The following is a 72,089-nucleotide window of genomic DNA, read 5'->3' on the forward strand; positions in this document are numbered from 1 at the left end:
AACTATAAGAGTTAGGTTGGGTTAGAATAGTTTTGTGTTGGGTTGAGTTAAATTTTTCTATTTTTCTTGAGTTGGATTAGGTCTAGACTTGACTCAACCCAACTCGAGTTGTATATATTAATAAAATATATACATATTTCTTTTAGAATTAATGAATTTGTGAATTCTTTTTTTTGTTTTTCTTTTAAGAATATTTTTTTATATGAAATTTGTAATAGATATTATAGATATTTGGTATGTAAGAATTTAATTTTATGAAATTTTAGTTATTAGATATGCGTTGTAGATAAATTTAAGTATTTTAAATTAAGAAATAATAATAATAATAATCCGATAACCCAACCCAACCCAACCCAAATTTTGAGGGTTGGGGGTTGGAGACCATGTTTGGGTGATTTGGATTGCCAACTTGGTCAACCCGAATTTTCAGGTTAATCCAAAAAAAAAATGTCACAATCCAACCCAATCCATGTATATCCCTAGTGAGTTGAATTGAGTTGTTTAATACCGTCTTATGTAATTGGTGGACCAAACACCCATTATTAGTGATTAAATTTAAGAATACTATTTGTTTTTTTTTTACAATTTTTTTTCTATTTTGTCCCTATCTTGTTGATTAGTTTTAGTTATACCTCAAACTTAGACTTTGTAGGCTTTAGAATGTGCCTATATCATTTCTTTCTTCTCTATGGTCATCCTCTTACTATCATTACTTTCATTAGATGACTTTATTTATCCTTGAAAAAGGACAAACCCCACCACAAGATTTGAATCCACTAATGCATTGCATGAATTTTAAGTAAAGAGATATCAATAACAAAAGACAAGTAGATTTATAGAGCAACACATTTTTGAGGAGGAGGGAATCTTAGGGTTTTTAATTGTTTTTTGTTTTAAAAAAAATGTTTTAATTAGGGTTTTGAGAATGGAGAAGGCCAAGACTATTTGCATGTCAAAGTTTGGTAGGTGGAATGTATTTTCAATGTGTGGTAACCCAATTTTCCTCTCAACTTGTCAATGAAATTTCAAGTGTTTACAACACTTGAAAAAGATTCCCTCTTGACAAATTGGAAAGGTTCTTGTTTAACTAGCTTGTAGCTTGTTGGTCCAGTGGATGATAATTGAAAATACAATCTCAAAAGATCATAAAAAAAATTGTCCAAACATTATTTTCTTACTATATTCATTTTTAAAATAAAGTTTGTTTAAAATCCAACTATAGTGTATGTTTATGTTTAAAGTCATTATGCAATACACTTTTAATTACTTAAAATTAATTTAATATTTAATTTTAGGAGTATTTTCAAATATAGAAAAATGAAATATTTACAACTATAGCAAAATGTAGTGTCTATTAATGTTTTTCATTGTCTATCACGGATAAATAATGATATTTTGCTATATTAGAAAATATTTTCAACATTTTTTTAATTTAAAAATAGTTACCATTAATTTTACACTTTTATATTATCAAATTTTGTTTTAAACAACTTAAAGCATGTTTTGGGATGTGTTTGGAATACACTTTCAAGTGTTTAATTTAAAAAATTGAAAGAAATTGGTAACCACTTAAAATAGATTTTCAATTGTATTTTAATAAATTTTTATCAAAAGTGTTTAAATAAAAATGAGTTTTTTGAAAAAAAAAAAAAAAATCTCAAGTTAATCTAAATGAGCCCTTAGAATGATTTTAAAAATGACAAAAGTGACTTTAATCATTTTGAAATGTGACAACAACATAAAATTTAAATATGCATTTTGAAATATGGCCATCCAATTTTTTATTTAAATAAATGGTCAAACGATTTTTTTCAGAATTTTTAATAGGATTTATCAAATGTCAAAATTGCCCCCTAATAAAATATCTAAATGAAATACTAAAATTATACAAAATCCTAAGAGTTGTTTTTAAATATAGAAAAAATGTACCAAAATATTTACAATATATAACAAAATTTGAGAACTATGAATGATAGAGACACGGATAGACTGTATCTATAAATGACATCAGCGTCTATCATGATTATATCTTGTAAATATTTTCAAGAGTTTTACCATTTGAAATAATTTTCTAAATCCTAAATAAAAACTAATTAATTACTTAAATCTAGGAATCCTTGGTCATTTATTCTAGGAACCAACCACTGAAGGGGAAAAATCTTAAAAACGACTCCTAATCAAAATCAAGAAAAAAATGGTTATTAACAACTAATTTAAAAAATATATCATTTAACATAAAAGTTATGGATGATGTAAAAATTTCGAAAAACTAAAATGTGTGCGGCAAAAAAAATATAATATAATTTGGAATGAAAAATACTTGGTATGAAAAAAATAAAATCTAATTTAGAATTCTCCATCATAACCACGTAAATCAAAGCACGTGTCCACTCATTCCGCTTCTTTATTAGTGAATATTCCCTCCATACTTCATTAATGTTTCCATAATTATAGTGAGATATTTGTGCTTTGATATCTATTCTTTGAATATTTTATACTCTTAATTTCTTTACTTCATATCCATAATTATAGCTTGTGGGATGGTAACCCTAGAGGATGAATAGGGTTTCATTAAACTAATTAAATTTTTTTTCTAATGTGAGCCCAATTAAGTGAATTAGCAAACTTTTTTTGTTGGGTTTTATGTCCTAACACTCGTGGTTTGTAAACAATAAACTTATTCTGAAATTCAATAAAGTTATTATTGAAGTTTGATTCAATCAAGTTGTTATTGAATATATGATTGCTTATTTCGTTTCAGAAATAAATCTAATAAACTAAAAGATCCATGATTATTACATGAGTACTTGAACTTTATGTGGAGACATAAGAGTTGATCAGGTTCGAGTAAATAGTCAAAATGATCTATAGTATAGGAATAAGGTTGAGTGCTTTATTCTGGTAACATTATCAGATGCGACCTACTCTATAGTTGTTACAAGGAGTTGTAAAGTGCTACAAACGAATTAATCCTTATTCGTTCATGTGGTGACATGAGGAGTAGGGGCGTCCAATGCAATGAGTTTGCACAAGATCGAACTAAGAATTAAATCACTCTTACTTTATAACATTGTTTACTGTTTAAGACTGACTATTTCACAATGATGACCTAGTAACTTAACCTTAGTTCTAAGCTAACTATGAACTCCTATTTATTCGGGTTGTCTTTAGATTTGCATAAGTGTGGGTACTCAACAATGCTGGCTCAATAAAAGGTAAGACTAGGTAGATAGCTGAGGACATAAGGTGCACAATGGAATTCGCTCCTACCAAGTATAATAGAGAGGTTGTTCCCTTAAGTGCTAATTCTGGGTCTTGAACAAGGGGCCCACCATGTCATTGACCCGAGAGGAATTCTATTTGTTGATTGGATCACAAATAAAATTGTTCATAAAATTGTTCATTAGAGGATCAGTGAAACTTAAAGAACAAGAGGTAATCTCGGGGGTAAAACAGTCATTTGACCTAGCCATTATTACGAACAACATGTGAAGGGTTAACTTACTAACCATGGTTATATCGAGTGGACACAATATATCTATCGTGAGAGGAGTGCAACTATTGAGCTTTAGTGGAGTGACCTAGTAGTTAACAAGTGGAGGTTAATTCGGTGTAAAGAGTTTAGCTAATTAATATCGAATCGTTAGAGCCATGATCTGTAGGTCCATTAGGTCTCCTACTAGCTCACAAACGGAATAAGCCTTAGAATAGCGTGATAAGTTAATTTGAATCGTTCAAATTCGAATTAAGGAAATTATTAATTATATATGATATAATTATACGTTTAATTTTGGAATTAAACGAAATTGGAGAATTAATTAATCTTTGAATATGATTTAAATATTAATTTCATGAATAGGGATTTATGATAGTGGAATTGGTGATAAATTAATTTAATATTTGATATTAAATTAATTAGAACTAATTAAATTGTTTAATTAATTATTAATTTTATTAGAAAAAATAATTATTAAATTAATTCTTGAAAAATTAATAAAATTTCAGTTTTAATTATAGAATTAAAAACTGAAATTTAATTTTAATTTTGAAAATAGTTTTCAAATAAAAAAGAAAAATGAAAATTGGAGAAATTGAAAAGTGGGATTTTCCCACTTTTCAAGCACACTCCTTAGTCACACTTCCACTCCCAAATTACAACTCAAATTGAAGTAAGAGCTGTAATTACTTAATGTAATCAGCTTGCATGAAAGTCATGCAATAAAGTATTCAGTTTTTTTTTTTTTTATGGAAAATCCCATGCAAACACTGAGAATTTGCTGAGATTTGAAGTTGGAAGAAGATTTCTTCAAGTGTGATAACGAGTCACCTTCTCCTTCTAATTTCACAAAATCCAAGCTTGTTTTGAGTCCCACAACTCAACTTAAGGCTCCTAGAGGATAGTTGAGAAGCTCTAATGGTGGTCCACAACAAGAATTAGAGAAGATTGCAGCTGAATTTCAAGTTTGAAGAGGATCTTCAAAGGTAGGTAATGAAACCCTCTTGATACCCTACGAGAATGCTTAATTTGATGTCAAAATTGAGGAATTAGAATGCTTAATGTCTTCCACTGTTTGTTTCTAGAAGCTAACACTTTTTGCTAACAAGTAATTTAAACAATTAACTCATGCAAATAAATTCAATATCCAATTTAATTTTCATAAGATTGATAATATAAATGTGCAAAGATAAATTCAACCAAACTAAATAGAAAAATGTGAGCAATGAATTTCAAGGATAAATGATAGCAATAAATGTCATGAAAATAAATAATAATAATAAATTCATTGCAAAATTAAATAAGAGAATGATAGAGAAATCGACACCGTGATTTATAGTAGTTCGGCACAACCGACCTACATCCACTTCTCAAGCCCCTCTTGGGTAGTTCACTATGAACTTGGCTCTTTCCACAATTTGTCGAACCGTACAACGTTCTTTTTTCGAGCACAAGAACAAACCCGATCATTTTTACAGTTGAAGATCAAACCATTACAACACTATTTTTTTGGGATCAAGAGCAACTTTTATAAATTATAGCTCACAACAAATTAATCCTTACAATACATAAAATATCTATCTCAAGAATTAGAAGAAAAAAAGAAAATTAAAGCTTTGAGAGATAATAATAATGGTAGCTTTGAGTTATGGAGGATTGAAAAAAAAATGTAAAATTTTTGTTGAAATTTCGGAAAGAAGATATGTTTAAACATAGAAAAAAAAATGTGGGAAACCACATCTAATTTTGGTCACGAATATTCATAAAAGAAAATTGAATATTGGAGATTTAAACTCAACCCATTAAATACACAAAAAAAAAAATTATAATAATATAATAATATTTATTTTTTTAAATCATTTCTTTTGATATCAAACAAAAAAAAATAAATGTCTACCATGTGTCTAAAACTAACCTTTAGACACAAATATAAAATAATATTAAATTTATTTTCTTCTTAAATTCGTTTTCTTTTTAAAACCAATCCAAAAATAAAAACCCCACTATGTGTCCTTTCTCCATTGTTCCAAGTGGCACATTTCATTTGGTTCACTTTGATTATAAAAATTATGCCACATCACTAACTCAAGATTTTACCATTAAAGCTTGATTTGGTCATATTTTCTTTGTTTAAACTCCGATTTGAGTGATTCAAATTATGTTGGAACCATTGTTTCAAACTCTACACAATAGACATTTCAAAACACTCAAATTATTAAGAAATAAAAATAGGTTTGTTATAATCAAAATATTAATTAATTAATTTAATATTAAGGTCTGAAATGCCAACAACCTTGTGACAATTAAAAATATACAACTAAAAAAATCAAGGTGTGAGCCTTCTAAACGCGTACTGAGTCATCATGTAAATACCTTGTATTAAAAATAACTAAAATCTTCATCAATTGAAGCACACAGATATCTTGTACTTTTAATTTAATAAATGTGTCACATGAAATCTAACCTCAAACCCGAACTCATCCATTTGCAGAATGAACTTCGATTCAATTCATCTCTCATTTTGAGTTCAAACCCTTGAACCGGTAGCTTTTGTATTGCTGTGATTTACCCTCCCATTTTCATTAAAAAAACTTGCAAAAATTATCGAACTTTGGCACAAAAGCTTCCAAAAATCAGAGGATAACAGATGAAATGTATCAAGGGAAATTCAGTAACTTCATTGAATCTTGAAGGAGAGATACAAAAAGGTAAAATCAAGAAAGAAATTGTAAAATAAAAAAAAAATGAAAACCGATTTGAATCTATCTAAAGAATAAAACAAACTTGAGGAGATAAATACTAAATTTAAATTTAGAAAGAAATTTGGGGAAAATTGGTGTTTAGATACACATTTTGCATAAAAAAGAGATTTAATATAAGTTAAAAGAATAAAGAGATTTGAAAATTAAATTTACCTAAGATAACAATTCAAAATAGAAAAATATTAGATATAATAAGATCATCATCTAAAAATAGTATAACGTATATCACACTGAGCAGCATGGGAAAAGGAAAAAAAAATATTAAACTTGTTTTTTCCTATGTGGCCATAGATTAAAAAAAATTGTTTTTGAATATTTTTCAAAATCGACCTTTTATTTTGGTCATACAATATAATTTTCCTTTCAAAATCACTTTTAAACGTGCCCTTAAACGAACTTTCTTCAATTAAAAAAAAAAAAGAAAAAAAAAATATCATTTTGGTCCTCAAGTTTTGAAGAATATCTATGTATGGTCTCTGAATTTAAAATTGTACTCTTTTAGTCTCCATGTTTATAAAATAGACCAACTTGATCTCTAAAGTTTTTAAAATGTAGCTTTTTAGTCCCTAAATTTTTTAAAATATGTCTAAAAAGTTCTCCAAATACCTTTATACTATCATTTTGAATAATTATATTACATTTTAAATTGGAAGAATAATTTTTAAAAACTATTTCCTCTCTAAAACTATTTTTTTCTAATTTTAAATATCATATAATTATTTATAAAAAAATCAATTTTTATAAACTTAGGGACTAAAAAATTACATTTTGAAAACTCAGAGACCAAATAAACCCTTTTTTAAAAATAAAAATAAAATCTATAGATTAGAAAGGTACATTTTTAAAATTTGGGGATCAAATGCGCAGATTTTTCAAACTTGAGATAAAACGGTAAATTTTTTTTTTTAAAAAAAAAGAAAAATTAAAAGCATGGTGGACATAGTCTAATGTAATATGCTTCCACAATAAAATAAAAAGAGTTAGGTAGGAAAATATGTGACATTAACTAAACTCATGAATCAATCTTATCTGTTTTTGTCTCATAGGAACAATGAAATCATCATGAAAAAGACTTCGACATCATAGAGATTTTGTAGATCCTCCACGTAGTCATATTCAAGTAGTGAAATACCTTTAAGACAATCACTCCTTCCTAAAACCAACATTCTTTAAGATCAAAGTTCTTTATTTAATTTTGTTTTAAAGTATGCTTAGTTCTATTCACAACCAAGCTTCTAAACACAACTTTTGACGTTCTTTACAAAATGCAACTTTTTCAATAGTTTTGATTGAAAAAAAAAAAAAAAATCAGTTAAATTGGTTTAGTTACACATGTACCCAAACTTCTACGAATAAATATAAACCATTTAGGTGTAAAAGAGAAGTGAGTTTTAAACTTTTTTAAGTTGTTTTATTTTTATTTTAAATTTAAGTAAAAGTTAAAAGTTATTGATGGGTAAATTACATCTTTATTCTTTTAGATATCATTACCATAAAAAGAAAAAAAAAAAGTTAACCTACAAATTGGATTCATAATTGGAAGAAAGTTAAGAGTTAAAAGTCCTCTAATTTTGAAAGTTATAATTTAATTTCTATAGTTTGATAAAACCTCAAATAGTTTCTGTGATTTAATAAAATTCTCATAAACATCTATTTAGAGACTATTTATGAATGTTTAATCAAACTATATGCACTAAATTTTAATTTTCTTCAAACTATAAAAACTAAATTCATAATTTAACCAAACGAATTACACTTATCGTGAGTTTCTTTTTTCAATTTTAAATTTAGTAATCAAATAGATAGACAACAATTACCAAAGTGAGCATAGCTCCATTGATGTCTTATACAATAAAAGACAAAGCGAATATAGCTCAATTGATATATGAGTGTGTTAGTAACCACGAGATATATGGTTCAAATCTTCCTACCTCCAATTGTACTAAAAAAAATATATTAATGTCTTATATATTACTTGAAGTTCGAATTAGTTTCTTTCTGAGAGAGATTTAAACCCTCGACTTTAATTGTGTGAATACTTAAAAATCTAGGATTTAGAAAATAATCGATCATGGTCTCACTCTTATTATGTGGATGATTTCTTGGTCACTGGCAATAATGCTAAGCATATCATGTCCTTCATCATGACATTGTGTGACCAATTTTCTCTCAAAGACTTGGGGTGCCTCTACTATTTTCTAGGCATAGACTCTTTCGGCATTCGCAGGAGAACCTTTAGCCAATCCAATCGAGTATTGTCGTGTTGTTAGTGCTCTTCAATATCTCACTTAAACTCACCTAGATATCAGTTTTATTGTAAACAGATTGAGTCAGTTTCTCTAACGCCCCATCGATCTTCATTGGCAAGCTCTTAAGAAGGTGCTTTAGTATCTTAAAGGAACTATTTATCATGATCTTTTTTTCTCCGATCAAGTAATGCACTGAACATCACTACCTATTGTAATATCGATTGAGCATCCAACCTAGATGATTGTCGGTCTGTCTCATCTTATTGCATTTTTCTTGGACCATCTTTGATTTCATGGTCTTCCAAGCACCAAGCAATCATTTCACGGTCTAGTACTGAAGCAAAATATCACTCCCTTGCTAATATGCTACAACCGAAGTTATATGGGTCCCATCGTTACTTCGTGAAATTCACTTGCTACCATCATCATGTTCGATGGCTTGGTGTGATAATCAAAGTGCAATCTCACTTGCCAAGAATGTTGTTTTTCATGCTTATTCCAAGCATATAGAATTAGATGCCTACTTCATTCTAGAAAAGATTGCGAATAAATATATAGATACCCCATATGTACCTTCTCGCGATCAACTTGTTGATTGTCTTACGAAGTCTTTGCCTGCCTCTCGATTATGTGACATGCGCTCCAAACTCAGGGTCATTCCATCACCCCTACGTTTGAGGGAAGATGTTAAGATATAAAAGTCACAGTAGCTAGAATCTTCTGTATAATTATGTGTTTATTCTCCTTGATTTGATTTATGCCAACATGACATGTTTTGGATTATTTTCCATATGTAATAATTTCCAATCACTCGCCATTATCGTTGATCATTGGTAAAGAGTTACCAAGTTTGTATTCTTCTGGTTCATTATATAACCATTCTCTTCTCTTGGCTTTTTACACAAGTTAGAGTAATCATTATCAGAAGCCTTGTATTGTCAATCTTCTCTTATATTACTCAAAGTTCGAGTTAGTTTCTTTGAAGAAAGATTTAAATCCTTGATTTTAATTGTGTGAAGACTAAAATTCTAAGATTTAGAATGATTATTGATGAATAGTTTGAATGTATTAAAAGAAACTAAATTTTTGTTTTAGTCTCAATACCTATTTTGGCTGAGATTGAACTATTAAAATAATTGATAAAAACGTAAAAAGTATTATTTTTGACAATTAGGAAGAAGACTTATGGTTGTAACATGTGAATAATTTACTCGAAATTATTCAATTTGATTTACCAAATTAAAAATCTAGGCCAGAAGTGGAAGAAAACCTAGCGAAGGATTATATTGTCATGTCTATGTGTTCCATGAAAGTAAAGTTATGAACTTTGCAAAGAAATCGTGAGAGAAAAAGGAAAAATATATAGAGAGTCCCATCAAATTGTAAATCAAATTCACCCAACCGAACGGCTTTCCTTTCCGAGCTTACCTACGTTCGACATTGAAGCGAGTCGCTGTTTCATCCTAAATTCATCGCCTTTTTTGTAGGAGCATGTCGGACGCTTATTGGAGGTATACCGACTCACAGCAGCAGCCCCCGTCGTCGGTTCCGGCCGTCGTCGGCAAGCGCCCTCGCGTCGATTACGGTAATAAAGGAACGACTCAATTCTTTACCCTTCTTTTTCTTTTTCCCGCTTGTTTCGTACATTTGGAATTAGGGTTTTCTTAAGGTGACTGAATTTGAGGTTTTCCCATGAGTTGCTAAATTGTGCAATCTTTGGGTTTTACCAACTTTTAGCGCATGTTGGGATTATTGTGAAACCGTAATCTGCAGTGATTTGTTTTTGTTAAGATGCGTTCTCTCTTTTATATGTTATCTTCATCCATTTGCTGTCGATTTGTTAGGAAATTTCCTGAATGATTGGAAGGAGGTTCTCTGCGTATTGTTATACAACTTCCATTCTCATCAATTAGTGCGATTTGTGCATGATTCTATGATCCTTCAACATATTTTCTTGCTCCGTATATCAAAATTTTACTGATTTGCTGATCACGTTGTGGAACTAAGGGTCTCTTGAAGTCAAATAGCCAAACTTATTGGTTTTCATGAGTCTTGGGATCCCAGTGGCCAGTGGGTGTCCTTAATGCGCACTTTGAAGTTATCCGTTTTTCTATAATAGAGTTCTTACTTGTAGCATTTTGGTTTTAAGGCTTCAGAATATGCCACAAAAGGAATGCATATTTATCAACAATTTCATTTTTGTGGTTTCTATTCGGAGTATGACTCTTTAAGTATCTTTCCAGAAATAAAACAATTCATAAAAACTTGAAGGTAAAATGGTGGACTTCTGATCTTCATAACTGAAAGTTTAACATATTAATGTTCACATCATTTTTATGGTTTCTTGAATTAGTACTTCTATCTTTTTAAGTCATGATTTCACTGTTGATTGAAGCGATGCAATTCTTTGTGGATCAAGTCACTTTGTTCTGTTTTGTTTTTTCTCTTTGCTTTATTTGGCACATAATTCATTATTAATGGCTTGTAGATCCCACTGGTCTTCACGAGTTGCCCAACTATTACCATCGTCAAGATGATAGACCAGTGCTCCAAGGAATTAAAAGTGTTGATTCCATCAATGAGTCCTATGAACGTTACCTACGCAGCTCGGTACTTGTTTCTCTTTGAAGGTTCAATTCTGTTTTCTATATGTTTTCTCATGCAAGTTCATTCTAATTAACCATGCAACCTTTTTTTGTTTCAGCAAATTTCATCTTATGGTGGACAGTCTGCTAGACCTGTTGGAGGGGGTGTTCCTGGTCATTCGATCAATGATCCACCTATATTGGGGATTGGGGGTGTGGTTTCAGGGGCAAATGTTAATGATAGAAGTACGAGCTTTGGAGGTGGGAGGCCTAACATACCCCTTCCACCTGATGCTTCTAATACACTATTTGTGGAAGGCTTGCCTTCAAGCTGTACACGGCGTGAAGTAGCTCGTATCCTTTTAATTTTTCCCATTTCCCATCCTTGTATTGTTAAAGGCATTATTGTATTCTATTCTATTGTCTCCTTCACATCCACCCACAGACATATTTCGCCCTTTTGTTGGCTACAAAGAAGTGAGACTTGTTAACAAGGAATCCAGAAATGTAAGTTGATTTGTTGCAGTTCATCAACTCTGTTTACATTTAATATGAGACACCATTAACTAAAAAGTGGATTTCTTTAATCTAATTTGTGCAGCCAGGAAGAGATCCGGTGGTGCTCGGTTTTGTAGATTTTGTGAGTCCTGCCCATGCAGCTACGGCCATGGATGCCTTACAAGGTGTGCTTGCATCTGCTTTAATTATTAATTTCTTTGCCTTTGTTTTCTGGCTGGTAAACATTTGCACTTTTTTTTGTCTCCTAACAGAGGTCACCGTTGGAGAATTATGTGCCTTCAATTTATATATTTATTTTGGCTTGTCTTTATGGAAAATTTGTCTATTTGTCTTTCTTTTGCGTAATTCATGATTTCCTTCTTTTGGTGTCTTTACCCAAACATGGGTACACGTACATCTCTGTTTATATGTCTTTACATACTATTTTCCCAAGATGTGGATTCAGACATTTTGAGATAGTTAAGTAGAAAACAAAATGTAGGGTGGAATCACTTTGCCTTTAGTCCCACTCAATCTCCTTCATTGTAATGCCTCATTCAGCCACACGCTGAATATGGAAATGGAGGTTTGACTGCATGAGAACGTACGATTCAGCAAATAGCTATATAATTGTTAGATTTTTATTTATTTATTTATTTATTTTGGTTAGGAAACTAGGCTGTTGTGTTGGGCTTGTTAAAGGGTATAGGCATTATTATGGGCATTGAGCTCGCTCTAGTTTCCTGCCCCCTTGAATATGAGATTAAGTTTTAAAAGAGAGGATGACATACAACGAAACACTTAATAGGTTACATATCATTTTATTGACGTCAACAACAATATTGATGCCAAGTGGGAAATTTATCTAAAGTGGCTGCCACATCTCATATTGGGTGTATGGTTAAAAAACGTCTTTCAATCTCATGCATATGACAGTTTATGTAACATATTTGACGGCTAGATTAAGTCATTTCTTCATTGTTGGGGATGTACTTTTTATGTGTATTCATATGGCTCTGTTTTCTCCAAGGTGGGAATATGTTTGCATGTGTATCATAGGGCTCTTAGATTCCAAGTTGGGGCGCTTGTAAATTTGAGTTTGTCGATGCTATCCTGCATTCAGCCGGTAGGAAATCTGGTTAGCTTTGTACTTGGTGTCATAGATTATGCAATCCAGTACCTCATGATAAATTATGTTTAGTAGTTTAATTGCGTGATTAACTCTATGGTCTTTGACCTATACATTCTATATCCTTTCTAATTTTCACGTTAAAATTATTACTTGGAGTGGGGATTCGTACACCTCAATTGTTAGGAAGGCTAAATCACGGTTGCTGAACTCAACCATGAGATCAAACCTCCAAGCCTGTAATAAGGTCCTTTGTGATATGTCCTTTTGAATTAAGCATATAGTTGATTATGATAAATCATAAAGGTGAATATTAGACTATTTATGATTCAAATCATTTTACACGATATTTGTTCTTTTCCTACCTCGTCGTTCTACACGTAGCTACTGCATATATCAGTCGAGCTCGATTTTGCAGGTTATAAATTTGATGAGTTTGACCGTGACTCGGTCAATTTAAGGTTGCAATTTGCTCGCTTTCCTGGTGCAAGGTCAGGTGGCGGGCATCGTGGAAAGCGTTGAATTATGCGATTTCGCAGGTGATAAAATGCATTCTTCGATCCACTCGACCAATTATTTTCTTTGCCACATGGTAAACTCCAAGGAAAAGTTCATTTAAACGCTGAATCACTCTAAATCGTGGACGAATCTTGTGTAGGATTTGCACGTACGGTGAAGTACGAATTTGAGGCAATGTGACAGTCGGATATCAAAACTGGAGCGTATTAGTTAGGGCCGACTGAATTCGTAAACGATAGTTTGTGATGAAATCTGGTGATTTGGAGCGTTCTTTTATGTTTTACAATCTCACTGTTTTTATGTCTTGCTATGAACGTGTTGTTGAGCTGTGCTGTGGGATAGATTTTTCCGTTGGTCATTATTTTTGGCTAGTGAGAATCTCGACCCGACAATATCCAGACGTGAGTTTAGTGATGAAAAAAAGGTCGTATTTTAAGATTACACTTCATTGTTATTTTACTACAATTTTAAATTTATAAAACTATCATCCGAAGCTGTGCGTGTTATTTGAGAAGAGTTCTGTTTACTGCGATGTGATCAGCTAGAGAGAAAAACTGACTTCTTCCTATATTTACACCGGAAGAAAAGTCTTAGAAACCTGTCTCATATTTGAAACTGACTTCTGTTTACTGGGACTACCGAATGCTGTAAATTGGAGTATTCATTTTTGAGATTTTTCGTGGCTCCTTACAGCTTAGATCACCTATTATTCGTCATTTTTTAACCTCGAAATGCTCTAGATGTAGGATTAATGACACTTTTCTATCTCATATTTGTAGTGTTCTTTGTCTCGAGTTCATACAAACATTCAAGATGCGCAATTCCTATTGTGGAGTTGCTAAAGAATGCTAACAGATATGAATATTATCTCAACTTTTCCCCTTTTGAGTTTCTTGATATGATTGTCTCTTCTAGCAAGCACCTGATTTGCATACTGATTTGATTCCCGTGCCCCTTTTTACTTGTGAGTGATTGGAATGATTTAAGGGGTTCACCAACCAAAGTGCTGTTTTTTCTTCAGTCTCAATTTCCCCCAGTTGGGTTAGACCCTTTTGTTTTCTTTTGGCCCTGGAAAAAAAAGGTATATGAGAAGTTCAATAGCAACACGATCCTGGCAGTGCAGAAATGGATGACTCGACCTAGGCAGGAGCAAAGTGGTGTACTGAGATTCAGAAGAAATCATCATTTTGAGTTTGAGGCATCTGCAATTTCTTGTGGACAAGGAAAGGTACTTGCTGATACATCGCTTTATCTTGATGGATGAAGAGGACCATAGGCTTTTGTGATGTAAGAACTAAGATGGGAATAACCACATTTCCAGTTCTGTTCATGATTCAACATTTTTTTTATGGTCGAGTTAGGAGGGAAAGCGCTTGTATTAATTGATAACTGATATCCAAATTTGCGTCATTTTCCAAGTGTGAAATGAGCTTAATTGGTTGCATTTGGTCCGATGAGAGAGATGGAGATTGGATGGTGATGGGGAAGAAGTAGAACACATGGCCCTCCATTGAGTAATCTCTGTGATAGCTAGAGATGTCCCCTAGGTGGAGCTGGGATGGCTTTCTCGTTTCGTCTTTGCACTCTATTTCATTCCTCCTGAAATTCTTCATCTATTTTTACCGGGATTGGGGTGATGATTTTTTATGGGGATCGGATTTTTTGTGGGAATCGTTGCCCACTTTGTTTTGTTGTTTTGTTTTCTTTAAACAATTACTATTTAAAGGTTGTAATTAAAAAGTTAAATTTCTTAGATCATTTGAATTTAGAGAGAAATTAATCAAATTTTCTTGTAGAAGGAAATAATTACATATTAAATGATTCATATACATCATCTAAATTTGAATATTCAATTCAAACCTATATTTTAGGAGGCTCAAGAGTTTAATTAGAATTTGGAAGGCACTAAACGATGTAGGATCATATGCATTTTAGTAAAAGCGCCCATAAGCATTATAACTAATATTATATAGATTGATCCAACGAAAGTGCCACTTACCATGTTCTGGATTTTTGCCTTTTAGAATTAGAGACAGAGATGTGCGGTTGACCTTTTTTTGGCAACATGCTCTCATTCAAACTTACATAAACGAGTTATACTTTTAATTATTTCAAATTAATTAACAAAGACGAAAGGCGAAAAATGAATATTTAGTGAAAATCGAGGATAAAAGTGTAAATCTTGAAATTTAAGAAAAAATTAATTTAAAATAATTATTAAATAAAATTTTAATAATGATGAAAAATAGTGAAAAATAGTGACATAAGTTGTCCTATTTTTGGTAATTTTTTTATTACATCGTCAAAAAGGTATCCGACAACATGAACTTAGAGGTGTATAAGAGTTGGGTTGACTGAGTGTATTTTTTGGATCAACCCTTAAAATTTGGATTGAATTGTCAAGTTATAATTTATTTTTTTTTCTTATTAATTTAAAATACATAAATTTTTCTACAAGGGCTAATAACTAAAATCTCATGCAATTTAAATGTTAAAAACGAAATATCTATGATATTTATTACAAATTTTAAACAAATATAAACATCATAACAATTTTATAAGAAAAATATTATAAATTCATAAATTCATTTAACCAAGGTAGTCAAACTTTAAACAAAGAAATATATATCTATATATATATATATATTATATAATTCGGATTGGGTTAGGTTAACACAAATTTTTACTTAGCCAACCTAAGACCTAACCCAACCTAATAGTAATAAAAAAATTTAACACAATCCAACCCAAGAACAAAACAATCTCAACCCTTATAGTTTAGATTAAGTAGTCCGGATTTTTTGAACATTCCTATTATTAACCTCAAAATCTGAAATTCGATCCCCTCCATATATTTGATCAAAATAATAATAATGAAAATTAAAAAAAGTAAAAAAAAAAAAAAAAAAAGGAGGAGAAAGCGAATAACTTACTTTTGTGTACTCTCAAGAAACACCGAATGAATTGGCTTTATTTCATGTTGTCTTTTTTTACAGTAATCTTGATTGTCCACCAACGTCGAAAACCATAGAAAATAAAGTAAAGAAAATGTAAAATCAGCTCGAAGACGAAGAGTTTATCCAGAAGGAATATCAAAACTCTTCCTCTCTCTCCCCCCCTCTCTCTCCCCTTCGGAATTTTCTGCAGAACAATTCTTAGTTTGGGTGAACAAGAAATTGTTTAACAAGAATATCTGATCCATCTGCAGATGGAAAAATTGCCAACCGAAATCTGCCTCAAGATATTCTGTTTGTTGGATTCCCAAAACCTCGCAACCGCACTTCAAGGTCAGCAACATATTTTCTCTAAATTCAATTCTTCTTGAATTGAATTGAATTACATGTATATTGATTTTTTTTTTTAGTTCAATTGTCTAGTTTTTTTTTTAGTTTCTGATCCAAAGATCTGCTATCGTATTCACAATTCTGCTATTAAGTCATGATGTATTCCTTGCTAATTTGTGTCAAATTTAACATTCTTCTCTTCATAATATATTGAACAGAAATGGGTTAAATTTGTTTCCCCTAGTCTCTTGCTCATTACTTGACTTGTTCCCCCCCAAAAATTTGATTGAAATATATGGAAGGTATTCATGGAAGTTAGAATACTTGGCATGAGTAAACCATTGTTCAACAAGTTTTACGAAGAATAGCTTGTTTAGAACTCACTCACTCTCCTAACTTAAATCACATCCAATATCTAAAGAAATTTATTAATGTCACCGGAACCTTAATAGATGGAAACGATCATATGTATCATCTGTTATGGAACTTAAGTAACTCCCTGCTAGATCTGACAGACTTTTAGAGAGATCACGTGGGGGTTTGGCACTCCCCCAATCTAATGGTTTAGATACCATATGAAGGTTGTATTTGATCGGTAGCAATGATATACCAAAGTTTCTGACCGATCGGTAGAATTTCATGGTTTTTTTCTTTTACTTTCTTTTTTGTGATATCCGTGAACTAATCTCACGAGACAACCCAGATCCTACAACATTTGGATGTCAAGGAAACTCGTAGGATATTAAATCTTAAAGTAGGTGGCCACCATCGATTAAACCTATGACTTCTTAGCCCTTTTATAAGGTCATATATGAGATATCTCTTAGTTAAAGAGGGTCTTCTCCTTCAACCCAGATAAAGAAGTAAAGAAGGGGGGGACCTTTAATATAGTAGGTGTCTGAAAACTAGTTTCTTCAGAGAGTAGAGAGACATAAGAAAATGAGGAACATCCTTTGCCTTCCCTTGTTACTCTCTATTAGGAACGATAAACTTCTGGCAGTTAACCAACTAAAAGTATAATTGAATTTCCAAGGGGAATTTTATAATGTTATTGAACACCAACACAGGGACCAAGATGAATAGATAAATAAATAAAATATAGGAATGAAAACTAGATTTACTCAAATTTTCCTCGATAGTTGATCCCCATCCTCTGTTGATTTTTTGCTTGAATTGACTATTAGCCATTAACACTGCAACCTGCTGCTTGAAGTTTGCAGGAAGTGGAACTCCTTAGCTTCAGACAATATCTTGTGGTCGAACTTATTCAAGGAGAGGTGGGGGGAAGACCATGCTGCATTTTATCACCCAGTTGATTCAAAGTCGTGGAAGGATTCATATGAGGTGCAAGATCGATGTGATCGATTTGGATTGTGAGTCATATTCTTCTTCGTATCACTCAATTCAAGGAGACCTACTTCAGTACTGGACATGTCTGGTTGCAAACACATCCACTATGATTCCTCAATTCTTTGATTGGTTATAATTTAAGACCTTACATACTGCAAATTTTAAAGTAACATATCGGTTAAAATTTACTTAAAGGCTAGCATATGATCCTCTTAGCGTTAACTCAAATATTGTGTTCTCTGGGTTAATGTTTAGCAAGAAAATCCATGTTTAATAATACTAACGTTAGAGTAGAGATTTGAATCATAATTTATGATTAAAGTTTATGTTTATTTGTGCTCCCTATGACATGGTAACTTTAACCAGGGGCCTAAGAATTATCCGAGAAGGGAATGACTACTACCTCATTCACCAAGGTGAAATCCAGAGGCACCTAGGTTCAAGAAGACAAAAGAATGGACAGACCAGCAGTTTTCTTCCTTTGAGTTCAAAAAGAGAGTTCCTATCAGAAGGACTTCTCGAAGAAGACAAATCCTGTCGAGGAATTCTGGACAGGATCCTTTTCTTCATTGGAGACTTGGAAGTTGCTTCAACAGATGCAAAGCGTAGCAGGTCTCTGTGAAGCCTCCTTCAGTCAGCAAAAATTATGTGAATTTAATGTATAATATTTATTTATGTTTATGTTGACATTGAATTCTGGCAAGTGTAGAATATACAACTCATATTCTTTGAAATGCCATAAATAAGCATCTTCTTCAACCACTTTGTTTTGGTACCTCGAAGCAAAGCCTCATCCCGGTAGCCTGAAACTGAAAACTCGACAAAGACAAAGCAATTTTTTACAAATGGAAGGCCTTGACAAGACAAGTGAAACCCTTATATTTACAACCATAAAAGACTTGTTGGATGCTCGGTAAAGACAAATGACTCTGGCAAGCTCCTCCTTAGACGTCTTACAGGATCATATAAGACTATCTTCTTGAATTTTCAAGATTATCAATTAAATTTCTGTACAAGACAGCCAAATATAATATATGTGATTGAAACCTTTCACTATGGGCAAGTTGTGGTAAATGTCTTTGAAGTTCATTCATTACAAATTGATGTCCTTTTGAAAAGACGAGTATGGCCTTCTGTTCAGTCTCTTTACCAAGGGTCTGTAAGTAAATTACAAAACACCTCAGAAATATTCAATAAAGTTTGCTAGAACTGCAATAAAGCCGAAAAGTTGAGGATGAAGGAAATCTACAAGGAAATGGCTTAGATAAAATATCCACCACAAACTCGGATTATGAGAAATCTAAATCCAAACTCACTTGCCCCACAAGCGCTCAAATATCTTGCAGTGTTGAACAGGTGGCAGAATACAATTATATAAAAGCTTAGACATCATATGTTGGACATTTTCTTTCAGCTGATTATTTCACTGGACGAAGCTCCAAAAGATGGCTGCTTTTGCCTCACTGCCCCTAACTTCGTCTTCTTTACATCCTGTTGTCCAATTCTCGCCTCTTGTATTCTCCTCAACATTTGTATATGACTCAAGTTCCTATCGCCTCACAGTCAGATCAATCAGATATGGGAAGCAAAAATTTTCCTCTCAGATCAACCCAAGGAGCCTGATAATTCTTGGTGCAGCAACAAAACAAGCAAAAACGCCAGGTATTCTCTTCTAGTTGATCTAATATTTTATCAGGTTTCGGGTACAAATTTCAATCTTTTTAGTCTTAATTCACTAATATAAAAGTGGGTTTATTCTGGTATATCTGGAGGATTCAGCTGAAGAGGATTGGAAGGTGAAGAGGGAACTTCTGCTGCAGAAAAGGGTTCGACTCTCTACCTACAACTTCACTGTATATTGGATGAGTGGTCAGTTTTTATTAATCTAAAACTACACGCAAATACATTGCACGTGTTTTCGTCGCAAAATGCATCCAAAAGTATATGAGAAAGGTTAAATTTTGGTCCATAACAAAGCCTGAAGCTTTGTGAAATGAAGTTCTAAAACCTAAAAGCATCATGAGGGCGAAATGGTTTTAATTCAGAACAAGTAATGCTCAAGTTGCTGAACAGAATATGAGAATTAAGACTCTCACCCTGGAGATCTTCACTGCAGGTAAGGAGTGTGGATGCTAATGAAGCTCTGCGCCTTCAGAAGGAAAATAACTTTGTGATTCTTGATGTCAGGCCAGAAGCAGAATTCAAAGAGGTTTGTGGATTAATGTGTGATGATATGCATTTTTCTCCGAAGTCTAAAACAACCAATTTTTTTCTTTTAGTACAACAACTACGAGGGAGGGGATCAAATCTCTTATCTCTAGTAAGGAAGGTCATGTCAATTACTGTTGAGCTAAGCTCAACATTGGTGAACGACCAATGAATTGTTACATTCTTATTTCAACTGTTTTGGTGTAGGGCCATCCACCAGGTGCCATCAACGTGCAAATCTACAGGCTTATAAAGGAGTGGACAGCATGGGATATAGCAAGGAGAGCTGCTTTTGCATTTTTTGGCATCTTTTCGGGCACAGAAGAAAACCCAGAATTCTTGCAAAGTAAGTTATTTACTTGCTTAGTTGCTTGTAAACACCTCTTCACTTCACTTCAATTCTTGTTCTCAAAAGTGTCTGAGTATCTTCTACTTCTACAGGCGTAGAATCTAAAATAGATAAAGATGCCAAAATAATAGTAGCATGCTCATCAGGTGGAACAATGAAACCTACCCAGAATCTTCCAGAAGGTCAACAATCAAGGTATTCGAGCTCTTGATAGTAACATTTATGTGTATTACATGTCCTTGTCATTCTATAAATATCACTCTTCATACGGTTAACACAGGGTAAAACAGTTAAAACAACAATGATTGTTTCATATTGTCAAAGAAATTTAGCTGCTGTTTAAGAATATGAAGAATCAATAACATGAATCTGAATGTTTGTAAGTAAGATGAATTTGCTATCAGCCATTATCTCTTCAACTCAACCGTTACGGTCTTCAGTTATGTGATTCGAGTCCAAAATCGCATAGAGAAATAAATGTTAGGCATCAAGTTTTAACTTTGGCCACTTTTAACAGGTCACTGATAGCAGCCTACTTGTTGGTTCTCAATGGCTACACCAACGTGTTTCACTTAGAAGGTGGTCTCTACAATTGGTTCAAAGAAGGATTGCCTGTAGTTTCTGAAGAGTAAGGTGGTCTCTACAAGATTTTCGGAAGTAAAATAGCTTATCATTTTTTGAGGGTATCCATTAAAGAGCAGAGCCAAGTGCTCTAGAAGACTTGGTTGCATTGAGTGTCAACTATGACAGCATCACCAGATTACAATCTTACCATTTGTGTGCTGAATCAGGACCCATTTTAAATGTACAATTTTAAGTTGGACAGTGTAGAAGACTAGATTTTGTTTCATAATAGAAATACCCACTCCCCCTCCCTTTTGATGTTTGGTTTGTAATGGAAAATGTGTATGCATAACTTTTGGCTGGATTGCTGGAACTGTTATGGATGTATTCGACTCTTAAATCAATAAATCAGTTCAGCTTATTGTAAACTAGAAGTTTGCCTGTCCTATGAATTATACAATCATCGACTTGGACTTGGGTATTGGGTATCGAGAGGCTTCCAGATGATGGTCGAACAAGGGATTGGGTTCTGGTCCAAAGCAAATGTGTAAAATATTAGAAACATTTAGATGTATATTCCAAAGCTCAGCTATTCAAACTCGTTAACAAGATTTTGGCACTTCTGTGAATTTTCCCTATAACAATTATAGAAATCATCAATGTTAAAACTATTGCGTTACTGTGATAATGAAACACAAATCTCTCCCTCTCCACATTTGATGGGGTTCTCCCTCAAGGGTCGTCTTCTTCTGATCCAACATTTGATGGGGAAATGCCAAACTTAGAGAGTTCACTTAAAACTGCTTGAATTCGAGGATCGCTGGTCTCTGTCCGATGTGACCCTAATCCAGCATATTCTTTAGCTACAACCTTTGTCTTCCTTGATGAGAGGAAAGCAGTCTCCAAATCTGACTGTGACAGCGGCCTCGGGAACTGAAAAGTAACAATGTGAAAGAAACTGAGAAACATAAAGGGAGGAAAAGGAAGAAATGTCACGTCCACGAAAAGCTCAAGTAAGTGTATTATTGCAAGGCCTCCCAATCTAGAATCTAAATGACACTTCCAATCCAAGGGCAGGCAGGTAAAACATCAGAACAAGGAAAATGATGCTGACGATAACTTACATTAGACTGTTTTCCCATCTTCTCTTCATCCAATAGATCCCTGATTGGGAAATATGCAGCTTTCTTGCAGAGCTCGAGAATATCTGAACCAGTATACCCCTCACATAAGCTAGCTATGCGATGGTAGTCAATGTTGTCTTCAACCCTCTCACCCTTCAGAATCACCTTTAGTATCTCAGCCCTCTCCCTTGTGTTGGGTATCCCAATTTCGAAAGCCTGAGGAAGTCTTCTTAGAATTGCTTCATCAAGTTCTGACGGACGGTTGGTAGCAGCAAGGACCATAACACGTGCGTTCTCTGTAGAAACAGAATAGAATTCATCAAGCAAAAGCTTATCCAAAAGGACCAAAACTAAATTACTAATGAATACAGCAAATTAAATCTTTAAAAAATAAAATCCTGGTTATGGACAAGATATTAAGAGACAAATATTTCTTAATGCCATGAACTCAGTAGACTGAAGTCAGAAACTCACGATCTGTGGTAAATCCATCCCATAAGGCCATAAACTCAGTTTTCATGTTTGATAAAGCTTCATGATCACTAGAGCGCCGTTGACTCAAGAAACTATCAACCTCATCGATAAAAATAATAGAAGGCTGAAGTTTATAAGCCAAGCTAAACACAGCAGCCACTGCAAAATGGTAGTTCATATCAGTTAAAATATATAGGCAAAAAAGGGACAAGATAGCATTTGTGTTGGAATATGGTCAGTTACATGATTTCTTAATGCAATGACCAGTTAGAAGCAGACCCTAGTGTTATAATGTACTTAATTTCTATATTATCGCTGAAGAACATTGTTATAAATATATTCTACTTTTACACAGAGCAGAAGCAAGACAACCCCGGTGGGTTTCTTCCTGTTTATAGGATGACATGAAAAGAGCCTCCTATATTCCATTGATTGGTCGCATCCCCAACCATCAACATATGACAGTTTTTTCATGCCTTTTTTTTAATTTAATGCGTGCCTCCCTTCACTTTAAGTGAAAACCCTCATTTCTTCTTGGCAATCAAAAATCATGATGCAGAAGGGTCTGTTTCAAGCCTTTAAAGCTTTCTCAGCACTTGAATATTGAATACTTCCATAACACTTGCAATAACCATCAGAAGGATGGTTGGTCAAGCATCTAAATAACATAAAACCTCTGAAATTAAAATAAAATCCACCACCAATGTCATTCAGCAAACCAGAACAGAAAACTGGCAATACATAACAATTAACGGGATAAAATAACCTCCAGTTAGCAACAAAGTTGCTAGTATAGCCTATTCTCGAAATTTTCCTATATGTCTTAGTCTTTGCAATATGATTGCTACTTTGACATGCCATTGTGTTAGAATTGCTATTCAGTGTAACTCAAACTTCAGAAGTCATTTTATTCAGGAAGTACTGGCTTCTCAAATTCTTGAACATTGTAATTTTCCTTCCTCATACAACAACATTTTCAATTTTCCTTTAAATTCTGGTTCCTATTAAATAGGTATCAGAGCATTGATCCAAGCCATAGACTTTGACATGGAAATTATATTAGATACAAAGAGTACTGCTAAAAATGAAGAACACTGGGGAACTAATGCATCCAGGTGATAAAAGAGATTTAAAAATAGGTTCAAGAAGTTTCTGATATGCTGGAACAATCAGGTCCTAAAGAACGATGGGTGTAAGCAACAAATAAAAGTAATCCACGCCAAAGAACAATGATGAAAGAACAGAAATTAAAAGAAAAAATAAAATCCAATCTGGACATAACCGGGGAAAAATGAGTTAGAAAGAAAGTAGGACCAAACCCATACAGAAGATATTAGCAATCTGAGGTAGAGGGTGGTTGCAAGGTGGCAATCATTCCAAAGAATTCTCACAAAAGCACGAAAGGCTATATAAATAGGTCTGGAAATTTTTTCGTGGAGGGTGGTTGGCAAATAGAGGAGATATATGAACAAGATTTAGTGAGGGTGCTAAGGCCTTGCATGTACAAGATGATAGATTACCAGGAGTGAGAAAAACAGTCAGCAAAATGATAGTGTGTCTTAGGGAAAGAACTGCCATAATAAAGTAGAGGGCGATGACGATGCAAACTATTTCCTAGCTCATTTAATTCCCATTTTTTGTTCCTATCACACTGCAAGAGAGTGAGGAAACTTTTAGTTCTATCACATAATGCCTAATTTCCTAATATATTCAGCAATAGGCTACAATCTCTGAGCTGCTCCTATGATTCTTTGCCATGACATATAAGGCCATCAAATCTTCAAACTTTGCAAGATGATTACAATTGTTATCGCAACAATCACAACCTAACGAGTAATACAATATTGAATAAAGAACCAAAAGATAAAATAAGAAAATCTATAATAAGTTGAAATGTAGAAAAGGATGAAAGAACCATTTTAGAATTATAATTGATCCCCGGTTCTAATTTTATTTGACACCAATATTTCAACCAGACTATACTCCACATCACTTAGACACTTACATGGGATTTTTTACCATATCAGCTAGATTGTAGTTCATAGACCTTGAATAATTCAATAATGCAAAAGTAATGATCCAGATGCAATGAGTCGGAAGACCTTATTAAATCATTACTCGCATAACCACAAATATTTTTTCCAGAATGAGCTAGGAAAACCTTGTGTCAAGAATGTGTTAAAGAATGATCTAAAAGTTTTGACCTTACCAAGCTTCTGTGCATCACCAAACCACTTGCTCATCAGATTTGAAATCCTAACATTAATAAAAACTGCCCCAGACTCCCTTGCAATGGCTTTTGCAAGCATGGTTTTTCCTGTACCAGGTGGCCCATAAAGCAATACGCCTTTCTGGGGACCCAAAAGCTTCCCATGTGAAAATAACTCAGGTCTCCGCAGAGGAAGTATCACAAGTTCATATAATGCTTGTTTGATCGTCTCCAATCCTCCAATTGAGTTAAATTCTACATCAATGTGATCAGGATTTATAACATCACAGGCAATGACATCCTGTAGAACGATAATGATCCACAGATTCAATCAAAACGAATGGTGGGTTATGAAGTTCAATTCTAGAAGAAAAATTCGAGCATCAAGAATCCATGGGCGGTTAAGCTCAAGCAATACACGTTTTAATACGTTACTCAGCACCTTTTCGTACACTTTTTATCAATACCATGAACAAGTATATGTAAGAAAACAAACATCTTATGCACATAATATAGTTGAAGACATTTAATAGATGTGAGATTATCATCCAAACCCACAAAACACACTAAAATATACTCTTCTCCATTCTCCACCATCCGCAAAGCCCATGCATCATTTGCAAACAATAAAATAAGAACCTCGAATGATAAACAGAAGCGATCAGAAAACATTTAAAACAAAGTAGAAATAGCAGACATGGAGCATTTCGTCTATTTTTCGTCATTAGAGAGAGAGAGAGAGAGAGAGAGAGGAAAAGGGTACCTCGTAAGGATTAGTCTGAATGAGGGGGCGGCCAAGGCGTTTGGCTATCTCCTTCTTGTGCTCCAGAGCCTTCTTTGAGGCCTCGCGATTGGGGTCAAGGTGGCGAAGACCTGCGAATAATACCAAGCAACTTAAAGCAGCACTGGCAGCGTAGAGTATGAGTTCCTGCAAGAACTTGGTCTCTGATGAAACCCCCATGGAGGGATTCTGTCCCACCAAATACAAGCAGGAAGGAACCAGGGGAAAGCTTAAGATGAAATTCAATGGCAATCAATCAAAGCTTTGATTTGTCATTGGAATTATACATAAACCCAAATGATGAAGAGAATTGGTGAGAGAGAGACGCAGAGTCGGGGAAGTGGAAGACGGGCGGTAGAAGGAACGGCGGAAATGGAGAATGAGAAGACGAAGGGAGTTGGGCTCTTTGATTTTGGGCCAAATAATTGGGCTCAACAAATGGTCCAATAAGGGTGTCCTAAGTAAATAGCCTTCGTATTGGAAGTTGGAAGTATCTAACAAAAAGACAATTTTATCCTTGTATACTTTTCTATTATCTAAATTAACTCCCTAAGATCCACGTTTCTCTCTCTTCACCACTCCAACATTTTACTCTCTCCCATTACTTCTCTCATTAACTATCTCCCCTCTTTTCTCTCTCCTAACCCATGAAATTCCTCTCTCTCTCTCTCTAAACCCCTTATTATAAATATCTCATGAAATTCTTCCCTTCATGCCCACATCTTCTCATTTTTTAAAAAAATTTGTAAGTCACAACTAAAAGCTGGAGGAGACGAAAACAATCATAGTTCTAGCAAACGTAGTTTTGAAAATCTTCCATTTCAAAAGTGGTTAGACAATCATTGCTATTAGATCAAAGAGATATCAAGAGGAATGATGGTAAAACTGTTGGGATAAACACTATATTCTTCGGATCAATTATCCCACTCTTGTGTGAATCTAATAGAATACTAATCAATTAGCAATAACAATAATAATCAAGTAAGGACACAAGCAATTTTAACATGAAAAACCCTCCTCAATGTGAGAAATAAAAAAACCACGGATCGAAGTCAAAATCTCCACTATAATCAATAATGGGTTACAATGAGTTCTCCCTAGCCATAACTAAAGGCATACTCATTAAATATCTCAAGATAACAATCTTGGTAACAAAACGGCAACAAATTGAGAAGAATAAAATCGGAAACGTCTCATTTGAAGTGACAACCAATTGTCCACGGTATCTGACTGTAGGTAGCTCCCAACGAAATCTCCACCACCCAGATTGAAGACTCTCATGTCAAGAACACGTTCGATCGGACTATGGATCGATCCCTAAATGGCTAAAGAATGTTACTGGTCAGATTGTAAAGAAACTTCAATTTTCTGTCATTTTCTTAACTCTCGATTTACATGCATTCACATGTTGACTGACGGTTGCTGAATCATTTTAAGAAAACAAAACCTATAAAAAGTCTGGGGCATTTATTGGGCTTTTACTAAAGATGAAATAACCTAACAGAAAGACACATGGAGCTTAACAAATCACTTCAAATTGTAGGTTTGTTTTTTTCTTGCAAAATTGAAGGTTATGTTATCTAGATGGCTAAGAAAATCTCTTCAAATTGAAGAATTGTTTTCTTCTTGCAAAATTAAAGCTCATGTTATCTAGACAGACTTAGAAGAGTGTGTTTTGTTTGGATAAAATATTGATAGAATGAAGGATACTTTCTTTTTGTATTTAATTACTGATAAATGAAAAATATAATTTTATGTTTTATTATTATCATTTATTTTCTTTTTTATTTTATTTGCATTTTATCTCTCTCAATGCTACCTTTAAAATTTCACTTTTCTCCATCTTGAAATATTACATCTCACTTCGTCTAAATAAGCAACGTTTTAATAGTAAAAATATTTATTATAAAAATTATAAAAGTACAGCTCAATTAAGGTTTTTTTTTTTCCCTTCTTATTCTTATTGACCTTTTTCATTGTTTTTATACATTTCTCTATTTTTGTTTTATTTTTTGAGTTAAACTTCTCAATTATCACTAACATGTCAATTTTACAAGCAATATTTAGTAATCTTCAACTTCGTGAAAGGTAAATCTATTTTTTAGAAAGTTATATTATACACAAACCATAACTTTGTACTTATAAAGAAATTAAAAACAAATCATCTTTTTTAGAAAAACAAAAACAAATCAGGCTTAAATTTCTCTCATTTCAATTTTCACCAACAATTTAATTAAATTTAATGATTAATTCACTTAACAAGTTCAAAAATTAATTAGTAATGGTTTATATTCTATAAAGTTAGTAACTAAATATATTTTCAATCACATTTGGAAAAATGTGTTTAAATTGGAATTTAATTTCGGAATCTTCTATCAAACACATATATGAAAACATGAAATACAACTATGTTTTAATTGAATCCCTTGTTTTCAAATTGTCTACCAAATAGTTCTTTAATTTTTTTTTAATTAAAAATGTACAAATTAAAAAAGTTCTTTATACACTAACGTTAATTAAAAATTATTTATGAGCATTTTTAGGGCTTAAATACATTAATAATCACTTACAAATAAATGAAAAATAGAACGGAACAGTGTGAACAGTTTTTTATTCTATTTATTTTAAAGAAGTCAATGATACTTTATGAAATTTAATATAGGGTTTGACATAAAAAGTTTTGTAACTCAATTTCCTACAACTATTAAAAAATAAAATATTTATTTTTCATGTATTGGATTACAAATACATACATTTTCTATGATTTTAAGGTCTTTCTCGTTGATATTTTAAATTTTTAGTTTTTTCTTTTATAATTGATGTTTTTAAATAATAGTAAAGAAGACACCCTTCAAAGAGACTGACAACTCAAAAAGATAATGTAGTCTTCTTCATTGCAAATGCATCAATAAAAATACTCTTAAACTTTCAAAAAGAGTTCAAAAATACCATTTTCATTAGTTTTGAATGGAAATTGTTAGTGTTTTGTTTTAAAAAAATACTTCTAAACTTTCAAAATATCTAAAATATAAAATGTTTTGTTTATTACATAATAAAAATTACTTTTTTAAAAAATAAAAACTAAAAGATTACAAGTCTTGACTAGTTAAAATGAAATGAAAATTCAAGTGAGATTCTAATTTTTAATATTTGAATTATAGGGGCTGTTTGGGGTGCTGAATTGAGATAGGATATTTGTAGTTTATATATATGTGGAGTTCATATATTTGTGTTTGGTGTGCAGAGTTATTTGGTTTGAGTTCATATATTTGTATTTTGAGTGCAGAGTTAGTTTATATGTGTGGGTATCTAATGCAGCTTTTTGAACTCTAAATAATATGCTTTTATGATTACTATTTTTGTTTTGAAACTTTTTTATTCAATAATTCTATCCATCATCTTTGTTTGAATACAATATAAATTACAATTTTTTTCTTTTAATTTTTAAAATTTTTCTTTATTTTTTTAATTTTTTTTTGGCATAAACAACAATTAACCTATTACATTTCTGGTAGAAATATGGTTAAATAAAACGAGAAACTAAAGTGAAATCAACACTTTTGGTTCTAGCTAATTTTCTCCATAAACTTCATTATCCTTTTCTTTTTCTTCTTCTTCCTCTTGTTACTCTACATCTCCCCATTATCGTAACAACCAATGGAATGTCACCACATTTCTTCAACAGTTTCACTTTCATTTCCTCTAAATTTGGAGGATCATCAGAGAATAAATCTTTATTTTTCACTAATTCTTGTTGGAAAATGTTCCAAAAAAAAAATTCATTTTATGATTTTTTTTTGTTATATGTTACATACTTTTCATCTAAATATTCTTAACTGTTTGATATGTGAGTTCATTATGTATAAATATTGCACTTAATGTAGATAAAATAATACTTTTTCAACAACCCTTAACAGTCATCAGTCTTATAATAGTCGGAAATGGTTGTCGAAGTTGATTATCGAAGGTGATTTTTACTGGAGTTTATAGTCAGAGGTGGTTGTTGGAGCTTGAAGTTGGTCACATGAAGGTGTATTGGTGTTGGTTGTTGAAGTTTGTCATCGGAGGTGGTTTTCGAATCCCAGAGTTGGTCGGGTGAAAGTGGTCGTCGAAGTTGATCATCAAATATGATTTTCAATGGAGATTGTAGTAGGAGGTGACTATCAGAGTCCAAAGTTGGTCGCGTGAAGGTGGTATTAGAATTGGTTGCCGGAGTTTGTCGTCGAAGGTGGTTGTCGAAACCTCGAGTCGGCCGTCAAAGTTGCTTACTCAAAGGTGATCATCAAAAGTGATTTTCATTGAAGTTTGTAGTCAGAGGTGGTTGTCGGAGTTGGTCATCAGAGTTTGTTGTCGGAGCCAATTAGTCGTTGGAGTTAGTAGCGCGAAGTTGTTCGTCGGAGTTGGGTCATCAGAGGTGGTTGTCGAAGGGCAGTATTGGTTGTTAGAGTTGGTCACACGAAGATTGTCGGAACTCGAAGTTGGTCGTTAGAGCTGTCATTGGAAGTGGTTGTCGGAGTCTGAATTTTTGTCATTGGAATTGTCATCGAAGGTGGTTGTCGGAGCCCGAGATGGTCGCCGGAATTATCGTCGAAGGTGGTTGTCAGAGCTCGAAATTAGTTCTTGGAGTGTGACAATGGGCGATAGGTTGAGCCATTAAAAACATGGGAAGAAGGGAGAGTTTGGTGAACTGGGGTGAGTTAGGGTGAGTTGGGGTGAGTTAGGGTGAGTTGGTAAAATAAACCAACTTCAACTCCACCAATATTTAAAGTTGGAGGGTCAAATAATGAGTTGGTATATTATACCAACTTAACTTAACTCAGTTGGGTGAATCAAACACTCCCTTAGGAATATAAATAAAATATAGAGTCAGTGTACAAAATTAAATATTAAAAGAAACATTTAGCCAAATTGATCATTCTACAACAATAAACAAATTATCGCAATTTTCATAAATAAAATCTTCTACGTAATACACATTACAAATCAAAACTTTTTGTAGCTATTTAAATAGTTGCAACTATTTGAAGAATGATAAGATAGTATATTATGGAAAAAAAAAATTAAAAAATGGATCGAAAGACACGGATACTCTCTATAACCCATAAAATCTTGTAGTTTTAATTTATAGTAACTAAAAAGTGTTTAGTTTTTATCTTTTTACGATTATTTTGTCATAATTAAATATTATTTGAAATTTGTTTTAATCATCATCAAATTTGTGAATTTTTTTAATACAATATATTCAAAAATTAAAATTATATTTAATTTTAAAAAACCAATATAATACATTTAAATTTTAAATTTGAAAACTAATTTGGAGTTTAGTGATCCTAACTTTTTTTTTCTAATTGAAATTTGGATTGTAAGTAAAAATTTAAGATTGATAATTATTTTAGGCACATATTTATAATTTAAGCTCCAAATCTTTTTATATATAAACTCACTTTTCTTTCAAAGTTCTCTCTGGGAAGATTTTGTAACTTTTTCTAAATTTTGATTATATGAAATTATTTTTTAATTAAGAGTATAAACACATTTTTTTAACTTTTATATAAATCTCATACATACGTGAAAGGGAGTGTTTGTTCGATGTGTAACTACCCCATCCACACAACCACATTCCATTAGCATCAATTGATCATGTTGGTACTCATCAAACTCATACATATGAAAATGGTTGCATCTTGCCAACACCAATTACACCTATTCAATCTAGAACTTTAATGTTGAAATATATAAATATATTTTGAAATTAAAAATTAGAAGTGATACATGTATTGTCTTTTGAATGGACGTGTACATCTTGTCAACAAAAGGGTTAGATAGAAATTTATTAAAAATATAAGGACAAAATGGGTATTTGAAAATTTCTCCCTTATAGTCCATTTTATATATACTAGTTTCCTACACGTGTGTTACACATGTTTTTTTATTGATGCATTTGCAATGAAGAAGGCTACATTATCTTTTTTGAGTTGTCAGTCTTTGTGTGAAAGGTGTCTTTTTTGCTATTTTTTTAAAAACATCAATTATAAAAAAAACTAAAAAGAAATAATATCAATGAGAAAGACCTTAATATCATAGAAAACTTATGTATTTGTGATCCAATTATGAAAAATAAATATTTTTAATACTCATAGGAAATTAAGAGTTATAAAACTTTTATGTCAAACCCTATATTAAATTTCATGAAGTATCATTAATTCCTTTAAAATAAATAGAATCAAAATTATTCACACTACACCATTCTATTTTTCATTTATTCGTCAGTGATTATAAATGTATTTAAGCCCTAAAAATGTTCATAAATAATTTTTAGTTAATGTTAGTGTATAAAGATCTTTTTTTTTTATTTGTACGTTTTTAGTAAAAAAAAAAAAAGAAGATATTTAAGGATCTGTTTGGTAGGCAATCTGAAAACAAAAATTTTAAAAGAAGGGATTCAAAAATTAACTGTATTTCATGTTTTCAGATATGTGTTTGGTAGTAAATTCAAAAATTAAATTTCAATTTAAAAAAATTTTCAAAATGTGATTAAAAATATATTTAGTTACTAACTAAATACTAGGTTGAATATAAACCATTACTTTTTGAACTTGTTAGTGTTATTAAATTTAATTAAATTATTGGTGAAAATTGGAATGATATATAAGCATGATTTGTTTTTATTTTTCTAAAAAAGACGATTTTTTTTAAGTTTAATTTTTTTTCAATACAAAGTTATGGTTTGTGTATAATATAACATTTTAAAAAATAGATTTACCTCTAAGATTACTAAATGTTTATTTTAAAATTCAAATGGTTAGTGGTCTACTACAATAATTGAGAAGTTTAACTTAAAAAATAAAACAAAAGTAGAGAAATGTATAAAAACAATGAAGAAGATCGATAACAATAAGACGAAAAAAAAAACCTTAATTGAACAATATTTTTATAATTTTTAAAATAAATATTTTTACGATTAAAATTTTGCTAATTTAGAAGAAGTGAGATGTAGTATTTCAAGATAGAGAAATGTGAAATTTTAAAGGTAGCATTGAGAGAGATAAAATGCAAAGAAAATAAAAAAGAAAATAAATGATAATAATAAAACATAAAATTATATATTTAATTTATCAGTAATTAAATACAAAAAGAAAGTATCCTTCATTCTATCAATATTTTATCCAAACAAAACACACCTTCTCTAACTCTGTCTAGATAACATGAGCTTCAACTTTGCAAGAAGAAAACAAATCTTCAATTTGAAGAGATTTTCTTAGTCATCTAGATAACATAACCTTCAATTTGGCAAGAAGAAAACAAACCTTCAATTTGAAGAGATTTGTTAAGCTCCATGTGTCTTGCACCATCATTCCTCTTGATTATCTCTTTAATCCAATAACGATGATTGTTTGACCACTTTTGAAATTGAAGGTTTTCAAAACTACTTTTGCGAGAACTATGTTTTTTTCCCCCCTCAAGCTTTTAGTTGTGACTTATAAACACATAAAAAAGCAAATAAGGAGATGTGGGCATGAAGGGAAGAATTTCATGAGATATTTATACTAATGAATTTAGAGAGAGAGAGAGAGAAATTTCATGGGTTAGGAGAGAGAGTGAAGAGTTAATGAGAGAGAAAGGGAAATTTTCCAAAATAACCTTCTTTAGTTTTCACATTTAACAAATAGCACGTTTTTTGAAATCTCGTAGATTTGGTTTTTCTTGGGTCTTCTCGGACAAGATCGGACCATTGTATTTGGAATATAATGAATTCAAACTATCCAATCGTGAAATGACGAATACCTCTACTTTTAGAAAACCCTTTCATATACACGAAAACCTTTTAGACGATCCAACTCCTCAACTCCCCCGAGATATCTCTACTTTCCCTGTGAAAATTTCCTTCTCTATGGTTATTTGCGTCCTTAAGCTTACTTATTTTAGAGGTATTTCCTTCTTTAAGTATATTGTTTCATTTTTTTAATTAGAGGTTTTCTAGGGTTTTTGAATGTATCTAAAGGATATGGATCAATACTCCTAACTCTTTCATATACAATGAAATATGGCTTGATGATTGTGTATGTTGCAATATTTGTTCTTTTTTTTGTTTATGTAGTATGTTATTGATGATTTTCTGGAATTTTTCCATGCTATTTCGATTGAATTTGTTTGAATCTTGGTTGAGATTTGATGTAGTTGGCTCGAGATCATTTGGATGTGTACAGAGATTAGGTTTAACACCTTTGAGTTTTGGAAAATTTGTATACGAACTCGGGTTAAATGTAGCCCGAGTTCGTCCTTGAGATTTTATACAAAATGGGACCAAAACCCTAATCTCGTGGCATGCTAGTGTAAATAGCCCGAGTTCTTCATTATTAAGGCACGATCTTGGGTGAGGTTTCCACCGAGTTCTTCGTCATGATTTAAGCCATATTCCAGATTTATGTGTGTTGTTTTGTTGTTATTTTGCCTACTTGATCGTTAAGTTGAATGTATGGCTTGTGGTTTATGTGATAGATGACATTGGTGACTGAGATCCGTACTTTTGATCATTTTTGGGAAAATCTAACTTGTTGTTCTCATCTGGCGAAAACAGTCTTGAATATTAAGAAGAAGTTAATGTTGAGGTTGATGCCCTAAAGTCTCGTGTCCTATAGTTTGTAAACAGTTTGTACCAATGCTTGTGATGTATAATATATGATATTTACTTCACTTCATGAGTTTATATAAGACCTGACCACGAAGTGTTAATGTCTCGTTATATAACACCGTTCATGACATAGACTTTACTTCACTAGGATGACCATAGGTAACATAACCTCAATCCTGAGTGAGTTGGGAACTCCTGTTTTTAAGGGCAGTCCTTTGATTTGCATGGGTGCAAGTAGTCAGATTGTCGATTCAAACCTACCACTTTGGGGATTCGTCTGATTTGGGAGCTGGGAACTCAGCTACACAAGATGGAATTCACTTCTTCCCCGAAGTAGGGGTAAGTAGATAGACTACTCCTTTAAGGGTTGATTCTAGGGCTTGAACGATGTGGCACCACACACCTTCTCATGGCCCGAGATGTGTTCACACATAGTTGGACTATGTTGTATTGTTCATTAGATGGATCAGTGGTACTTAAGGAGTGAGATGTAACTACAGGGGCAAAATGGTAAATTGGTCCGATTGTACTTATGAGCATCTGTGAAGGGTTATCGTACTCATGTTGGTTATATCTGATGGACACATAAATATATATGTGGTAAGAAGAGTTCAACTATCGGTCTTTAGTGGAATGCCTGGCAGTTAACGGATGGTGGATCTCATGACTAAAGAGTTTAGTCAGCTATTCACATACTGTTGGAGCTTCGAGCCATAGATCTATAAGGTCTCCTTAGTAGCTTGGATACAAGTTGAGAATAAGTTTTTGGGTCAGTTTGAAATGTTCAAATTGACAAGAGGAAGTTCGATTATATATGATATAATTGAACTGGTTAATTATATATGATATGATTGACTAAATGTATGCGATACATTAATTTGGAGGAAATTGGATATAAATATGATTTATATCAAGTAGAGGAGAAAACACTATAGTTGATATATGATATCAAACTATAGGTTAAGAATATAATATGATTATATTCATTATTTTATTAATTGAACGGTTATGAGATAATTGGCCAGCATTTTCTCCGAATTAGTGCGTTAGTGGGAAGTTCAATTCAGTTTTAGTAACTGAAGAATAAAATGAAAATTGTTTTCATTTTGCACGAGACACAAATAATCGCTCACGGTCTGAAAAGCCTTTTATCACTTAGTGTTGAGAACCTATACGATAACGCCCCCTCACTAAACGATTGCACACCCACGCCCGCGCTTTCCTAAACGATCACTCGCACTTTTCTAAACAATCGCTTACCTTTTCATAGACGATCGCTTAGCGCCTGAGCGTAAATAAACAATCGATTACCTTTTTTTATAAATGATTGCTTATCTTTTATTACACGATCGTGTACCCCGCACTAAATGATCAAGCACCCGACTATACGATAGTCTTCCCATTCTCCCATTTGCTTGATCGTAGTACACAATAGCCTTTCCTCCTCCCCTCTACCAATTCCATCAAAAGCCCACCCTTTGGATTCTCACTCTGAGAATATTGAGGGCTCCGAGTGGTGGTGTCATCTCCGTTGCCTATTGTTCGTGTGAAGCTATCCGTGTGACGACCGAGGTGCTGTTGGGCACTTACTTGCTGGACTAGTGGGAGCGAGAGACGTGTTTTCATGTGAAGAAAGTCTTCAACTGGTATGTTCTCTCGGTCTTTTGTTTTTATCTTTTAAAGCATGCCAGTAATTTAGTGTTATCAATGCATATCTTATGTTCGAATGTATATGTGAAAATTCTGTCACAATAAATTGGAAAGATCTGCTTCCACTCATAGGTACTCAATAAGAGTTCCTTCAATTGGTATCAGAGCCAGGTTTCTGATATTCCAATTTCATTGCTACAAAGAATTACATTTATATTCTCGGTGGGTGCAACATGTCTACTCTCTGTTTTAATTGTTAATTTTTTTGTGGATATGTGGATTAATGGAGTTTTCTGGGATGAAACCTCGGTTTGTTAAATTTTTTTACATTTCCAGTTAATTATAAAGGCCCCTACTCTTTGGGCATAATTAATTGCTATCGAGTATGTATTTTCAAAGTTAGTTTGAGTTTCAAGCCGTTTGTGAAGAAATTCAGAGCAGGGGCTGCTACTCTTTGAGGAAGAAGACGACCAAACATTGGTCGGGTCGTGTAGACGATGGTAGATGATCGCTGAGTATCGGATACTCAGTGTCGTTTAACACGCGTGCACACTAGACGATCGTATAACTCAGCAAGCCTCATCGCTTAGTTACTGATTATACGATCGTGGAGTAAAGGCGTGGTAAATCGTTTACCTTTTCGCGTGTTAAGCGATTGTCTAGATAATCAGGCTTCGCAGCCTCGTTGTTGTCTAAGCGATCGTTTAGCTTTTCGTGCTATCGTCTAGTGTGCGTTATACGATCATTTACCTGGAGGCGTTTACTAAACGATGGAGCTTCGCCCGATGGTTCAAGACCCTGTTCGCCTGTGAACTGGTTTGCTCGGCGGAAAAATGTAATAGATAGACTTTTTCATTCTGATTTTGCGTTGGTTCATCCAGTCAATTAATCTGTGGTTTTAATACATGAGATGTATGTTTATTATATGTCATATGGTATGCACATATAGAAAAATCCCACCTTAGGATATGCATTGGTCTCTTTATTATAAATGTTATGATTTAGAGAAGCATGATTTAAATTACGTAAGAGCATGCTCATGCATCATATAATATAAGAGTTAATTTATGCATGTATAAAAAGCATTGACATGCATCATCTTTATATTATAATTGTTATAATATAAGGGTGTATGGAAAACATGTTTGCTTGGTTGTTACATGTATATAAAAGTTATGTATAGTAATGATCGGACATTGCATGAAGCATGACACATAGGTTACTTTATAAGCGTTATAAATACCTTGTTATGTGGCAATGTGTTTTAGTTGTTTCTTTTTAAAGGTTAAAGAGAAATTAAGACTAAAATCCATAATAAAGACATGCATGCTCACTTAGGTTTAATTATGGTTTTAAAATGTTTAAAACTTGGATGACATAGACCTAAGATCGCAGTTCTAATATGATTAGCAACCTTTAGGTTTTAATACTTTAATAAGTTTAATAGGATTAAAATGACTAATAAAATGATAAAGTATAGTAAATCTATCTATAAGGGACCTTTTATCTAAGGTGGGTTCTGTCTAGGCTGGGGTATTTAAGTTGACGGAAACGTAACATCCCTACCTGGGAACCTACCTAGAAAGGTGAATTAGATAGATTTGATGCATGCATATAAGTTAAGGACAATCCATTAAAGTGTTTAAATGTGACTACTTGAACTTGTTCATATTTCATAGACAAAAATTGTTTATGAGCATACTTAAAAGATGACTTAGACTAAAATTAATAGCCAGATTGTCTAGGTTAATGAACCCCTAGGTAGAACATTCAGTGGAGGTACCTGGGGTATATGACGCTTCATTTAAACCTTTCACGTTTCTCCCTTATAGTCCACACCGTGAGATCTACCCTCGACCTTGTGGCACCATGGGTGTGTCCCCCTAAAGGATGGTGCTTGGGTAGGTCCATATCAAGGTGGATGGAGAGAATGTTCATAGTAAGTGGGAGCGGGAAGTGCGACATCATATCCCCAGTCTACCTCGTTGGATTGAATAAAGTTTCTGTGCATCGCCTCGAGGCACCCTGGGAGTGTCCCCCTATAGGATGGCAGTTTTACGCGTTTCTTTATTTGATCTCCTGCAAGAGGATAAGGTTACTTAGTCTCTTGTCCTAATCTGCTTTTTCCCTACGGTGGGCTCATTAGGGCGGGACTCTGGCGCCGAAAGCGAGGGGTCACACTTACGCAGAATTGTTAAGGGTTAACAGTTCTGAACCAAATGAATGGTGGCTGTTAGGTTCAGTTCTAAGAGTTGGTTCAACCTGATGGTTGAGAATGTCTCATCCCAGTGAAGGGATATCTGATCACCCTACCGGTGACGTTTGTCCTGCCTCGCTGGGGCATCATTGAAAAATAGAAGTCTTAAACACTTAGGGTACTTGGAAATTGTTTTGCTAAAATTAATTGGTTAAAATGTGGTTTAGCAAAATCTTATAAAAGTAAGTTTGTTTTTCAGCAATAAGTTTTAAAATGGCTACAACCACTATAGCTTTGCTTAGTGGTGACAAACTTACTGGCGATAACTTTTCTACTTAGAAACATATGATCATGATGATACTAATCATCGAGGATCTCATGTTTGCCCTTACGGAGGTATGTCCTTCTATTCTAGCTCTTAACGCTGCTCAAAATGTTTAGGAGGCGTACGAGCGATGGACACGGCCAAACGAGGAGGCCCGAGCCTATATCTTGGCCAGTCTTAATGACGTGTTGGCCAAGAAGCATGAGCCCATGGTCTTAGCGCGTGAGATAATGGAGTCCCTGCGGGAACTATTTGGATAACCGTCTGAACAGCTGCTAATGAGCAGAAATGCACGTTATCATAGTGCTAAGTTTTTAAACAATATTGGATTGCGTTGATGAAATATGTTAACTTGCGTCCATTAAGCATCGTTTTCATGATATTACGGTTGCATGCATTCAGCACATTAGAACAGTTGATTTTTGTATTTTTGTGCAGAATATGTGTTAACGCAATGCAAAGATTGCGATCATAGGAATTCATTGGTCGAGCGCAACTTTGCAATGCTTTGCGTTAATCATGCTCGCAAACATTCGCCCGAGAAGGATCGTCGTAACTTGGTCAATAAAACATGGTGGGCACATCTGGGTGAAAGGCCAATTAAGCGCGATGAGACAGAAAGCTGATGATAGTCGAATCCAAATTAAGTTGACAGCTGATAACGGCCACAAAGTACATTCAGCTTTATCGATGACAATTATTCGGCGCATCAGTCAGGAATTAAAGCTATCCCATCTGTACAACCAGGAGAGAGAAACCGTCTTTCACTATGGATGCTCTATAAATACCAAGGGCATTATTCAGAGAAGAGGGTTGATCAGTTCACGAGTTTAGTTTTTAGAGATTTCATACTTCAGATCGCACGCTTTCTAGTTTTCTTTCATTTTAAGGCGAACGCGAGGGAGGAAGTTGTACTGGCAGATCATTCCAGTAAGCTTGGGAGAGCACCAAAAGCTTCAAGGACAGAGAAAGGGCCGAGCCTGCAGAAGCGAGATCATCTTTAGATTAGAATAGAGATTTCAGTGTAAAAAGCCTCGGTCAGCAAGGAATTGCTACCAGGCTCTCTACCTTTAACTTCCATTGACATTTTGTACTCAACTCATTTATAAGAATGGAATTTCTTTCTCTATATCTGTTCACTCTCTGTTATTCACACATGAGTAGCTAAATTAGTTGAATGGGTTGAGAAGCATTTAGTTAGCACAACTAGGGAATCTTCATTCTTTGCAATTATCTTGTTTATGTATGCTTCATTCGTCCATTAGAGATACTCGGGAGGGTAGTCTAAGGATAGGATCTAGACTTGGGAAGGTCAGGTTAGAATAAACTCGGAAGAGCCAGATTAGAACGTACAAACAAGAGATAGGCACTTAGGAATGAGCATTATTTGTTACCAACGCATCGCATGTATCCTAGAGATAGAATATGATTGTATGCGGTCACCTTGCTTTCATGCATTTTGCATCATCACATAGGACAAGAGTAGAGGCTTAGAGATAAGCTCTATGGACACTTTCACATTCAACATATGCGTCCTAGACTTAGGAGCATCACATTTACATTGGAAAATGACTTGCTGTGCATGGTTGTAACATGATCGCATGGTCTGATGCATTCCTGAGTAACACTAGCTAAAGATTTTCTCAACTTGTTCATCACATACTCATTGCATCTATCAATGCAACTGTCTTTTCTCAAATCTTCCGCCTTGATTTATTTATTTTTTCATCAACGCAAACAACAAACCCAACACTTATTTATTTACTTGGTTACCGCAAAGTTTTCATAAAAATTACCAATGCAATCTCTTTTCACAAGTCCCTATGTTCGACCCTGGACTTACCAGGAAACTCAGAGGAATTTACACTTGGATTCCGCTGGGAAACTTGAGTGCACAATGCAATTCCATCAACGAATAGCATCCATATTTTCACTTCATAAAAATACAAGCATCAAGTTTTTGGCGCCGTTGCCGGGGACTTCGGCAAGATAGTTTGCTAATGGTAATTTTTTGATTTCTTTGTAGACTTTCAATCTCTGGCGAATTACAACCCGGAGATCGAGAGGACTTTTAGATGAAGATTGAGAGACCGCCAATAACAACCACAATCAAATAAAGAAGAGATGGCGGAGTAGCCTGAAAATGGAGCACCAAATGATAATAATGTCATAGCGAATCCAATTTTGTTGGCAAACGATCGCAATAGGCCCATTAGGGACTATACATTGCCAAACCTATATGATTTCTCTCCGGGAATCATGAGCCCTGCCCTCAACGGAAGTAGATTCAAAATGAAACCGGTAATGCTGTAGATAATCCAGACTGCAGGTCAATTCGGAGGAAGGCGTGGCGAGGACCCACATGCCCACCTTCGAATTTTGTTGGCAAACGATCGCAATAGGCCCATTAGGGACTATACATTGCCAAACCTATATGATTTCTCTCCGGGAATCATGAGCCCTGCCCTCAACGGAAGTAGATTCAAAATGAAACCGGTAATGCTGTAGATAATCCAGACTGCAGGTCAATTCGGAGGAAGGCGTGGCGAGGACCCACATGCCCACCTTCGAAGTTTTATTGAAATCTGCAATACTTTTGTGTTCCCGAATTTCTTGGGAACAGATAGTGAAAAAATTTATGAAGAAGTATTTTCCACCTACCGAAAACGCCAGACGAAGGAAACTTATTACAAATTTTGAGCAAGAAGATGATGAATCGCTCAGCGATGCTTGGGCGAGGTTTAAACGGCTGGTAAGAGACTGTCCACACAATGGCTTACTAGATTGCCTGCAAATGGAGATTTTCTACCAAGTATTGAATCCCTCTTCGTAGACTGCTGCCAATGCAGCAGCCGCTGATGGTCTGCTTGACAAAACATATGAGGAGGCAAAGAGTATACTTGATCGCATTTCCAAAAATCACGAAGATTAGAGGGAAAGCGATTAGAGATTAAGAATCAAAGAAAATGACGCAAACAATGGGGCCATCGCATCCCTGCAAAATCAAATGACTGCGATGATGAGTTTAATACAAGGCATCGCAATTAATAATACGGGAGCGAAGAAAGGGCAGGTCAGCGCAATCACTCAAATGACCGCAAGTTGTGTCATTTGTGGTGGTTCTCACCTGATGGAGGAATGCCCATCAAACCCGCAATCGGTATGCTTCATGAGTGATAATCCATATTCCAATACATATAACCCTGGGTGGTGAAACCACCCAAATTTTGCATGGAAAAATCAACAACCAAGCTTTCAACCTGTGGCACAAAAAGAAAGGCCACCCGGATTTTTCCCGCAAAACAACGATCTAGCGCAAAGCCAAGCTAGCAGCTCACAACCACTGCAATCTTCATCCTTAAAAAGCTTGCTGAAGAAATACATTGAGAAACAATGCTTAGCAATCTCCTTGCTAAGCGACAACATGACTGCGGAAGTAGGGGAAAAGCACATTGCGACCGACTTGAATGCGGCGAAAAACAAAGACCTGTTGACCTATAGTTTGGAGAAGCCCGAGAAAATAGACCCTGAAGTTGCGTCCACCCTTAAGCCTCTAGATCTTGGAATAGAAGAAGTCCAACCACCAGCAACTCCGCAAAGACTGAAAGAGGAATAAAATAAGGAAGGAAAGATTGCAATAGAGGCTGCAGCGTAAAATTCCATGATCCCACCTAAAATGGGCGACCCATGAATCTTCACGATCCCATGCTCTATTGGAGGGACCTTCAGTGGCCAAGCACTATGCGATCTTGGGGCACGTATAATCATAATGCCGCTATCAGTCTTCAAACAATTGAATATCGGTACAGTTATGCCCATAAAGGAAACTCTCCTGCTCGCGAACAGATCTCGAATACAACCTAAAGGGGAGTTGAAAAATGGCGCAATTTCAATTGATAAATTCATCCTACCAGCAAACTTCCTCATTTTGGATTATAAAGCGGACGAAGATGCACCCATCATATTGGGACGACTATTCCGAGTATGATTTCAATGATGAAAAATATGCTTCTATTTCTTTCGTATATACTAGAGTCAACTTAGTCTTAAGATAGTCACCTTATGAAATATTTCTAGAAGTTAGGGGTTTGCTAGCTTTCTTTCAAACTCTCTTTCCAACGTATTATAGAACATTGCATGACTTATTTTAATCTTTTGGCAATGAGGAAATTACTGCATTTTAAATTTGGGGGTGAGGTATCTATTTTCGACCTTGCTATTTTCTAAAATAAATAAAATAAAATAAAATAAAAATATATATTGAGAATAACAATTCCACTGTCAACGCAATAGGAAACCCATGTTGATAAGAGTTAAGTTGTGAAAGGCACTCATCCGTAGTTGGATGTCCGCATGACACATGTGGGGGCAAGCCAAAATGAAAGTAAGTCACCAGGATCAATGCATAAAGAAATGACCACAACTCCACTGCCAAATAGGTATGAGTTTAGTCTGAGAAAGAGTGCATTGCTTGTAGTTGGATGTCTGCATGACACTCGTGGGGACAAGCCAAAATGAAGGCAAGGCACTTGGATCAATGCAAGGTCAGAAAAAAAAAATATCAATGAAGAAAATTTTTGTGCAAGGATAAAATCATTTGACACCCCGGTAGAAAATTTTCTTTTTGAAATAAATCATGAGATATTCTAGAATTTTGTAAAGTCCTTTTGAAAGTTAAGCTTGTAGTCCCTAGGTCTTAGAAATATTTTAAGAAGAGACTTGAATAAGACTTAAGGAAATTCTGGTATATAGGATTTGAACAAAGTATTCTTTAGAAATCTAGGAAAAGGACATTGCGGTTGACTTGCTAAAGGAATCTTTAGCTTATGCTTGAGGACAAGCATTGTTTAAATTTGGGGGTGTGATAACGGGCAGAAATGCACGTTATCATAGTGCTAAGTTCTTAAACAATGTTGGATTGCGTTGATGAAATATGTTAACTTGTGTCCATTAAGCATCATTTTCATGATATTGCAGTCGCATCCGTTCAATGTATTAGAATAGTTGATTTTTGTATTTTTGTGCAGAATATGCGTTAACGCAATGCAAAGATTGCGATCATAGGAATTCATTGGTCGAGCGCAACTTCACTGCAAGGCTTTGCGTTGATCGTGCTCGCAAACATTCGCCTGAGAAGGATCGCCGAAACTTGGTCAGCACAACATGGTGGGCGCATCTGGGTGAAAGGTCAATTAAGCGCGATGGGACAGAAAGCTGATGACAGTCGAATCGAAATTAAGTTGACAGCCGATAACGGTCACAAAGTACATTCAGTTTTATCGGTGACAATTATTCGGCGCATCAGTCAGGAATTAAAGCTGTCCCATCTGTACAACCAGGAGAGAGAAGCTGCCTTTCACCATGGATGCTCTATAAATAACAAGGGCATTCTTTAGAGAAGAGGGTTGATCAGTTCACGAGTTTAGTTTTTAGAGATTTCATACTTCAGCTCGCACGCTTTTTAGTTTTCTTTCATTTTAAGGCGGATGCGAGGGAGGAAGTTGTGCCGACAGATCGTTTCGGTAAGCTTGGCAGAGCGCCAGAAGCTTCAAGGATAGAGAGAGGGCGAACAGTTGCGGAAGTGAGATCATCTTTAGATCAGAATAGAGATTTCAGTGTAAAAAGCCTCGGTCAGCAAGGAATTGCTACCAGGCTCTCTACCTTTAACTTCCATTGACATTTTGTACTCAACTCATTTATAAGAATGGAATTTCTTTCTCTATATCTGTTCACTAGTATTCACGGATGAGTAGCTAAATTAGTTGAATAGGTTGAGAAGCATTTAGCTAGCATAACTAAGGAATCTTCATTCTTTGCGATTATCTTGTTTATGTATGCTTCATTCATCCATTAGAGATACTCGGGAGGGTAGTCTAAGGACAGGATCTAGACTTGGGAAGGTCAAGTTAGAATCTAGACTCGGAAGAGCTAGAATAGAATGCATAAACAAGAGATAGGCGCTTAGGAATGAGCACTATTTGTTGTCAACGCATCGCATGCATCCTAGAGATAGGATATGATTGTATGCGGTCACCTTGCTTTCATGCATTTTGCATCATTGCATAGGACAAGAGTAGCGACTTAGGGATAAGCTCTATGGATACTTTCGCATTCAATACATGCGTCCTAGACTTAGGAGCATCACATTTACATTGGAAAATGACTTGCTGTGCATGGTTGTAACATGATCGCATGGTCTGATGCATTCCCGAATAACATTAGCTAAAGATCTTCTCAATCTGTTCATCGCACACTCATTAAATCTTTCAACGCAACTGTCTTTTCTCAAATCCGCTGCCTTTATTTATTTATTTTTTTCATCAACACAAACAACAAACCCAACACTTATTTATTTACTTGGTTACCGCAAAGTTTTCATAAAAATTACTAACGCAATCTGTTTTCACAAGTCCCTGTGTTCGACCCTAGACTTACTAAGAAACTCAGAGGAATTTACACTTGATTCCGCTGGGGAAACTTGAGTGCACAACGCAATTCCATCAACGCATAGCATCCATATTTCCACTTCATAAAAATACAAGCATCAACAACTCAAGCACGAGGCTCTTAAATACATCTTCAACTCCAAAATGGTCCACTTCAATGTGAACATGTGCTTAATATGATGGTCCACTTCAATGTGGCAGAGATGAATGAGTCTAGTATTGATGAGGGTAGTTAGGTTAGCATAATCCTGCATTCATTGCCAGAAAGCTTTCTACACTTTGTTAGCAATGTGATTCTTAACAAAGTGAAATATACCCTTACAACTCTCCTCAATGAGTTGCAGACATACCAATCTTTACTGAAAAGTAAGGAGATGCAAATGGGTGAGACAAATGTTACTTCATCTTCTAGAACATTCCATCGAGGTTCGACCTCAAGAACGAAGTCTGCACCTTCTACTTCTAACCCTGCAAAGAGGAAGAAGAAGAAAGGTGGTAAGGGGAAAGGGAAATGTAAAACTCGAACCCTAATTACTTCAAGTAATAGTAAGTAATGTGATGTCTTCTAATGAGCTAAATGAAGCCATGTCTTAGGATGGGTAGAAGATGGAAACAAGAAGAAATAGGCTCTTAGGTAGCTAAGTGTAAAAGTAGGATAAAACTCGGTTAGGCTAAGGAAGGTCATGCTTGATGATGGAATGCATAATAAGCATGTGAATCAGACCATGCCACCTAATGAGGTATGGTGAAGTAATATTGTGAGTGAAGTTAGCAAAAGGAAATTTGCTAAATCCTAGCCCTTCATCACTAATAGTGGGCCAGGTGGCAGAAGGAGGGTTCATGCTTGATTTTGGGCGGTAATATAAGTAAGAAGGTCGAGTTCATTGGGTTGGTTTAGACAAACTACTTAGGCTATTTGTGTAATTCCAGTGGCATTTGAGGCTTGGTTGCTGGGAAGAAAACTCTCTGGAATAAGGCCGGAGAGGCAAAATAAAGATGAGGGGTTCGTTTCTCGTGTGAATCTAGGCCATCAGTGAAGAATTGAAGCTCTAGGACGAATTACAAAGCGTTTTTCAGCTAAAAATTTGAGGAAATATTTTAACTCAGTTATAAACAACCTTGTAGAATGAAACTTTTTAAGATGAGGCCTGGAAATCAAGTTATATACTTTTGAAGTTTGAACTGGAAATTGTTGAACAAGCAGTCAACTACTTGAATTGGGGCCAATGATGAATTTTGAATCTCCAGATTAAAAGACGAGGAATTTTGAGCTAAAATTTTAAGGTAATGTTGCTAACTCAATTCTAAACATGTTTGTAGAAGGAAGTTTCTTCAAAAGAGGGCTGGATTTTGAGTTATGAATTTTTGAAATTGTAACAGAGAAGCTGTGCATAAGCAGACAGCTGCTTGGGAAGAACAAGCAAACAGCTCATATGGAGAATGAGGATCTCGTTAATTTTGTGCTGAGGATCTCACTCTAGATGAAAATCTCGTTAGAAATTGGGCTGAGTATCATTGGTAAGGTTAGTATCGCTAGAATGAAAGTTTTCCAGGAAAAGCTTGATCTCTCTTATGAGGATCTCACTGATCTCACTCATGAGGATCTCGTTGATCTCGCTCATGAGGAGAATCTCGCTAGTAAAACTGTCTTTGATGATGAAAGTTTCATTAGTAAATGAATTATTTGAGGTATTTTTCTAAGAATTCTAAGTAGTTAACCGGGAATTATGTCCTTTCAGGCTAAGAAGAGCTAGGAGAGGCGTATAACCCGTTAAGAGGCCAACGAGCTGTGAGTGACTATGTGATGATTTAGTGTTTTAATGATTTAAAAACCATGATTTCTTTGAAGTTATTTCTCATGCTAAGTGTTTATATGAAGTGCCAAGCAACCTGTGTTAAAGCTATTTCTCATGCTAAGTAAAGCATATTTTCCATGGAAATTGACAGGATTTAAATATGTTATTTTGTCTATATACTTTCAGCATGTTTTAGTAACTCCGTTTTCAAGATGAACTAGTATGATGATTTGAGCACTAAGCCTTAGTGTTCAACTAAATGGTTATGACTAGTAATATGATGGATACTGAAAGACAATGAGAAAGTATCCTAGCTAAGTAACTAAGGTACGACGGTACTGATGTACTATGTTTTAAATGCCTAAGGTTGTCAAAGTACATATATTGGTATTTCTAAACATAATGAAAAGGGATATTGAAGGTAGGGAAGGTATTCTAAAGAGTTTCTATGCTATATTTAAAAACTATTCTTTTAATGCTCTTCGAGAACTTGATAGCTTAAGTGAGCCGGATACTAAAGGTATCTGAATAAGATACTAAAGGTATCTGAATAAATGTACCTAAGATATTGACGGTACATAGAAAAAACCACGTGCACGTTGGTAATACGACATTGAGGGATTGAGTAAAAGGGTTCTCCCTGACTAAGGTTGACGTTGAGGGTTAGATCTAGTAGTTCACTTTCAACTAAGGATAAAGGGAGGTCGAAGTATCGGTCTCCTAGGCTATATACCAACAAAGGGAGGCCGAGGTATAGGTCTCTTGGCCGGTAATAGACGTTGGGAGCTAGAACGATGTATGCTCATTCTCAACTAAGGAATAATGATGCTTAATGATGGTTTTAAAGGTTTTGTTTACACGTTTGCTTCGTATATTTTAGTTCCAATATTATGTTTTCGAGCTTTCAGTTTAAGCATGAGATTTATGTTTTTATTAAGTCACTCACTGGGCTTTTAGCTCACGGTTTCAAATTTTTTGCTTTTCAGGTAGCGGTCAGTTCCCAAAAGACTTTCCTGTTGCTGTTCTGCCACTCAAAGAAACAAGTTGAAGGAAGTGTAATTGAAAATCTGCATTAGTTAGTACACATGTGCCTTTCTAGTGACTAGTATTCTAGATTGGGCTCACTAAGTTGTAATATTCATGTATGAACAATTCTACGAAACCCTACAATGTAAATGTATTAAGTTTCGAGTTAATATGTTGGTATATTGATGATATGTATGTATTCAGGGTTTGAGTAAAAGTTAACAGGTTTGTTAGGCAGTAAGTGCCTGTAAAAAGGGTTAGTAACTGCTGCAGTCACCATTCCATTTAGGTTAAGAGGGTAATCTGGAGTGAGGTGTGACAGGAAAGCACCTGCTAACCCGCCACCTGTCGTCCCAAGGAGGCGTTCGCCGCCGATTGAAAAGGAAAATGTTTCCATTGCAATCAGGACAGACACTGGAAGAGAAATTGTCCTTGATGGTTGAAAGAAAGGAAGGCCGCCAAGGCTAAGGCCAAGGAAAACAAAGGTAATTATGATTTACTTGTTTTAGAACCATGTTTAGTAGATAATGATGATTCTGCCTGAATAATTGATTCAGGTGCCACTAATCACGTTTGTTCTTCTTTTCAGGGGATTAGATCCTGGAGATAGCTAGAGGCTTGTAAGATGACGATGCGAGTAGGCACCGGGCACTTCGTCTCAGCTGTGGCAATGGGAGGCATCTAGTTATCTTTACAAAATAGGTTTCTAGTTTTAAAAGATGTGTATGTAGTTCCTGAACTAAAAAGGAACCTGATTTCTATAAAGTGTCTGTTACAATGTAAATATAGACTTTCTTTTAATGTGGATAAAGTATTTATTCATAAATGTGGTGTTGAAATTTGTACAGCTAATTTGGAAAGTAAATTGTATGTGCTAAGACCGTTAGCCTTAAGTTCCCTCCATAACACATAGTTGTTTAAATCTACTGTAACTTAATCTAAACGTCAACGAATTTCTCCAAAAGAAAATACGCAACTTTGACACTTTCGATTAGGGCACATCAATCTCAATAAGATTGAGAGATTGGTGAAGAATGGCCTTCTAAGTGAGTTAGAAGAAAATTCTTTACCGGTGTGCGAATCTTGCCTTGAGGGTAAGATGACTAAAACATTTTTTACTGGAAAAGGTTATCGAGCCAAAGAGCCTCTTGAGTTAATATATTCTGACCTTTATGGTCCTATGAATGTGCGAGCCCAAGGTGGCTATGAGTATTTTATCAGTTTTATTGATGATTACTCTAGGTATGGGTATGTTTATCTGATGCAATGGAAGTCTGAATCCTTTGAAAAGTTCAAAGAGTTCAAGGCTGAAGTTGAAAATGTATTGGATAGACGGATTAAAATACTTTGATTGGATCGAGGTGGAGAGTTTTTGGACTCGACATTCCAGGACTATTTGATAGAACATGGAATCGTTTCCCAACTCTCAACATCGAGTACACCTCAGAAGAATGGTGTAGCAGAAAGGAGAAATAGAACCTTACTGGACATGGTTCGTTTGATGATGAGTTACGCTTTCTTATTGGACTTGTTTTGGGGTTTTGCATTGAAGACTGCGGTATACATACTCAACTGTGTTCCTTCTAAGAGTGTTACGAGAACACCTCTGGAGAAGCTAGTTTATGTCATTTCCACATTTTGGGTTGTCCGACACATGTGCTTGAGGTAAATCCCAAGAAGTTGGAACCATGGTCGAGGTTATGCCTCTTTGTAGGCTACCCCAAAGGTACACGAGGGGGTTATTTTTATGATCCGTCGGAAAATAAGGTGTTTGTTTCTACGAACGCTGCTTTCTTGGAGGAGGATCATATTAGAGAGCACAGTCCACATAGTAAAGTCGTATTACGTGAGCTTTCCAACGAAACTATTGAAACTTCAACAAGAGTTGTTAAAGGGCCTGCTTCATCAGTAAGAGTTGTTGATGATCGTACATCTCGTAGGTCGGTTCCACCTCAAGAGTTGAGGGAATCTCGACGTAGTGGGGAGGTTTTGAACCTGCCCGTTTGCTATATGGGTTTCATGGAAATCCTTGCTATGGTAGCAAATGGCGACGTTGAGGATTCATTGTCTTATCAAAAGGCAAAGGAGGATGTAGACCGGGATTAATGGGTCAAAGCCATGGATCTCGAGATGAAGTCGATGTACTTGAACTCAGTATGGGATCTTGTAGATAAGCCTGATGGGGTAAGACCTATAGGTTGTAAATGGATTTACAAGCGCAAACGGGGTGAGAAGGTGCAAACCTTCAAGACTCGACTTGTGGCAAAAGGTTATACCTAAGTAGAGGGAGTTGATTATGAGGAGACTTTCTCGCCTGTTGCCATGTTAAAGTCGATCTGTATCCTCCTGTCCATTGTAGCTTATTAAAATTATGAGATCTGGCAAATGGACGTCAAGACGACCTTTTTGAATGGCAATCTTGAGGAGACCATTTACATGGTCCAACTCGAGGGATTCATTGCCCAAGGTCAAGAGCAAAAATTTTTCAAACTGAATTGGTCCATTTATGGGCTGAAACATGCGTCTCGATCTTGGAATATTCGGTTTGATACTGTGATCAAATCGTATGGCTTTGACTAGAACATTGATGAACCTTGTGTCTACAAGAAGATTGTCAATGCTTCAGTAGTTTTCTTAGTGTTGTATGTAGACGATATACTACTCATTGGGAATGATGTAGGTCTACTGACTGCAGTTAACAACTGGTTAGCAACCCAATTCCAAATGAAAGATTTGGGAGAGGCTCAGATTGTTATGTGTATACAGATCTTTCGGGATTGTAAGAACAAATTCCTTGCACTGTCTCAGGCATCGTACATTGACAAGATGTTGCTCAAGTACTCGATGCAGGACTCCAAAAGGGGCCTACTGTCGTTCAGGCATGGAGTCACTTTGTCTAAGGACATGTGTCCTATGACGCCTCAAGAGGTTGAGGAAATGAGTCGGGTCCCATATGTATCTGTCGTTGGCAGTTTCATGTATGTGATGCTCTACATTAGGCAAGACATCTACTACGCTATGGGCATAGCCAGTAGGTATCAGTCTAACCCAGGCCAGGGTCACTGGACTGCAGTGCAGAATATCCTCAAGTATCTTTGGAGAACGAGGGACTATATGCTCGTGTATGGATCTAAAGATTTAATCCTTACTGGATATATGAATTCTGACTTTCAGACTGATAAGAACTCTCGCAAGTCCACTTCAGGGTCAGTCTTTACTGTTAACGGAGGAGCTGTAGTATGGCAAAGCACTAAGTAGAGGCGCATCGCTGACTCACTGTAGAGGCGGAGTACATAGCGACTTGCGAAGTTGCTAAGGTGGTTGTCTGGCTCAGGAAGTTCTTAACAGAACTGGAAAATGTTCCAGATATGTCTAGGCCAATCACTCTCTATTGTGACAATAGTGGGACTATGGTGAACTCCAAGGAGCCTAGAAGTCACAGGCATGACAAACACATAGAGCGGAAGTATCACCTGATCCGCGAGATAGTGCATCAAGGGGACGTGATCGTCACGAAGATCGCTTCGAAGCACAATGTTACTGACTCGTTTACGAAGGCTCTCATGGCTACAGTGTTTGAGGGTCACCTTTAGAGCATGGGTCTATGGGACCGCCCACGGCTGGACTAGGGCAAGTAGAAGATTTTCTTATACTGGGCTTTTCGTTGGGGTTAATGCCCTAAAGTCTCGTGTCCTATAGTTTGTAAACAGTTTGTACGAACACTTGTGTTGTTAATATATGATATTTACTTCACATCTTGTATTTTTTCTCGGTTACTTATTTTATTTGCTTTACCACAAACCAATAAACATAAAATCCCTGGTTATCTATATGTGACTCAAGCATGTATGTAGTGACATGCAAATGAATCATGTCTTGAGTGATAACCAAAATGGTCTGTAGTATATGGATATATGAGGGAAACCTTATCCTGGTAACGCTACGAATGGTCACAAGTGTTGTGACTTGTCACAGATGGTCTGATCCTGGTCATTCGTATTAGGGACATGCGAGCGGGGGCATCCTATACAAATATTTTGTATAAGATTTGACCACGAAGTGTTAACGTCTCGTTATATAACATTGTTCATGACAGTGACTTCACTTCATTAGGATGCCTGAGTTAACAGATGGAGGATCTCGTGGCTAAAGAGTTTAGTCAGCTATTCACGGACTGTTGGAGCTTTGAGCCACAGGTCCATTAGGTCCCCTGGGTAGCTTGGATAAAGTTGAGAACCAGTGTTTGGGTTAATTTGAAATGTTCAAATTGACAAGAGGAAGTTCGATTATATATGATGTAATTGGACTGGTTAATTATATATGATATAATTGGCTAAATGTATGAGATACATTATTTTGGAGGAAATTAGATATAAATATGATTTATATCAAGTAGAGGAGAAAATACTATAGTAGATATGTGATATCAAACTATAGGATAAAAATATAATATGATTATATTTATTAATTAATTAGGTTGTTAATTATATGATAATTAATCCAAAATTCACGTTTGGTCGTGGGTTAGTGGGGGCAATGTCGGTTATTATAACCGATGAATTAAAATGAAAACAGTTTTCATTTTAGTGGATTGACCAAACGAATTCCCAAGCGCGCATTGGAGAAAAGAAAATGAGCGCTTAAGTTTTTTCGAGGGCCTATACGATAACACTCTCTGGCTGAACGACCGTCCACCTTACGCCTAAACAATCGCACATTATCACCTACACGATCGCATAGCTTCTCTAAACGATTGTAGTGTGTGTCGATTTTGCTAAATGATTGTATACCTTTTCCTAAACGATCGTTCAGTTAAATGTATACGATCGTGTAGCTTCTCCTAAACAATAAGCATTCTACTATGCGATAGCGTCATTTTCTTTCCCACTTGCTTATCACCTACACGATTCGTGTTTCCTCCTTCCTCTACCAAATTCACCAAAGACCACGCTTTAGGTTCTCACTTCGAGAATACCCGAGGCTCTTTTTTGGTGGTGTTGCCCCCACGGTGTTCGTGCTGCTGTCGTTGACGCTGCTGTTGGGCATTGATAGATTGCTTGGAGAGTTCTGTTGCATTGAGTTCTGAAGTTCAAAGACTGTCTTCAACTGATATGGAACTCTTTCCCTTGTTATTTATCTTGTTCTTAGCATGCCATTAATTAAGATTCGTTTGCATAACTGTATGTTGAATGTATACTGTTGTATTTTTGTCACTATGAGATCGGGGCGATCTGAACGCGCTCATGGAACTCTTTGGTAAGAGATCCTTCACTTTAATGCCCTAGTTTATTGTTTTGTGCTTGTTTTTGTACACCCCACTTTACTTTAGAACAAGTGGGAGATTGTTGGGGTTGATGCCCCAAAGTCTCGTGTCCTATAGTTTGTAAACAGTTTGTATGAACGCTTGTGATGTATAATATATGATATTTTCTTCACTTCATGATGTTGCTCATTTGGTTGTTTTATATGCTTTACCATAAACCAATAAATTAAAATCCCTGGTTGTCTTTATGTAACGTAAGCATGTCTGTGGTGAGATACAAGTGGATCATGTCTTAAATGATAACCAAAATGGTCTGTAGTATATGGATATAGGAGGGAAAACTTATCCTGATAACTCTACGGATGCGGCCCGCTTTGTGGAATAGTTATAAGTGTTTTGACTTGTCACAGATGGTCTGATCTTGATCATTCGTGTAGGGGACATGTGAGTGGGGGCGCCTTATACAAAAAGTTTGTATAAGATCTGACCACGAAGTGTTAACGTTTCGTTATATAACACCGTTCATGACAGAGACTTCATTTCATTAGGATGACCATAGGTAACATGACCTCAATCCTGAGTGAGTTGGGAACTTCTGCAATTGATGGCGGTTCTTTGATTTGCATGGGTGCGAGTAGCCAGGTCGCCGACTCAAACCTATCACTTTAGGGATTCGTTTGCTTTGGGAGCTGGGAACTCAGCTACACAAGATGGAATCCAATTTCCCCATGGGGACGAGGCCCTGCCCCGAACGGAGCGGGGAATGAGGGAAGAAGTGGGGGAAAAAATTTCCCCTGAGTTAAATGGGGACGGGGATGGGGAATGTATTCCTCGTCCCCACCCTCGGCCCCGGCCTTGCCCCGTTCCCGTCCCTGCCCCGATTAGCTTTTACATATTTATTTAGTATAGTTATGTAATGTTATGTTATTATTATTATTATTTAAATATTACATTTAAATTTCAAATGTGATTATTTATTGGAAAAGATAATGAATATTTTAAACTGAATGTTTAAATTTAGCTTATATATGTGAATAATTTATTTTTTATTTATTTCTTTCTACTTAACAAAATTAATTAGCTTTTTTAGGCCAAAATTTGAGCAATTTATCTTTAAATTCAAATTTTCATATAAAACTAACCATAATAAACAATTTAGTGATAAAGTTAATTATTTATTTAAAATTTGCTCACACTATTGATTTAAATTAATTGGTTTTTTTTTTTTAAAAAAAAAAGGTAATGAGGAAAAGTTTTTTTTTAAAAAAAAAAGGTAATGAGGAAAAGTTTCCCGCGGGGTACCTGATCCCCGCGAATTCCCCATAAGGAATCCCCACCTCGATCCCTGTGGGGAATTTCACGGGGATGGGGAATGAAATTGGGAGTGGGGATGGGGATGGGGAATGGCATCCCCGACCCTGCCCCGCCCTACCCCGTGGACATCTCTAGATGGAATTCACTCCTTCCCCGAAGTAGGAGCATGTAGATAGATAGCTCCCTTAAGGGCTGATCCCAGGGCTTGAACGATGTGGCGCTACACATCTTCTCATGGCTCGAGAGGTGTTCACACATAGTTGGACTCTGTGTTATTGTTCATTAGAGGGATCAGTGGTCCTTAAGGAGTGAGATGTAACTACTGGGGCAAAACGATATATTGGCCCAGCTGTACTTACGAGCATCTGTGAAGGGTTATCGTACTCATGATTGGTTATATCCGATGGACACATAAATATATCTGTGGTAAGAAAAGTTCAACTGTCAGTCTTTAGTGGAATGTCTGGCAGTTAATAGATGGTAGATCTCGTGGCAAAAGAGTTTAATCAGCTATTCACATACCATTGGAGCTTCGAGCCATAGGTTCATAAGGTCCCTTTGGTAGCTTGGATACAAGTTGAGAATCAGTTTTTGGGTCAGTTTGAAATGTTCAAATTGACAAAAGGGAGTTCGAGTATATATGATATGATCGAACTGGTTAATTATATATGATATGATTGACTAAATGTAGAAGATACATTAATTTGGAGGAAATTGGATACAAATATGATTTATATCAAGTAAAGGAGAAAACACTATAGTTGATATATGATATAAAACTATAGGTTAAGAATATAATATGATTATGTTCATTATTTTATTAATTGGACGGTTGTGAGATAATTGGCCAGTGCTTTCTCCGAATTAGTACGTTAGTGGGAAGTTAAATTCAATTTTAGTAACTGAAGAATAAAATGAAAATTGTTTTCATTTTGCACAAGACATGAATACATGATGTGAAAAGCCTTCTATCGCTTAGTGTTGAGAGTCTATATGATAGCACCCGCTCACTAAACGATCGCACACCCATGCCCGCACTAAACGATCGCCCGCACTTTTCTAAACGATAACTTACCTTTTCTTAGATGATCGCTTAGCACCTAAGTATAACTAAACGATCGCTTACCTTTTGATAGATGATCGCTTACCTTTTATTACACGATCGTGTACTCCGCACTAAATGATCAAGCACCCGACTATATGATAGTCTTCCCATTCTCCCACTTGCTTGATCGTAGTACACGATAGTCTTTCCTCCTCCCATCTACGAATTCCATCAAAGTGTTGCCTGTTGTTCGTGCGAAGCTGTTCGTGTAGACAATCGAGGTGTTGTTGGGTGCTTACTTGTTGGACTAGTGGGAGTGAGAGATGTGCGTTCACGTGAAGAAAGTATTCAACTGGTATGTTCTCTCGGTCTTTTGTTTTTATCTTTTAAAGCATGCCAGTAATTTAGTGTTATCAATGCATATCTGTATGTTCGAATGTATATGTGGAAATTCTGTCACAATGAATTGGAAAAATCCACTTTTGCTCATAGATTCTCTTGTATAAGGGTTCCTTCATTTAACACCTAGGCAGTGTTATATGTTTAGGCAGACTATTTTTTTTTTTTTTCCTCTTTTTGGATGTGAAGTTAGTTTTTAATGGGCCTCTGTGTCATTATATTCTTCCGCGGAAGGTACAAGAGGATAGGGAAGACATCATTCGTTTTCAGTTTCTAGGGAAGAAGGTTTCTTTTGATCGGAATGAGTTTGATATCGTGACAAGTTTGAGATATAGTCTGAGGCGTGAAGTTGATTTTTATTAGGATAGAGCTCTTAGGCTCAAGAAGTTGTATTTGGGAGATAGGTTGAACATGAATGGGATTGAGTTGGACAATGATTCCCGGATTATCAGTTTGAGAGCGATGAGGATGCAGTAAAGATGGCTATTTTTTATTTCATCGAGTTGGCCATGATGGGAAGGGAATGAAGGCAACACATGGACTGGACCATGTTGGGGATGATTAATGAGTGGGAGGATTTTTGTAGTTATGACTTGGGCCACATGATTTTCACAAAATCCTCGAGTAGCTTAGAAGATGCACTCAAAGGGAAGGTGGCAATGTACAAGAAGAAGCCCGCGAATAATGTCACCTGAGTCATACAGCTTGTACGGATTCTGGTTCTTTTTCCAGGTTTGTTTAATCTTAATTGTTCTTGCTACTTTGACTTTATCATGCACTTTTTTTTTGAATTAGTAGGTTTGAGCATACGAGATAGTTTCATCCCTTAGTGGATGGGTAACAAATAGGATTTCGGCTGATGCAATACCACGCATCATGCGATGGAGTTGCACGTATTCACCAAGAACAAAGGTGATTCATACATAGGTTTTTGGGTCTCAAGTGGTAAGTTGTACTTCATTAAGTTCTATATGATTGTTGAAGGAACTCGTATTGAAGAGATCCTTGAGCGGAAGCGGATCGTCCAAATTCCATTAATTATTGAAAACATAATTTACAGTAAACATACAATATATGCATTCAAAATAAATTACAGCATGCTTGATACAAGAAAAAGGTTCAAGATACATTACCTTTGAAGACCTTTTCTCTTCACGTAACTCCCTTAAACAATCACGAACACAGCCTCTTGAAGACTGTTTTCAAGATATTCTCGAACCAAACAAAGACACAACCACATTGAGCCTTTGGTATTTTCAGGGTGAGAATCTAGGAGTAGTGGGCTCTAACTATTTTGGTTAGGAGAGATTGTTTGAGTGTGGAGGAAGAAGATTGAGGAATACATAGAACTTTTCTGCAACTCTCAAATCATATAGCCAATGCGTTCAGGAAGAAGAGAAAACAAATTTTCTTTTATTCCACTTGCCACAAAAACAATAACCACCCACTAAGGTGGTTGGAGATAAAAGAGAGAAGTTATTATTAAAAATAATAAAATAATATAAATAAATATGATAACTAACTTATCATATTATATTTATATTAAACTATATGTTATATCAAATATAACATACAACCTATAGTTTTAATATTGAATCATATACAATATAAACTATAGTTTATTTTCTCTATTTTATGACATTTAATATATATCATATTTATATTAAATTTAACAACTATGAATCACATTCATAGAAAATATTTTGAATCCCATTCAAATATTTATTTCCTCCAATTAAATTATAATGTATCAAATACATTATGACAATTATATCATATATAATTGAAACAATTTAATTATATCATATATAATTAAATCCCTCTTATTAATTTGAACAATTCAAATTAACTCAAAAACTAATTCTCAACTAAATCCTATTGAGCTACCAATGGGACCTTATGGACCTGTAGCTTGAAGCTCCAACGGTACATGAATAATTAATTAAACTCTTTAATTACATTATCCACCATCCATTAACTGTCGTGCACTTCACTAAAGACCAACAGCTGCACTCTTCGCACTACAGATATATTTCTGTGTCCATTGGATATAACCAATCAACAGTACGATGACCTTTCACAAATTGCTCGTAAGTACAGCTGGGCCAAATTACTGTTTTTCCCTTGTAGTTACATCTAACTTCTTAAGTATCACTAATCTCTATAATGAACAATAGATCATAGTCCCACTATGACTAAACCTCTCTCAGGCTAGGAGAGGGTGTGGTGCTGTTGGGGATGATGCCCTAAACTCTCTTAGGTCTTGTAGTTTGTAAACACTGTATTGAACAAACGCTTGTGATGTTATCATATGAGATATTTTTCTTCACTATTGTCTATGAAACATGAGACGTTTTATTTGCTTCACCACAAACCAATAAACTAAGATCCCTAGTTGTCGTTGTAACTTAAGCATGTATGTAGAGACATACAGGTGGATCATGCCTTAAGTGATAACCAAAATGGTCTGTAGTATATGAATATAGGAGGGAAACCTTATCCTGGTGACACTGCCGATACGACCCGTTTTGTAGATAGTTACAAGTGTTGTGACGTGCTACAGATGGTCTGATCCTGATCATTCATGTGGAGACATGTGAGCAGAGGCATTCTATACAAAGAAGTTTGTATAAGACCGGACCACGAAGTGTTATAGTCTCATTGTATAACGTCGTTCATGATAGAGACTTCACTTCACTAGGATGACCATAGATAACATGACCTTAATCCTGAGTGAGTTGGGAACTTCTACCTTTGAGGACAATCCTTTGATTTGCATGGGTGAAAGTGGCCTGATTACCAACTCAAACCTACCACTTTAGGGATTTGTTTGATTGGGGAGCTGGAAACTCAGCTACACAAGATGGAATTCACTCCTTCCTCAAAGCAAGGGCAAGTAGATAGATAGTTCCCTCAAGGGCTGATCCTAGGGCTTGAACGATGTTGCGCCATACACCTTCTCATGGTCCGAGAGGTGTTCACACATAGTTGAACTATGTTGTATTGTTCATTAGAGGGATCAGTGGTACCTAAGAAGTGAGATGTAACTACAGGGGCAAAACAATAAATTGGGCCAGCTGTACTTACAAGCATCTGTGAAGGGTTATCGTACTCATGATTGGTTATATCTGATGGACACAGAAATACATCTATGTTAAGAAGAGTTCAGCTGTCGGTCTTTAGTGGAATGCCTGACAGTTAACAGATGGTGGATCTCATGGCAAAAGAGCTTAGTCAGCTATTCACGTACTGTTGGAGCTTCAAGCTACAGGTCAATAAGGTCCCTTTGATAGCTCAATAGATTCAAGTTGAGAATCAGTTTTTGGGTTAGTTTGAAGTGTTCAAATTGACAAGAGGGAGTTTGATTGTATATGATATGATTAAACTGGTAAACTATATATGATATAGTTGACATGATATATAAGATACATTAATTAGAAGAAAAGGATATAAATATGATTTATATCTAGTGGAGGAAAAAAGGACTATGGTTTAAATGTTGCATATGATGTGATATTAAAACTATAGGTTATAAATATAATATGATAAGTTAGTTATTATATTTATTTATAATGAAACAATTATGAGATAATTGTTGGTGGTTTTCTCCTTAACCGTGCATGATGGAGTTTGCATTCAGTTTTCATAACTAAATGATAAAATTAAAATGGTTTTCATTTTGTAAAGAATCGGATATCACTTCATAAAATTGTACACCGTCTATCATTTAGCTAATGAGAGCCTACACGACAGCTCAAGTTTTCCTAAACAATCGTGTACACGCGCAGTCGACCTAAACGATCGGACCGGATATTCACTTCATATAATTGTAAACTATCTATCATTTAGCTAACGAGAGCCTACACAACAGCTCAAGTTTTCTTAAATGATCGTGTACACGCGCAGTCGACCTAAACGATCGTATAGATTTTACTAAACGATCGCGCGCAAGAGCGAGATTCTCTAAATGATCGTCTAAACGATCAAACCCGATTACCTAAACGATCGTGCACCTTTTCTAAATGATTAAGCATCCGTATACGATAGACACAACACCTCTCCCACTTGCTTGGTCATTGAATATGATCGTGTTTCCTCCTTCCCTCTACCAAATCCAACAGAGCCCACACTTCCTGGATTCTCATTCTGAGAATATTAAGGTCACTGAGTGGTGGTGTCCAAGTGTTTTCCTGTTCGTATAGAAGACCGTTCGTTGGCTGAGCGACAACGAGATTTGGTAGACGATTGGCTTGGCATTGCAGCGATAGCGAGAGAGGCTGTTCTTGGCCAGAGCGGGAGATAAAGAGAAGAAAAGTTCTTCAAAGTTGATTCTCTTGTTCTTTTGTATTTAATTTGTTGAAAACATGCCGTAATTTATTCTATGATGCATAACTTATATGGATGTTTGTGAATGTCTGTTTTTTTTGTCATAATGAATTTGGAACGATCTTGCTTCCGCTCATAGTTCTCTTTGATAAGAGTTTCTTTAGGCGCCACATTGTTCAAGACTTGGAATGAACTCTTAAGAGAGCAATTTATCTACTTACCTTTGCTTCGGGGAAGGAGTGAATTCCATCTTGTGTAGCTGTGTTCCTAGCTCCCCAATCAGATGAATTCTCAAAATGGTAGGCTTGTTGAGTCGGCGATCTGGCCAATCTCACCCATATAAATCAAAGGACCACCCTCATAGGCAGGAGTTCACAACTCACTCAGGATTCAAGTTATGTTACCTATGGTCATCCTGGTGAAATGTTAGTCGCTATTATGAACGGTGTTATATAATGAGACTAAACATTTCGTAGTTCGGTCTTATACAAACTCCTTTGTATAGAATATCCCCGCTCACATGTCTAATACATGAATGATCAGGATTAGATCATTTGTAACACTTTACAACAATTGTATGTTGGGGATGATGCCCTAAACTCTCGTTGGATCCTGTAGTTTGTAAACACAGTTTTGAACAAACTCTTGTGATGTAATAATATATGATATTTTCTTCACTTTTGTCTATGGAACATTGGATGTTTTATTTGCTTTACCACAAACCAATAAACTAAGATTCTTAGTTGTCGTTTGTAACTTAAGCATGTATGTGGAGACATACAGGTGGATCATGCCTTAAGTGATAACCATAATGGTCTATAGTATATGGATATAGGAGGGAAACCTTATCCTGGTAATGCTACGGATGCGGCCCGTTTTGTAGAATAATTATAAGTGTTATGACTTGCTACAGATGGTCTGATCCTAATCATTCATGTGGAGACATGCGAGCGGGGGCGTCCTATACAAAGGAGTTTATATAAGACTGGACCACGAAGTGTTATAATCTCATTATATAACATCGTTCATGATAGAAACTTCACTTCACTAGGATGACCTCAATACTGAGTGAGTTGGAAACTCCTGCCTTTGAGGGCGGTCCTTTGATTTACATGGGTGCGAGTGGCCAGATTGCCGACTCAAACCTACCACTTTGGGGATTCGTCTGATTTGGGAGCTGGGAACTCAGCTACACAAGATGGAATTCACTTCTTCCCCAAAGTAGGGGTAAGTAGATAGATTACTCATTTAAGGGCTAATTCCGGGACTTAAACAATGTGGCGTCACACACCTTCCCATGGCCCAAGAGGTGTCCACACATTGTAGGACTATGTTGTATTGTTCATTAGAGGGATCAGTGATACTTAAAGAGTTAGATGTAACTACAGGGGCAAAACGGTAAATTGACCCAGCTATACTTACGAGCATCTGTGAAGGGTTATCGTACTCATGATTGTTATGGATAACGGGCAGAAATGCACATTATTACAATGCTAAGTTCTTAAACAATGCTGGCTTGCATTGATAAAATATGTTAGATTGTGTCCAAAAAGCATTTAAGTCTATAACATTGCGGTCGCATGCGTTCATCGCATAGGAACAGTTAATTTTTGTATTTTTATGCAGAATATGCATTGATGCAAGGCAAAAAGAGCTATAACAAGAGATCAACGAACAAGCGTAGCATTACTGCAAAGCTTTTGGGTGATTTATATTCGCAAACATCTACTCAAGAATGATTGTCGCAACTTGGTGGGCGCATCTGGGTGAAAGGCATTATTAATCATGATGGGACAGAAAGCTGATGACGGTCAAATCCCAATTAAGTTGACAACTGCTAACGATAACAAATACATTCAGCTTTTTAGTGATAAATATTCAACGCATCAGTCTGGGAATTAATGCCTGTGCAATCATAAGAGAGAAGCCACCCTTCACCCCGGAGCTCTATAAATACCAAAGACATCCTTCAGAAAAGGGGTAACAAGTTCACCTGTTCACCGATTTGGGAGCTTTAGCCGTGTTCATAGTTTTCTTTTATTTTTAAGGCGAAGCAAGGGAATAGTAAAGACGCTGGAAGATCGCTCAGGGAAACTCGAGAGATAACCCGGAGGCGTAAAAGCAGAGAACGGGCTGACTCTCGCGAGAGCGAGATTAACTTTTGAACAAGAGTAGAAAGATAGTGTAAAAGTCTGGGAAGGAAGAGATTGCTATCAGGCTCTTTATTCTCTTCTTATATTGTTATTTTGTACTTCATCTTTATATTTATACAATGGAAGTTCTTATTCTACATCTGCTGACTCTCTTCGCACGCATGAGTAGCTAAACTTGTCAAATGGGTTGAAAAGAACTAAGCTAACATGACCTAGGAAGTTCATTGCTTGCGATTATCTTGTGTTATGCTTTGTTAAACATCCCTTTAAAGCTACTCGAGAGAGAGTCTAAAGAAAGAACCTAAGACTTGAGAGAGCTAGGTTAGAATCTAGACTCGAGAGAGCAAGATTTGAACTGCATAAACAAGAGATGGAGACATAGAAATAAGCTCTGTTTGCCAACCTGCTTCACATGCATCCTAGAGATAGGAATGATATTATGTGGTCGCCTTATTTATGTGTGTGTCATTTTGTCATCACATAAATAAGAATAGAGGCTTATGTGTAGGTCCTATAGACTTATCGCATATATCACATGTGTTCTAACATTAGAAGCCGTAGCATTCGCATCGATAGATGGTTTACTACTGTATGTGTGTTGCATGATCACATAGCATGAACGCATCCTAGAAAATGTTATCCGAAACCCTTCTCAACCCGTTCACTGCATACTCATCGAATCTTCCGTTTTATCAACTCTTTTCGAACTCCGCCGCATTTGTTTATTTTCATTACCGCAACAAACAAAACCAACAATTATTTGAATTATCGGTTACCGCAAAGTCTTCTAAAAATTACCACCGCAACCTGTTTCCCAAGTCCCTGAGTTCGACCCTGGACTTACCAGGAAACTCAGTGGGGTTTACAGTTGGATTCCACTGAGAAAATTTGAGTGCTCAACGCATTTTCATCATCCCTTTTCATCCATAATTCCACATCATAAAATAACGCATCAAGTTTTTGGCATCATTGCCGGGGACTTCGGCAAAATAGTGTGCTAATGGTAATTTTTCTAATTTCTTTGCAGACTCTCAATCTCTGGCAAATTATGACCCAAAGATTGAGAGAACAATTCGACGCAGACTAAGAGACAATTGCCAACAACAAGAGAGAACACCAAGAATGGCGAAACAACTGGAAGTAAGGGCCGCAAACGCGAACAATAATGGCCAACCCCATCCTTCTGGCGAATGACTGTAATAGACCCATGCGGGACTATGCGTCGCCCAACCTCTATGATTTCTCTCCAGGAATCATGAGACCAGCATTAGATGGATTGAGGTTTGAAATGAAGCTGGTAATGTTGCGGATGATCCATGCTGCTGGGTAGTTTGGAGGAATGCGTGGCGAAGACCCACACGCCCACCTCCGGAGCTTTATAGAAATCTACAATATTTTTGTGTTCCCGAACATCTCTGTCAAAGAAGTTCGACTAACTTTGTTCCCATTTTCTCTTTATGATCAGGCAAGAAAATGGGCATATTCCCTCGAGTCGGGGGAGATAACCTTGTAGGAACAAGTCGTTGAAAAGTTTATGAAGAAGTATTTCCCACCAACCGAGAATGCTAGAAGAAGAAAATTAATAACAAATTTTGAACAAGAAGATGACGAATTGCTCAGCGATGCCTGGGCGAGGTTCAAGCGGCTGGTAAGAGACTGTCCACATAATGGCTTACTAGACTGCCTGCAATGGAGATCTTTTATCAAGGACTGAATCCCTTTTCGCAGACCGCTGCCAATGTGGCAGTCGCTGGTGGTCTACTAGACAAAACATATGAGGAGGCAAAGAGTATACTTGATCGCATTTCCAAAAATCACGAGGATTGACAGGAAAGCATTCAGAGATTAAGAATAAAAGATAATGATGCAAACAACGGGGCCATCGCATCCCTAAAAAATCAAATGACTGCGATGATGAGTTTGATACAAGGCATCGCAATTAATAACACGGGAGCGAAGAAAGGGCAGGTCAACACAATTGCTCAAACGACCGTAAGTTGTATCATTTGCAGAGACGCTCATTCGATAAAAGAATGCCCAACAAACCCGTAGTCAGTATGCTTCATAAAGAATAATCCCTATTCCGATACATATAACCCCGGGTGGAGAAACCACCCAAATTTTGCATGGAAAAATCAACAACAAAGCTTCCAACCAGTGACTCAAAAAGGAGGGCCACCAAGATTTTTCCCGCAAAACAACGGTCCAACGCATAGTCAAGCTAGCAGCTTGCAAATACCGCAATCTTCGTCCTTAGAGAGCTTGTTGAAGCATTACATTGAGAAAAATGAATCAGTGCTTCAGAATCAAGCAACATTCATGCGAAATCAAGAAATTCAACTAGGACAAATTGCAGGCGAGCTGAAAAATAGACCACAAGGAGCGTTGCGGAGCTCAACTGAGCTCCCTCGCAATGATGAGGGTACTGGGAAGGAACAATTCTTAGCAGTTTCCTTGCTGAGCGACAACATGATTGCAGAAGTAGGGGAGGAGCCCATTGCGATCAACTTGAGTGCGATGACTTCTAAGGACCCGTCGACTTATAATTCAGAAAAGCCCAAGAAAATGAACCCCAAAGTTGCGTCCACCCTCAAGCCTTTCGAACATGAGAGAGAAGAAGTCCAGCTACCACCAGCTCCACAAAGATTGAAAGAAAAACAAAATGATGAAGAAAAGATCGCAATAGTGGCCGCAACACAAAATGCTATGATCCCACCAAAAATGGGCGACCCAGGAATCTTCATGATACCATACTCCATTGGAGGGATCTATAGTAGCCAAGCACTATGTGATCTTGGGGCGAGTATAAACATAATGCCACTATCAATCTTCAAACGTTTGAGTATTGGTACACTCTCACCCACAACAAAAACTCTCCTACTTGCGAATAGATCCCGAATAGATCCCGAATACATCCTGAAGAAGAGCTGAATGTCGCAATCTCAATTGATAAATTCATCTTGCCGGCAGACTTCCTCATTTTGGATTATAAAGCGGACGAAGATGCGTCCATCATATTGGGACGACCAATCCTTTTGACCGGTCGCACTCAAATTGATATGCGCAAGGAGGAGATCGTAATGAACATTCACAGGGAAAAGCTCCGGAATAAGGCAGTCAAGATCTCAGAGGACAAAGAAAAAAGGGAGAAGCCACCGTGGACATGAAAAGACCAGCTCGGGAATAAGCAGTCCCTGAGTTACTAGATAACTTAACCTCTCCAGGGATGCAAACCTTTTGAATATCCTTTCTCTACATCAATACTTCATGAAATTTTAGCATCTTAATTTTGTCTATTATCGCATATCTATTTTTTCTTTATATTCTAAAAAAAAAAAGAAAAAAAAAGCAATCGTGTTAAACGATTGCAGTAAAAGATGTTGTTTTGTTTAAAATCATTTGACCCTCTCGATGTTTTTCTTGCAATGATCGAGGCGAGCGATTGCAGAGGCATTACACGAAGAAGTAAATTATATTATTCTATCACCGTAATCCAAAGAATATAGATCACCACAAAGGATGCATCAACACACAATGCGGGCGACAGCGCAAATTTGGGGGTTGTATTCTTCCTTAACTTTATTTCAAATTTTGCACAGCGCACCGCATTTTGATTTTAAAAGTTTTATCACCGCATCCTCTTTGACTACCGCAATCATTTAATATTGATAAATTTAGTAAGTCACTGCATGAGTTCTTTGCCAATTATGATTTCAATGATGAACCACATGCTTTTATTTTTTCATATATACTAGAATCAACTTAATCTTAGAAAAGTCACCTCATGAAATATTTCTAGAAGTTAGAGGTCTGCTAGCTTTCTTTCAAACTCTCTTTGCGTAGCTTCCTAAGAATATCGCATGACCTCTTTCAATCTTTTGGCAATGAGGACATTGCCGCATTTTAAATTTGGGGGTGGGGTATTTATTTTCGACCTTGCTGTTAAAAAAAAAATTGAGAATAACAACTTCATTGTCAACGCAATGGGATAACCCATGTAAATAAGAGTTAAGTTGTGAAGGGCACTTACCCGTAGTTGGATGTTCGTATGACACATGTGGGGGCAAGCCAAAACGAAAGTAAGTCACCAGGATCTACGCATAAACACAATGACCGCAACTCCACTACTAAGAAGTATGAGTTTAGTCTAAGAAAGAGCGCATTGCTCGAAGTTGGATGTCCACATGACACACATGGGGGCAAGCCAAAATGAAGGCAAGGCACTTGGATCAGCGCAAGGTCAGAAAAAAATAATAATGTCAAGAAATATGCAAGGATAAATATCATTTGACACCTCAGTAGAAAATTTTTCTTTTAAAAATAAATCATGCAATGTCCCGAAAGTTAGTAAAGTCCTTTTGAAGGTTAAGCTTGTGGTCCCTAGGTCTTAGAAATATTTTTAGAGGAGACTTAAATAAGACTTGAGGAAATTTTGGTGTACAGGATTACAATGAAATATCCTTGAGAAATCTAGGAAAAGAGAATTGTTGTCGATTTGCTAAAAGAACTCTTTAGCTTATGCTTGAGGACAAGCATTGTGCTAAGTTCTTAAACAATGCTAGCTTGCATTGATAAAATATGTTAGATTTTGTCCAAAAAGCATTTAAGTCTATAACATTTCGATCGCATGCGTTCATCACATAGGAACAGTTAATTTTTGTATTTTTATGAAAAATATGCGTTGATGCAAGGCAAAAAGAGCGATCACAAGAGATCAACGAACGAGTGTAGCATTACCGCAAGGCTTTGCGGTGATTTATGTTTGCAAACATTTGCTCAAGAAGGATTGCTGCATAGAGCCGATGCAACTTGGTGGGTGCATCTGGGTGAAAGGCATAATTAATCACGATGGGACAGAAAGCTGATGACAGTCGAATCCGAATTAAGTTGACAATCGCTAATGATAATAAGTATATTCAGCTTTTTGGTGATAAATATTCGACGCATTATTCGGAGAATTAAAGCCATCCCATCTATGCAATCATATGAGAGAAGCCGCCTTTTACCCCGGAGCTCTATAAATACCAAAGGCATCCTTCAGAAAAAGGGTTAACAAGTTCACCTGTTCATCGATTTAGGAGTTTTAGCCATGTTCATAGTTTTCTTTTATTTTTAAGGCAAAGCAAGGGAAGAGTAGAGACACCGGAAGATCGCTCAGGGTAACTCGAGAGAGAACCCAGAGGTGTAAAAGTAGAAAGCGGGCCGACTCTCACGAGATGCCATGATTTGGTGGATGATTGCTTGGACGATCTCAGCGAGAACGAGAGGTGCAATCTGTTTAACGAGAGCGAGATTTCTGTGAAGAAGGGTTCTTCAACTGGTATGTATCTTGTTTTCTTGTTGTTGTTAAAGTTCAAAGCATGCTTGTAATTTGTTGTTAATACATAACTTGTATGTTTGATTGTGAATGCGGTGATTTTGTCACAATGAGTTTGGAACGATCTTGCTTCCATTTAGAGGTACTCTTTGACAAGAGTTCCTTTATTCTAATACCTACAAAGTGGGCCATATTCGTAGTGTCACTAGGATAAGGTACCCAACCTTATCCATCTACTACAGACCATTTAGGTTATCACTTAAACATGATCCACCTGTATGTCTCCACATACATGTTTAAGTTACAACGATAAACTTGGATGTTAGTTTATTGGTTTGTGGTTAATGCAACTAAAATATCACATAGTTTATAGACAAAGTGAATAAAATATCATATATTATTAATCACATAAAGAGTTTTTTCATACAATGTTTACAAACTATAGGACCTTACAAGATTTAGAGCATCAACCCCAACAATTGTATGGTTTTTGACGTTCTAATTTGATGTTGTTGTTTACATCCAGGCTCGTATAAATGACCTCATTCCGACCGATGAGGAGAAGGCCTACTTTGATCGTATGCTGGATATTCTGATACCGAATGGGTATATAGATCCACTTGTTTATGATCCATCGATTGAGCACCTACCTAGTTAGGACCTAGATGTGGGGGACATAACTGTTGAGTACATTTTTTGTGGTGAGGATCTACCGTTTGAGGATCCCCCTTTTACCCATGATGGTGAAGGTATTTTTCCCATAAAGATATCATTAGAGGATGAAGATACAACTGGTCCATTAGTACGTACTCAGATAGAGCTGAAGGACGAGGTATGGTATTCTGATATTCGTAAAATTCGTCATTTAGAGTTTATGCTATTATTTGATGACAAATATTTATAACTTTTGTAGCCATTAGATAATAACAACGAAGTGATTATGTTGCTCAGTTTCCAAATGTAGTCCATAGGGAAAGGACCAATAGGAAGATGACAGTCCCATAGAAGCTTTGTGGTCGTATTGGAGCTAAACTCGTCGAGAAGAAGAGAAATAAAAAAGTGAAGCCGTATAATCTAGTGCCTAAAATACCTGCTAAGTTCGAGAAGCAGTTCTCTGAATATATCAGCAATCCTAGGCGGGTCAATGAGACTCAGAGGTCTGTTCGAAGTGTTTAGAAACTTTCATGGTTCATGAACTTACTGATGCCAGACACATTTAATGACGACGATGTAAATTACCTATCATTCAATGCTTAATACCGTGTGTGAACGGAGAAATAATTATTGTTTTTCTTGTCGATGGATACACGATTCTTGTTCACGCAGAAAAAGTTGGACAATGAAGATCCAACCCATGTGAAGAAGAGATATATTACAGTGGATTGAATCGTATCGATGAGTAAATATGACATAAAATGTATTTTCGAATCACCATATTTCCTAACTATAAATTATTAATGTGCAGAATTTTCTTAGAAGTAGCCCGGGACTGTATGGGGAGATTAAGAGAGGGCACTAGCCCATTGGAGGTGGAATACACCTAGGTTAAAGATGATATAGTTCTACGATAGTGTGAGGGAAAAAACCACATTACCACATACATTGGAAGGATGTCAACTACATATACATGCCATACAACATAGGTGGTTATCATTGAGTGCTTGTGGTGATCGGCGTAGTGGTGGGAAAATATTGGTATATGAATCTCTTATGACCATGGCATCTGATGGCAAGTTGTTAAAGGAGTTGGATAATATGTAAATTGTGCTTCCAGCTCTATTGGAAAAGGTTGGAGTCCTTTAGCAAATTGGCCCGTGACACTTGAAAAGTGTATCGAGTGAAGAATGCACCATTACAGTCTATAAAGGGGATTGTGGTATATTTTGTACTAAATATTTTGAATATGATGTAACTGAATCCCCATTAGACACACTTAGGTAGGATAGCATTCCCTTTTTTTTTTTTTTTTTTTTTTTGTAGTCCAATAAGAAATAATACAATTATGAGCCAATAGAGCCTTTTTGTAATTATTGTAAATACATTCATTATCAATATAATGTAATTCTTAAAAGACAAATGTCCATATGTTTACTATTTAATATAACATTCAATTTTCATTCATCATTTCAACCTTTTATTGTTTAACATAACATTAATAACATTTTGTTTGTAAATCTCGGGAGGCAATTGGCCCGAGATACCCCGAGATTTAACTTATGTTTTCATTCTCGGGGTCCTTATTGTCCAGAGTGTAGCCCTCAACCTTAGCACATTTTATCTGTAAATAACGGGGGGCGGTTGGCCCGAGATGCCTTGAGATTTACCTTTTTTTTTATTCTTGGTGTTAATATCACACACTCCTAGATTACCCTCTTACTCAAGGAGAGAATGTGATGGGAGTAGTTACCAATCCTTTTATGGCACTTACTACCCATTTAGACTTCCTTAACCTACTTCAACAACCCTGGATATAACTTAATAAAATAACCTGAGTGATTAGGGTTCAACACATACACTGCACACATAACATAAGTACAGATACCAAAACCTAATGGATCACAAAAAACTCTTTACAAGTCCCTAAACATGAACATAACATATACATAGACATATCTAAGACAAACACCTAAAATTCACTTTTGTCTTTGAGTTTGAACTTGAGTCCTTGAGTGGCAGAGCAACAGGGCAGCTAACCTCTAGGGAGATGACCACTACCTTGGGAAAATAAAACATTTGAAAGGATAAGCTACTAGTCTAGTGAGTGACCATTAAAATATATGTGTTGAAAACTACCAAGAAAACTTATACTTAAAACTTTTAAACAGGAACTGCTAAAAAACATTAAATAATCATAATCCTTAGTCGAGAGAAAACCCTTTTGCTCAATCCCTCAATGTCAAACCTTAGTTGTTGCGGAGTAATCTCAACACAACCAACGTCAATTCTACCTAAGTGCACGTGGTAATAACTAAGCACTGTCATACCTTAGGTACAAAGGCCCAAATACCTTCTCAAAGTCCTTTAGTATTGGGTTCATCATTATCAACATAAAACTCATTCTTTGAAATAAGCATACTTTGAAAGCATAAATACCTTAAATCATATGTTGGATTCGTATTCATCATATAACATGGAAACTATCAACACATGCCTTATGAATATTAAGAATAGAAATACTTAAATCATGCTTTCATATACACTTTTAAGCTAAGCATGCTTGAAACTTCTTTAAAAGCTAGTTTGCTTGAAAAACTATCTTAGTCACACTTAAAAATGAAAGTAAGTATGAACCTAGTCTTTCTAAATAAAACATGTGTTTACCAAAAATTTGTAAACACTTGGTTTGTCATTCACTATCTCGGGCGTCCTCCTTATGGTTGGTAAGCTTTCCTTATTGGCGTGTGTCCTGTAAAAATGATAAACACTTTAGGTCAATGCTAATAGCTTCCCAATGAGCCCAACATATAAGAACAAGCTTAGCATTTTACCATGAGTGCCAATCTTTCTCTCAACGCATGGCATACTTAAGGAATACCTTAGGTTGAATGGCTAGGTGATGCGACAGCAAGCGCTTACCCTTTACACTAAACCTCACTCACAAGCATAAGCACTGCATGCCTTGCCTATGTGTTGACGTTTCCTCCCTAATGCAATTGTGCATACTTCCTCGTGCACGCCTTGTGCAGTCCTTGTCGCACGCCTGGCACCTATCCTCGTCCTTGCGCACACGTCCACCAGTGCTATCGCCTGGCTAGTTGAGCTACCTGCTTACTCACCTAAAGTAGCTGCCTGCTTATTCAATCAAAATTTCCAGATTCAAATTTGAGCTCAAATAACTCTTTTTTCAGACTTTATTTTGGAAAATTTCCTTCTACAAACTTGTTTGTAAATGTCTTAACTTGCTTACCTTAAAAATTTGAGCTTCAATTTCTTCTTGGTCAGACCAGAAACCTTTAATCTTCACACCTTGCTTTTAGTTACCCGAGAACTCGACCTTCTCAAGGAAGTCTTCAGATATCAACTCGATTCTTGATGAGTTTTCTTTCGGCAGCCCAAGAACATCAACAAAATTCAGCAACCTTCAATTGGACTCTGAAAAGTCTTCTTTTGCTTGAATAGACTAGCTAAACTGAAAGCCTGAAGTGAAACTTCTTTTTATAGTAGAAGCTGCATGCCTCAACTCAACGTAAGATGCCAGCTAGACCAATAAGTGGGTTTAATCTCCCTAACCTCGACAGCTGGCACACTTAGGTTAGTGATTAAGATAAGGACTTCCATTAATCACTGACGCATGGCTCATCGTTCAAACATTCAGCAACACAAGGCTCACTCGGATGCATGTACCCTTCAGCTAATGTGCGTTTCATCGTCTCCTCATGCCATCACATAGTTTTGAGCCCATCACATGGTCTCACTTGCACACAAGTCTTGTTGGGTTGTATGTCCTAAAACTTGCAGTTTGTAGAGTTAAACATTTTCTATTATCAATAAAGATGTTATTCAACATTTCTTCAATAAAGTTTTTATTGAATTTGTAAATTGCACTTGTAAAGACTAAATCCAATAAACTAAGATACATGGCTATTATATGAATACTTGAACTTTATATGGAGACATAA

The 72,089-nt window shown here is 35.7% G+C and overlaps 4 protein-coding genes and 2 non-coding genes across 8 annotated transcripts; 3 read left to right on the plus strand and 3 right to left on the minus strand.

Annotated features, from left to right (window-relative positions):
* Nucleotides 1-9,663: 9,663 nt before the first annotated feature.
* On the plus strand, nt 9,664-15,030 carry LOC120085617 (RNA-binding protein 2-like). 3 transcript variants are annotated; one of them, XM_039041697.2, is made up of 7 exons: nt 9,664-10,092; nt 10,996-11,117; nt 11,212-11,446; nt 11,538-11,599; nt 11,694-11,775; nt 13,138-13,258; nt 13,378-13,754. In XM_039041697.2, the coding sequence occupies exons 1-6, from the start codon at nt 9,999-10,001 to the stop codon at nt 13,239-13,241; spliced, it is 699 nt and encodes a 232-aa protein (XP_038897625.1). In that variant the 5' UTR covers nt 9,664-9,998; the 3' UTR covers nt 13,242-13,258; nt 13,378-13,754. The 3 variants fall into 3 exon arrangements, with proteins under 3 accessions (XP_038897625.1, XP_038897644.1, XP_038897633.1); XM_039041716.2 differs by lacking the exons at nt 13,138-13,258; nt 13,378-13,754 and adding an exon at nt 14,260-15,030; XM_039041705.2 differs by lacking the exons at nt 13,138-13,258; nt 13,378-13,754 and adding an exon at nt 11,863-12,113.
* Nucleotides 15,031-16,195: 1,165 nt separating this feature from the next.
* On the plus strand, nt 16,196-18,638 carry LOC120074048 (F-box/WD repeat-containing protein pof10-like). The gene is made up of 3 exons (XM_039027029.2): nt 16,196-16,525; nt 17,736-17,895; nt 18,239-18,638. Exons 1-3 carry the CDS (start codon nt 16,447-16,449, stop codon nt 18,492-18,494), a joined length of 495 nt encoding a protein of 164 aa, XP_038882957.2. The 5' UTR covers nt 16,196-16,446; the 3' UTR covers nt 18,495-18,638.
* A 456-nt stretch (nt 18,639-19,094) lies between these two features.
* Nucleotides 19,095-21,427, plus strand: LOC120074038 (Rhodanese/Cell cycle control phosphatase superfamily protein). The gene is made up of 6 exons (XM_039027020.2): nt 19,095-19,534; nt 19,652-19,698; nt 19,989-20,081; nt 20,288-20,426; nt 20,522-20,624; nt 20,947-21,427. Exons 1-6 carry the CDS (start codon nt 19,318-19,320, stop codon nt 21,059-21,061), a joined length of 714 nt encoding a protein of 237 aa, XP_038882948.1. The 5' UTR covers nt 19,095-19,317; the 3' UTR covers nt 21,062-21,427.
* Nucleotides 21,428-21,546: 119 nt separating this feature from the next.
* On the minus strand, nt 21,547-26,017 carry LOC120074030 (uncharacterized). The gene is made up of 5 exons (XM_039027008.2): nt 25,564-26,017; nt 24,801-25,101; nt 22,592-22,750; nt 22,118-22,413; nt 21,547-21,926 (listed from the first exon to the last, which is right to left on the minus strand). Exons 1-5 carry the CDS (start codon nt 25,759-25,761, stop codon nt 21,726-21,728), a joined length of 1,155 nt encoding a protein of 384 aa, XP_038882936.1. The 5' UTR covers nt 25,762-26,017; the 3' UTR covers nt 21,547-21,725.
* Nucleotides 26,018-41,056: 15,039 nt separating this feature from the next.
* LOC150038400 (small nucleolar RNA R71) lies at nt 41,057-41,163 on the minus strand. The gene has a single exon (XR_016527428.1). It is a non-coding gene; the product is annotated as a small nucleolar RNA R71 (small nucleolar RNA).
* A 22,557-nt stretch (nt 41,164-63,720) lies between these two features.
* On the minus strand, nt 63,721-63,827 carry LOC120070383 (small nucleolar RNA R71). The gene has a single exon (XR_005479878.1). It is a non-coding gene; the product is annotated as a small nucleolar RNA R71 (small nucleolar RNA).
* Between the last annotated feature and the right edge of the window lie 8,262 nt (nt 63,828-72,089).

This window comes from Benincasa hispida, chromosome 1, assembly GCF_027475165.1.
Source record: "Benincasa hispida cultivar pf3 chromosome 1, pf3_genome.v1.1, whole genome shotgun sequence".
Lineage (NCBI taxonomy): Eukaryota > Viridiplantae > Streptophyta > Magnoliopsida > Cucurbitales > Cucurbitaceae > Benincasa > Benincasa hispida.

Coding starts and splice junctions, on each gene's coding strand:
- LOC120074030 (XM_039027008.2), bottom strand. CDS start 25,761: ATGGGGGTTTCATCAGAGACCAAGTTCTTGCAGGAACTCATACTCTAC. Junction 25,102..25,563: donor TTCAGACTAATCCTTACGAG/GTACCCTTTTCC, acceptor ATCGTTCTACAG/GATGTCATTGCCTGTGATGT. Junction 22,751..24,800: donor TGGTGATGCACAGAAGCTTG/GTAAGGTCAAAA, acceptor ACCATTTTGCAG/TGGCTGCTGTGTTTAGCTTG.
- LOC120074048 (XM_039027029.2), top strand. CDS start 16,447: ATGGAAAAATTGCCAACCGAAATCTGCCTCAAGATATTCTGTTTGTTG. Junction 16,526..17,735: donor CCTCGCAACCGCACTTCAAG/GTCAGCAACATA, acceptor TGCTGCTTGAAG/TTTGCAGGAAGTGGAACTCC. Junction 17,896..18,238: donor CGATGTGATCGATTTGGATT/GTGAGTCATATT, acceptor AACTTTAACCAG/GGGCCTAAGAATTATCCGAG.
- LOC120074038 (XM_039027020.2), top strand. CDS start 19,318: ATGGCTGCTTTTGCCTCACTGCCCCTAACTTCGTCTTCTTTACATCCT. Junction 20,082..20,287: donor CAGAAGCAGAATTCAAAGAG/GTTTGTGGATTA, acceptor GTTTTGGTGTAG/GGCCATCCACCAGGTGCCAT. Junction 20,427..20,521: donor AAACCCAGAATTCTTGCAAA/GTAAGTTATTTA, acceptor CTACTTCTACAG/GCGTAGAATCTAAAATAGAT.
- LOC120085617 (XM_039041697.2), top strand. CDS start 9,999: ATGTCGGACGCTTATTGGAGGTATACCGACTCACAGCAGCAGCCCCCG. Junction 11,118..11,211: donor AACGTTACCTACGCAGCTCG/GTACTTGTTTCT, acceptor TTTTTGTTTCAG/CAAATTTCATCTTATGGTGG. Junction 11,600..11,693: donor TTAACAAGGAATCCAGAAAT/GTAAGTTGATTT, acceptor TAATTTGTGCAG/CCAGGAAGAGATCCGGTGGT.